General features: G+C 39.8%; 2 protein-coding genes across 4 annotated transcripts; both read left to right on the top strand.

The window, feature by feature from the left end:
- The first annotated feature begins 2,734 nt into the window (after nucleotides 1-2,734).
- On the top strand, nucleotides 2,735-4,493 carry LOC133999957 (interferon-induced protein 44-like). The gene is made up of 5 exons (XM_062439305.1): nucleotides 2,735-2,929; nucleotides 3,539-3,691; nucleotides 3,811-3,982; nucleotides 4,095-4,195; nucleotides 4,323-4,493. The coding sequence occupies exons 1-5, from the start codon at nucleotides 2,735-2,737 to the stop codon at nucleotides 4,491-4,493; spliced, it is 792 nt and encodes a 263-aa protein (XP_062295289.1).
- Nucleotides 4,494-8,583: 4,090 nt separating this feature from the next.
- On the top strand, nucleotides 8,584-36,341 carry spag9a (sperm associated antigen 9a). 3 transcript variants are annotated; one of them, XM_062438394.1, is made up of 30 exons: nucleotides 8,584-9,048; nucleotides 12,234-12,354; nucleotides 14,158-14,228; nucleotides 14,326-14,414; nucleotides 14,584-14,734; nucleotides 18,575-18,710; nucleotides 18,940-19,033; nucleotides 19,123-19,244; nucleotides 20,267-20,278; nucleotides 21,634-21,691; nucleotides 22,173-22,325; nucleotides 22,937-22,988; nucleotides 23,101-23,231; nucleotides 23,658-23,714; nucleotides 24,991-25,143; nucleotides 25,360-25,489; nucleotides 26,180-26,269; nucleotides 26,463-26,585; nucleotides 26,746-26,932; nucleotides 27,054-27,269; nucleotides 27,565-27,775; nucleotides 28,253-28,369; nucleotides 29,308-29,388; nucleotides 29,474-29,541; nucleotides 29,655-29,803; nucleotides 31,381-31,552; nucleotides 31,716-31,829; nucleotides 32,977-33,153; nucleotides 33,541-33,678; nucleotides 33,978-36,341. In XM_062438394.1, exons 1-30 carry the CDS (start codon nucleotides 8,749-8,751, stop codon nucleotides 34,094-34,096), a joined length of 3,792 nt encoding a protein of 1,263 aa, XP_062294378.1. In that variant the 5' UTR covers nucleotides 8,584-8,748; the 3' UTR covers nucleotides 34,097-36,341. The 3 variants fall into 3 exon arrangements, with proteins under 3 accessions (XP_062294378.1, XP_062294380.1, XP_062294381.1); XM_062438396.1 differs by having other exon boundaries at nucleotides 26,463-26,579; XM_062438397.1 differs by lacking the exon at nucleotides 20,267-20,278.
- Nucleotides 36,342-72,089: the final 35,748 nt, after the last annotated feature.

Below are 72,089 nucleotides of genomic sequence, written 5' to 3' on the forward strand. Positions count from 1 at the left end.
TAATGTGTAGAATTTTGATGTATGATACAACTGTAGCTACTTTGTTCTGTAGAATATAATCATGCTACCAAAAGATCAGCAAATATCTCTCAATATTGCACTTACAATAACAACACATTGATTGATGAAATTCACCACCTTCTCAATGGTATTGGCCACATTCAGAAGTAAGTTTGTTCCTCCTGCACCACTCCACCAAACAATTCCAAAGGTCTTTGTACACCTCTGACACATCCAAGAACTGCAGAAATCTGAAATCCTCTGCAGTTGACAGGACTTTGTACTATATTGTTGCAGACAGCAATAAAATTTTGTGTCTGCGTTTCATTTTTTTCTGTTTAAATTGTAATGCTAAATTTACAGTACCTGTGTTTGCATATCTGAAGTATGAAAGTCCGTGCATATGCCAATAAACCTTCATAATTATTATTATTGAAGTCTCTTCAAAAACTGTAACTGAAATTCTGTGAAGTGCCCCTCGTTGGACATTATCACGGTCTCAGTCACGTGGTTAGCTGAAACCAAAATAATTGCTTAAGGGGGAGGATATCAGACATGATCACCACTTGAAGAGTCACCTTGTTCCAGAGACACATCTGTAGAGGTCAGGTTTTCCTATTATGTCTGTCTTCAGCTTTCTTAGTAATATACACTAGTTTGATTGTGAGCTAAGCAGCCATTTGTTGATTTTCAAGTTTAATTAGAAGATCAAGTAGCTTTTGTACTATTACAGTTTTTTGTTAATAGTGTCAGTACAGTTACTATTATGGTGTTACCATTATCCTCCTCTTAATGAAGTAAATGTATTGAAGTACTAATGGTAATTTTTTTTTGTCTTAATGACTTTTTGCAGCCCTTCAAAAACAGCCATGAAGTTAAATAAATGTTTTTTTTGTTGTTGTTGTTTTTCATTGTTGTTCATGAAAAGATATTTTAGTAGAGCCCCAAAAATATGGATCTAGAAATGTGCTTTAACTTAAAATAATTTATTTTGTAATTCAGTTAAATAAGAGTTGAAATAAAAAAAATATTTTACTTTTGAAGAAAGTCATTAAGACAGAGCAAACAATTTGATGGTTTTCGTTTTACAGTATTGGGTCAATTAACCACTGATATAGAAAGATTAAAACAGTAAGGACCTTGATTGTGAACCTAAAATTTTATATTGTTTGAAGATATTTACTACCAATTATTACTGTCCTTGTTATTTTCTTTAAGGCAATGACTTAAATGTTATTTCAGATATTATGATAAAGTTCAAGTTTTACATGTTAATGTCTTACTTTACAGCTATGGGAGAAGGTAAGTTTTGACCTGCCAACATACCCACCTTCTCATGCTAACATTTTCAAAACATTGCAAAACATTGTTCAAACCTTGATTATAGTAATATTCACAAAAAACAATGTTTGTGGTTTAATATATTATTTATGTCTTATGTAAACTATATATCTGCAGTTTTCAGTAAGCCATGGAGAGATATGCCAGAGTGAGTACTACTTTGCTATTTACACAGTACTGAAGCCTTACATATGTTTTGCCTTTCACCTTTACTTCTTGGTATTTGTGTCATGAAGGTGCCACAATTAAAGCTAAAGAGACCCTTAATACTAAATTAATAGACGCTTTTCACAGCAGACATTTTGACTTATCCAGGGCTCTATTGTTCATTCTCGCTTACTGGCGTGGCTCACTGTGACAAGTAAGGAACCATCATTAATGTTATTAATTACACCAGCATTATTTGCTTTTCCTACTTTGACAAATCAGAATGTCTGCTTCTTTTGTTTTTTTTTATAATAAAGTTATTCAGCATCTATGAAATCAAACTTTGCAGCCAAAACTTGCTTTACCTAACACATTTAAACATTGTAGATCTATTGGCTAAAACAATTAGTACTTTTTGACATAATCTTAAATATTATGGAAAATTTAGTAAGCCTGCAGAGGAAAGTGTTATCCTTAAACTTATCTCAAAGTACCAAAGAAAATCCCCCAAATGTGAGATCTCTGATTGCAACTGTCAACTGTCTTTTTCATTCATTATTTCCAATACCACAGTTTACTTTACCTTAAAGGACCAGTGTGTAGAATTTAGTGGCATCTAGTGCTGAGATTGCAGATTGCAACCAAATAAATACCCCTCACCCTCCCCTTCCAAGTGTGTAGGGGAACCTACGGTGGCTGCAAATCTTGTGAAAAATGTAAAATGTCCTGTCTAGAGTCAGTGTTTGGTTTGTTTGTTCTGGGCTACTGCAGAAGCATGGCAGTGCAACATGGCGGGCTTTGTGAAAGAGAGCCCACTCTCTATGTAGATATAAAAGGCTCATTCTGAGGTCACAAAACGCAACAGTTTTTATGTTTAAGTCATTTTTACACTAATTAAACATAAATATTATATTCCATATCTGCCAAGTCCATTCTGCTAGATGCCACTAAATTATACACACAGCACCTTTAAGTACATTTTTGACTACTTGGTTTTGATACTTATTCTCTCACACATAATGGTGGTTGAATGGTGGTGGTGACCAGTCATAATAACTTTTTGAACTCACGTGTTAAGATTTTATTTCTGGAGTAAACATGAAGCCCAAGACACCAAACACTTCATTTGCTGTGGGAATAAAATATGCAATGCTTTATTGTAGTAAAAGAGTGAGTATGTATATATATATATTTAATATTTTAATCTAGTCTAATCTAATGTTTTTCTCTATTAAAAAGGAGCAAAATGAATGATCTGAGCTTTGTGGAAAATTATCGACCAAAAAAGAAAGAGATCAAACATCTCAGAATTCTGCTTCTTGGACCAACTGGTGCCGGCAAGTCCAGTTTCATCAACTCTGTCAGCAGCTGTTTACGAGGCAAAATTAACAGTAACAGAGCTTTCACAGATGCCACCTCCGGGAACAGCTTCACCACAAAAGTAAGTCTTTTGATTGTGTTACTTATAAGCAAAACTAATAGTCTATGTATTTCATACAATATGAAAACATTTAAGTGGCTGACCACAAGACAGCAACAGTACACTAAACAAACTACACTGATCACACTATATGCAATTACTGCAATTATTTAAATTGCAAATGGTGTAAGGCAACATAATCTTAAATGAATTCAGTTCCCTTTTCACTCATTTTTGTACTTTTTCAGACTTCTGCTGAGTCTCTGTGACCAAACATTAACAATATACACATACAAAAGTGGAAGTAAAGAATGATATTCACAGCTAAAATAATAACATTGGATTTAACAGATTGCCAGACAGGAGAGAAAGACAGAAAAAAGAATGAAGAGCAGTCATATTGACTGTAATAACTAAAACATTCAGCATGTGGAAAGACACAAACATTCTCAAAAAATCGTAGTATGATAAAATTGTGCTCCTAATAAATCATCCTTTGGTTGAAAGTATTTTGACCTTTTGATGGAAAGTGTAGTAGAGTAGATCCTGAGAGTAAATATCTGCTGTCTACTGTAGGAATGTAAAATTCATCTGAGTGCTTGAAAACGACTGTACCTTCTTTTTTCACAGTTCAAAACTCACAAAATCAAGAATGAAAACTCAGCCAGCTTTTATCCCTTTGTTTTCAATGACACCATGGGTCTTGAGCCAGAAAATGATCATGGAGTCCACGTGGAAGACATCAAACTGGTGATGAAAGGACACGTGAGAGAAAATTACACGGTACAATTCTTTCATCTTTGACAGTGTTCCAAGAAATTTAACTGTTTCGCTTTTTCACAAAAAATAAAAAATATACATTTAATTCCAAATTTAATGGTTTGATTTCAATTGATTTCTAGTTTAATCATAAATCCCCATTGTCTGAGGGTAATAAACGTTACAACCCAAACCCCACCCTAGACGACAAAGTTCATGTTCTGGTTTTTGTCGTTGACGCTGGGAAAGTATCTTTAATGCAAGAAGACGTTGTGAAGAAAATGAAGGACATACGACAGGCAGCCTGTGACTTGGGTAGGCATCAACATGTTTATTACTTTGTTTGCGGTCATGGTGCCCCAGTTAATATAAATCTAAATTACACACAAAGAAGTTTACATTTTGACTCATTTTTCTGTCTCAACAGAGATTCCTCAAGTGGCAATTCTAACAAAAATTGATGAAGCCTGTCCTAAGACTAAAGAAAACATACAAGATGTCTATGAAAGCAAGCATCTGAAGGAAAAGGTAAATTTCTTTCTGTAATTTCTTGTTTGTAAATGCTTTGAAATATAATGTAAATTCACATTTCAGTATACTCTTATCAGCTCTGTTAAATTCATTGTGAACTGAAATAGTGTTTCTTAAAACTTAGGTTGACATGTTCAGCCAGCAGGTGGGCCTCCCACAGAGCTGCATCTTCCTTGTGAAGAACTACAGTTCAGAAACCTACACAAATGACTACATTGACACAATGATGCTGAACACACTGGGACACATAATAAACTATGGAGAAGACTTTCTCAATAACCTGCAGCAAAACTGAGGCAAAACGTGTTTGATTGTAGCAAAATATAGTGCAACATCATGATCTAAACATGCACATTTGCGTTGTAAATTTTTACACATGTTTTGGGGATTTTCATCTTGAATGGATATTGTACATATGGTATTTATTTTAATACGTTATATGAGACATGACATGGTTCTTAAGGGAGTTAGTGAGTTTGTTCTTTGTTACCTTGTTGAATATGAATAACGAATCACTCTGTTGTGATTCGTTCGGGTTTTCTTGTTTTTAATTGTATGTTTTAATGTTTCAAACTTTTACTATTATTAGGTTTTATTTTTTCAAATTGTATGTTTTTTATGTTCTTTAATTCCAATTATTAAATCGTTAAATGTTTTGTTTATATGTAAAGCACATTGAGGTGCCCCTGGGTATGAAATGCGCTCTATAAATAAAGCTGCCTTGCCTTGTAATTAATACCTGGATGACAGTTTTTACTCTGGCTTTGAAACTAAGATGTTGAATTTGCAGCCTCAATCACAAAAATATCACATCTTCACATATATTATTATACAAATTTGTATAATGTTTGTACATTGTATGTATTGTATGTTTATCAGTCACTAGAAAACGTGTAATGTTTAGCTGATTAACATACAGTAAGCTATCAATAAAATGTCTGAGTATTGAATGATAAATGTCAACAATTGTTATTGTCTCTCAGGGGGACATGTGTCCCTCTGAGAAGGGAGTGAATCCATAGATGTGGAGCAAAAGTATCTGTTGCTTAAATATGCTACTACTATCATTTACAGATTTAGATTTTAATAAAACATTATCAACTAACAAAATACCACAAATCATTATATATTAAACTATCCAGCAGTACATGAGGTCGATACAATTATAACATCAATATGATGTTTACACATCAACAAATTCTTCTTCTTCTTCTTCTTCTTCTTCTTCTTCTTCTTCTTCTTCTTCTTCTTCTTCTTCTTCTTCTTCTTCTTCTTCTTCTTCTTCTTCTTCTTCTTCTTCTTCTTCTTCTTCTTCTTCTTCTTCTTCTTCTTCTTCTTCTTCTTCTTCTCCTCCTCCTCCTTCTCCTTCTTCTCCTCCTCGTCCTCCTCCTCCTCTAAGGGCACAACAGTGGAGGTAAAGCTTTTTATGTATCTATCCTCAAATGTGGTTTCCTGATAACTATGTGTTAGTAAGAAGTGAAATGCTAGCCTATGTTTATATTTCTGTACAGTACTTTATCCCCAACAATAGAAACCATTATTATAAGTATTTGTTAAGTTGATATTGATTCAATAAATTTGAATTGAATGTTAAGAATAACTACTCTGTCTATTGGTTCTCCCTAGTGGTGCTCTTGAGAGAGGGAGGTGAGAGTGTATTTTTGTTGAGTTTTCTCCCTGTAGATAAAAGCATGATATTAACACCAACAGATAGGTCTTGTGCATAAAAAGTTTGAAATAATAGTCTAACTACCTGGTTTACAGAAGAGAAAGTAGCGTGTCAAAAAGGCATGTAGTGTATATCAAATATCCTAGCTAGTTTTTTGTTGAGTCTAAACTGCAGACAGAGCTGTGCTACTATAGTCAACATCATCCCACTGCCTCCTGGTCAGTGTCTGCCTCATCATCACCATCGTCTCACTGCTCACTGGATCTTCACCACCATCATCATCTTGCCTACTCATCATTCCATCTTCTTCATCCTCTCCATCCTTGAGGGAGTCAGGATGGACAGTGTTCCTCACTCAGGGTGGTGGTAGGAACTTAGGAGCACTAAAAAAAACAAACTAGATTGAATTAACAAAGACGGATTTCATATTCCCTTGGTTATCTCTATGAGCTCTTTTTTTTTTTTTTTTTTTTTTTACTTGTTGGGTCCCAACATGTGAATATTGTGGTTGAAGTACACTGGGGTTTAACCTAATTGCCTTAGCAATAATTAATTGCCATATGTGAACGTTGACTATAATTAGACAATAAACACAATTTTGCATCATTTCTGTTGAAAGGTTGTGGGTGCAATTTTGTTTCATGCCAAAAAAGTATACACGTTCATTGATTCCTGTAACAAAATGGAAATGTAATGTTGCATAGGAAAGGACAGGATTCTTCATTGGTGTTGAAGTTATAACTTGGACATGTACACTTGTCAGTTCTTGGTGAATCGTGGAGGAATATACCATGGGGGTGAGTAATGTGTTTTTTCTTCAACTAGTAACTGCAGTGGCTAAAACCTGCGCTGAATGATTTAGTGCGGTTGCCTTTTGTTATGTCTTGGTTTAGTGTCATGGGTGTCTGTGCACCATATGCAACATACATTTCTATGATGCAAGCACATTTTGAACACATAATCTAACTTTTTTTTTAATTGAACAGTCAACCAGAAGATATCATGCAGTTCATGAGGGTTTACAATCCTCATAAGGAAGTGGTCGAGCACCTCAGAATTCTGCTTCATGGACCAGTTGGTTCTGGCAAGTCCAGTTTCATCAACTCTGTCAACAGTGCTTTACAAAACAGGATTGCAGCTCGAGCTTTAGCACAAGCAGAGTCTACGAAGAGATTCACCAAAAGAATATGAACTACTTTTATAGATTAACGAAACAAAATGCATCCCTAATTTATTACACATCTCATTAAAATTGAACTTACAAACCTTATAATAACTGTACTTTTCTGGTTTGCAGTACAAAACATACAAAATAAGAAAGGGAAAACCGGACACCTGTCACCCTTTTGTCTTGACTGACATGGTGGGCTTTGAGAAGCCCCCAAATGGAGTTTGTGAGGAAGACATCAAACATGCCATGATGGGATACATCAGAGAGGGTTACAAGGTACAATAAGTGCCTTCAGTGTGATGTGATCAGTTTGAATGTTTTTTATTCATATCAAAAAGAATTTCATATATGAGTGTAATTATTTAACTGGATTTTATTTATTTATTTCAGCTCAATCCTAATTCTCCTTTGTCTGAGGATGATCGTTATTACAATTTTCATCCAGGTATTTTCTTTAAAGCAAGATGTATCTTTTTTGTCTTCATGTGCAACTGAACAACTTTCACAGGAGAGAACAGGGACCCGCTTCCAACACTGTATCCAGTTCTCTTTAACATCCATGCCCCTTTCAAACGTATTGGAGAACCTACAGTTGCCATGAAATTGAGAAAAACACAAATGGTCCTCTCTAGAGTCAGTGTTTGGTTTGTTCTTTCTGGGCTACTGTAGAAGCATGGTGGTGCAACATGGCAGGCTTCATAGAAGAGGACCAACACCTTATGTAGATATAAAGGACTCATTCTAAGGTAACAAAAACACATCAATTCTTATTTTAGATACATAGATGCTTATACACTAACTAAAACATGCTTCTGAAAAAATATATTCCATTTCTCCTGTCTTTTCCCTTTGATGCCAGTGAATTCTACACATTGCACCTTTAAAATAATAATACCAAAACTAACCTTATCAGGAGCAATTCTGAATTTCATCAGGAAAGAGATTACTGATGGAAATGTTCAGTTTAGTAATTCTCTTGTTTTAGAGTAATTCAACAAGATTATGTGTAAAAAAAAAAAAAAAAAATCAGTACAATATAGAGTGGTGGAGAATAAAAAGCTTACGTTAGCATGATCGTGACGTCATCACGCGATCTGGTCAACAACTCAGCTGTTGTGATGGGGCGTTCAATGATCGTCGGAAATATTTCAAACAAGGCCGCCTGGATGAACAACATTTTGTGACCAATTCAGGAAGCTGATGGTTCTTTAGTGAATGCTGTTTACACATCATTCATTGTGTTTAAAAGTATTGATTAAACTCAGCGAATTATATTAGCTATTAAATAAATCATGCATTTCTGATGTGAATATTTCCTTCATAACTTATTAGGCGCTGGACATATTGTATTTGTGAACAGGGTGCTATATTGTACTCAGACACCATGATTTGATCTTCTTCCATTTTATGTAAATTTAATTCTCACAAAATAAAGGTTTTTTCAGAGCGTGTGATTTTGGAACTTTGGTGAAGTTGAGAAGTACAAGCTTTGAAGGAACATTTGAAGGCAGCATGGGACAAGTGAGGAAAAAAGAGGAAGAAATCCACGTAGCCTCTTGCATCGTAATGGTCCAGCCGTGAAATGTTCTCAATGTGTCCAGTTATTTAAAGAAACGCTGCTTTCAATTAAGCGGATAACGGTGTTCATAGTGGCGGGATAACGCTGAATAAACCACATTGGTCCTGTTTGCTGAAAGGGAGAGGACTAAAATGGAGCTGGAAGACGGAGTTGTGTACCAGGACGACCCGGGGACATCAGCGATGATGTCTGAACGGGTGTCGGGCCTGGCCAACTCCATCTACCGCGAGTTCGAGAGGCTCATCGGCAAATACGACGAGGACGTGGTGAAGGAGCTGATGCCGCTGGTCGTGGCCGTCCTAGAGAACCTGGACTCGGTGTTCGCGGAGAACCAGGAGCACGAAGTGGAGCTGGAGCTGCTGAAGGAGGACAACGAGCAGCTCATCACTCAGTACGAGCGGGAGAAAGCGCTGAGGAAACATGCAGAGGAGGTGAGTTGAATGGAGCTGAGGGAGGGAAAAAAACGACACTGGGAGGAATAAAGGTAACCTCAGGTGTTTTCACCTCCCAGCATCCCTGTGTGATAAATGAACCTGCACGTGGCGGGGCTGCATCCCGCCCGTCCTGCCATCATTGAGGATGTAAACAAGGCAGTGTCATGGCTAACGTCAGAATGAAATGGCCCTCTCTTTGTATTTAGCCATGCTTTCTAGCATGGTCATTGATTTAAAGCTGCATTTGTAATCCAAGGATGAGAGAGCTTAACTCATATTACCTGAGCAGAGTCAGTCTAACAAGCAAAACTGCCACATCTCTGACAAACTAACCTATAATCTGTGGGCTCGCCTATTGCATCAGAAAGGGTCTGGAACCTGTGAGACCATGACTGAAGGAACAGCAGGTGAAGTGACTCAGCATTTTGGTCCATCGCTGAGAGATAAGTCATATAATGTAGAGAGAGAGAGAGAGAGATGCATAAGACACATTTGCTTGCCATAGCATCTATGCTTCAAAAGAAATATTCAAAACGTCCCACCACAGCTTTACCCAGGCTGTCCCCTATGATGATCATAATATGATCATCATAGGGGACAGCCTGGGTAAACTGATCCACAATTTAGTAATTGTGGATCTGATGAAATATTATTTCATCAGATCCACAATTACTATCAACACTCAGATCATCATTTCCTCCATTCACCCCTGTGCAAAGCCCTTTAGCCTCTTTCATTAGCCACTTATCAGTTACTTTGTAAAATCTGTTCTGCACAGTGTACAGCAAGTCAAGACACCAACTATACTGTAGTATAAAAACAGTCAAATGTACATATATATAAAGCATGTGACTGTGCATGGAGGGCCTTCGATTGTCCCTGGTTCCAAGTACAGAACTGCCCAAAAATCACATTCATCACCAAAGACTGTTGGGAAAGTCTAACAAAATCTGCACAATACAGGACAGTACAAATGAGAGAAGCAACAGAACCAGACAATAATCCAAACAAAACAACAATATGAACAAATTCAATACAATTTGGGTTTAGACTAATACTAGATGCCTGTGTGTGTGTTGATGTGGGTAGGTGTTGTGTTGGTGTGTGTGAATATATACAGGGCAGAGAGAACAGGAGGGACAAAAGAGAAGAAGAAGAAGAAGAAGAGAGAAAAAAAGGGAAAGGATGAAGCTACAGTGATGTTGGGGGGCATCTTTGGTTGCATCCCAGGGGAGGAGGGGGTGCCAAGTTGAATCCAGAATGGGACAGGACAGCTGGGCCAGGGCCGAATTGTATTTATTTATTTTACTCATCTTCATTCATTTCTAAGTTATTCTCTCCTTCATATATACTTTATACTTTTTTTTGGCTGTGAGATGTGTGTGTGTGGTTTAGTTGTGTAAATGTTTTGCCTCCTGGCCCCAAGCCTCTCTATGAGGTGCAATGTGATTTGACTCGGACCTTCTGTTCCAGCAAGCTTCCTTGACTCAGGGCATCACGCCAGCAGAGACACAGGCCCAGTATGTGGTGGACATAGTGACACTGAAACAGTGTGACAGCCAGGCACATAAACATTCACTGACGATAGTACTGTATCCTGCGTGGATATAACAACACACTATGTCAAAGTTTTCACATTAAACCTGCATCTTTGTGATTGTATGGGGAAATATTCTTTGTCCACACCCATGAGGAGGAGTGAGTGAGCGAGGGGAACGCTGAACATGATTGTGGGTTGGAGTAGCAAAGTATTACTTCCAGGTCATGTGATCCTTTGTCAGAAAGTAGCAGAAAGGGAACATCCCCCAGCTTGCATTTTTTTTGTTTTCTGTCTTGAGTTTTAGTGTCAAATTCTGGTGTCACAGACTGATTCCCCTCCCGTACCAGAGTAGCAAAAGGGTGTCGCATTTCTTTTCAGGAGGCTGCATACAGTTGAGAGGAACAATTAACATATATTGACTTTTTTTTTTGAGACCTTTTGCATCCTCAATTGGCCATTCATTGCTTTTTTAAGTCAGTATAGATTTCACTGCAGGACAGTCTTTGTTTGTGTAATGGGCGCAGACATGAAACAGATAGCAGCATCATCATCCCCGCTTCAGTTCTTTTATCAGCCTTGTTTCCTCTAATCTCTGATGTTAATTGAAGACATAGTCAAACAAACACAAATAAATTACTGATGATAATAATGAAAATCATTCATCTTTCCAGCTGTGCAGATCATTTATTTTCAGTTCTTCTCCAGTTTCTCATTTTACTCCAAAAATACATCATGCTTTTATGGATATAGTTGTCATACAGTACCCAGAAGTCTGTAACATGTGTTTGTGCATTGTTCAAAGTTCAGTGAGAGTCATTCATCCACAGGAAGGAGGGCAGCTACTTTAGGGCCAGGGCTCGCTCAGCTGGACAGGATGTAGATGCTCACACACACAGACACACACACACACACACACACACTCATTCAGACGTCGGCCCCTGAAGGAAACTGAGAGAAACCGGAATTTCCTAATGTGCCGATGAGTTCAAGATCCTGATTTAGACATATCTTTACCTCCACCTTCATCAACATGTTATGAAAAGTTATGTTGTCACAGTTGCATCTCTGATCCATATTATGCAACGATTAGCCAGTTAATTGATAAGTTTCGATTAATAGTTTTGAGTCATTTTTTAAAGAACCCCCCCCCCCCCAAATTCTCTGATTCCAGCTTCTTAAGTGTGGATATTTTCTTATTTCTTTAGTCCTCTATGACAGTCAGCTGAATGTCTTTGGGTTGTGGATAAAACAAGACATTTGAGGACACCACTAACTGATTCATTTTCATAATTAGACAAATTAATCCATAATGTAAATAATAGTTATTTGTAGGCCTTAGTAGTGATAAATAATGTGTTTTATGTCATGTACAGTGTTAGACCGATACAAAACATATGTACTAATGGAGTTATTACCTTACTACCATTAATAGTGCACTCATGTGAGATATAGCTACAGTGAGACATGAGTGACCTCAGCTTCCCCTTGTTTCTTACTATTATGTTAGTAAACGAGAAAAAAGCTCATCATATCATTTATCACTTTAAACCACATCAAACCAACAGTAGCAGCTGAATTTTTATGGGTGACAGCGAGCCTGACCGAGCTCTGTGTGTGTCTGTGTTTCCGTGTCTCCGAGTAGAAGTTCATCGAGTTTGAGGACACTCATGAACAGGAGAAGAAGGACCTGCAGAACCACATGGACAGAATGGAGTCCCACTCCCGGCAGCTGGAACTCAAGATCAAGAACCACGCAGACCAGAGTAAGTACAAACGCAGGCTCACACTCAGGGTCATGCACACACAATGTTGTCATTTATTGCACCTCGCTTCCCTTGTATGAACATCATTCCTCTCATAGTCACCGTCCTCCACTGCTTCATGAAGAAACACACCAGTTTAATTTTACATTTGTATTTATCTGCCTGTTCCGTCGTACAAGCACATTTTATTTTCCTTTTCTTAATATCTTCCTTTTCACTTGTTAGACGTATCTCTCATTGCTTGTTAAGCCTACCCTTTCTCTCAGTACACACACACACACACACACACACACACACACACACACACACACACACACACACACTCACACCCCCTCTTTCTCGTTTTTTTCGGGTATACAGTAATGGGATTATAGGATTTCTGTTATTCCCATCCTCCTAATGCAGCACTGCATTACCGCCCATCTTATTGGTGGATTAAGGAATGGAGGCAAAGCGATGGGCTCACACATTCTTTCTTTTCTGAAATAATGAATTCACTCTGTGGCTGGTCCAGTCTCTGGTAGCAAAGCTACACAACTGGTTCATTCATTCACACAATACTGTAAAGGAGGAGAAAATATCAACATGAATTTCCTCTGTATCTAACTTTTGCTTAAAGGAGTAACAGTTTAAGCATAAGTAGCTCAGTGTTTGGTTTATTCTGGAAAATCATATGTAAATCATTGTGATTTTTTTCTCTCCAATGTCTGCCGTAATTAATCGTTTCCCCAACTGTACTAAACTGGGAACAAGACAGCAGCATGTAGGCACCTGCAAAAACTGCAGATGTGCATGTGGCATCTGATGATTGATTGTCAGCAAACCACAGTGCCTCTCTGCCGCTCCCAGTCAATGGTAAATCATTCATTCATTACGTTGGAGAACCTCAGCTGGTTGTGACCTGAGTCATTCCCTGTCCAGGAGTCCAGAGTCCACAGCTACTGTAGTGTTACAGTAATAAGGCCACAGTTAGTTAGCAGGCAATGATTTGGATTTATTTTATTTAATTCATTTCCATTTGCCTGCCACACAGTTGTATACCCTGTTAGAGTAGATATTACAGAAGTAAAGGTACTTAATTGTCAGTGTTATATATTATTGCTTTAATGTTCAGCGTCCCCACACTGTTGTATTTGCACATCACAAATGCAAAACCCACAAGAGAAACTGCTAGAGAGTTGTCTCCCCTGTGCGTAAAGTTTCGCTTCATTACCTGTCTCCATGAATGTGATGAATCACGATAGCAGAATGAATTCCCTCGGTCGTGTCAGAACACACACGTAGGCATAGCATCATCACACAACATGCGGAAGCTGCACTGTAGCCGCTGTAATTGATAGTATCCAGGCTTTATGTATCTGTCTGTTGCAGCAGCTCTGTCTGTGGCTTAGGCTAAACCTGACGTGCTAATAGGGGATTAGATGTTTTTGTCACTTCATAAGTCGGCCAAACATTGAAACCTATTTGAGTTACCCCCTCTGCCTTGTCCCAGTGCTTAAGTGGGATGCACATACTCTTTAATCTGCAGGATTGGTCAACATTCACATTTGAAATAATAGTGCTTCTGTTATAATGAGCAAGGTGTAAAATATTTAATCAACATCTCATCTGCACTCTTAGCCTTGCTTTGCTATACACACATATATTCCTTAATTGTTAAGGATTTTGAATATTCATGCCTGATTCCTGTTTTTAAATTATTTTTATTCTCATTTACACATACTTTATTGGCAAAGTATGATCCTTGTCTTGTGCATTTCAATGTGACTACCTTAAACTAAGCAGCTCTTTGTTCTTTTTCAGTTGGCAGGTTAGAAGAACGAGAATTGGAGCTCAAGAAGGAATACAACTCCCTCCATCAGCGACACTCGGAGGTAAGGGGGGGAGGAAGGAAGGAAATGTTGCTGAATTGTAATCATAAGCGACATTCATGATGAGTTTCTTCTGGGTTGTTTGCTTTAACTTCTGCAGATGATCCATAATTATATGGAGCATGTAGAGAGGATCAAATTGCAGCAGATTAGTGAGACTTCAGAGTCAAGCGGTGTTGGCCGAGTCAGGTAAGTCCTCACAAGAATCACTTCAGTTTTGCTGTTGTATCAACTAAAAGTTGTTGTTACATTCATAAAGAGCACAAAAACAGGTTTCTCAAATTATCATGTCATTATTTTCAAAGTTGGTGAGTTAAAACAAAGTAAAGGAAAAAAATGCCCCTACTTACCTCTCCAGGAGAGAGCGGCCTCTTTCTTTGGGGATCTTCCCATCACCTGGTGGGGCGTCTCTGCTTATCCCAGACCCCCAGGCCAAGGCAGAGACACCAAACACAGAAGGCTGGAGGTTCACTGACACAGCACAGCCACGGTCCAACACTAGCCTCAAGGTAGGTGTGCGGATGGCAAAACAAGTTATTATTTTCCTCACTTAAACTTACTTACATGAAAAAAGTCACTCATGATATCAGCCTGATATGTCTGGGGAGTTGGGAATAAGACATGCAGTATAGCATAGTGAAAGACAGAGGATGCCATGCTTTTGAAGTTCTGCCACAAAGACCAACATCAGTCACTGTTAATTCATCTGGACTTCCTTCGTCAGTATCTGTGGTCCAGAGAGACAGTAGTGTAGTGTGTCGTATCTGGCAGCATGTTAAAAGCTGATTCTCCGGTCTAGATAATGATGATCTATCGTAAATAATTAAAACATTTTGTGTAGTCTGATCCCATCAGTATTACGCTCACAAAAAAGGACATGACTTCAAATTATTTGATAGCTGAGTGTTAACTGCCTAAACGCTCTGACCGTTTCCACTGTCAGGTCAAAATGAGTGTCAACAGTATACATGTATTAAAAAAATGCAAACATATAGAGAATGATATAATCACTCTTATCCCATTTCCTAAGAGTGTTTCCAGTCCTTCTGCCAGTGCTAGAAGATAGAGGAGTTTTTGGCTTTGGATCCATTTAAGAATAGAGAGCCTTTGATAAGGCTTGGGCGCGTTTAAGCATATTTCAGTAGGCATCTGACAAGGCCGTCTCTATTTTCAGACATCCTCTCAAGCCATTGATGAATATGCAAACTTGTCTGATCACCTGGAGCATTAGTCAGAGGAGATCATTAAATGCGTCACATGAATATTCATAATTGCAGGAATTTTCTATTTGATGCCAGCACGAATTATTTCATTTTCCTTTTGAATTTTACTCTTTGTATGACGTCTGTTTCCAGTTATTTTATTTCATGTTAAACTGCTGTAAATACTACTGAGAACGCAGCTCGATCTTCTCACATAGACGTTATAATAGCTATTTTCCTTCTGTTAAAATTACTCTAAATAGTTCACATTTTTGGGTGCGTAGGTTTTGGTTTTTATCTGTGGCACTTAGGACCGGGAGGGTGACAATGTTTTTTCATCCCACTGCTGTGTTTTTGTTAAAACTGGGACATCAGCTCTGTGTCGCGGTGCATGATGGGAGTGATGCCGCTGTATGGCTCGCAGCCAGTCACTGAGGGAGAAAAAGGGCTAGCTGGAATGTGATTGGTCGTTATGTAATCAGTGCCACAGGACAGTTATTGTTGAGCCACAGTCTTTTGAGTATGAGTGGCTTTGATATTCACGCATGCCGTTATAGTTAACCAGAGCCATCATATTAATATATGGAAGTGGAAAGTAACTGTAGGTTAATGAGGTGCATTCCAGTCATGATTTAATCTCCATCAGCAATATGAGTCATATAAGTAAGCTCATTCCATTGCCTTCGGGTCTGGTGTAATTATATTTCCTAAATCATTGCATTTCTTTCATTCAAAGGGACCTAAACAAAGTACTAAGTACTAAACAAATCAGAGGACATGCAACTGGTACAATACATGGGCATTTTTGATATTACATGGTGACATAATTTTGTAAGCATTTTAGGGATTTGAATTCTGCAAATATTTATTTGTAATTTTCATAATGAACAGTTTTACGTCTTTATTAAAGGCCCTGCATACCCACACAGGTGCTTTCACTTAAAGAATTATAAGATATAATTTGTCCCGTGCTGTCAGGTGCTTCAAAGATGTCAACCAACAGTCTGCACGCTCCTGAGAAGAGCTCTAATCATCCAAAATGCATTAAATCCCTTGTGCAGGTGTACCATGGGCGTGCAGAGCCCTTTCAATGAAAATACCAAACGTTGTGGTAAACTTTTTTACAAATGCCAACATTTGCTTTGGTTTCTACTGTTTAACTTAATGTACATTTCGGATGGCATTTTGGCTGTAGATTAAACTAAACCAAAATTTGTGAATTTTTCATACATAAAATGGTGAACTGCCACTTGTGTACACACACACACACCTATATACAGGTAAGTGACAAATTAAAGGTAAAACCTGAATAAATGAGTGGAGAAACATAACAAATGCAGTTGCTTCCACACGAGTGCACCACATTATTCAATTAAGCAATTCATTTTAAACATGCACAGTGGCATCTATAAAAATGCTGAACAGGCCCAGTTTTGGCCAATTTAGCACCTATGGGAGATTTTGGACCAAGATGTTAATCAGAACCCTCCACCACCATCATCAAAACACCAAATGAGGGATTATCTTTTGGAAGAATGGTGTTCATCCCTCCAGTTCATTTCAGAGACTTGGAGAATCAATGCCAAGGTGCACTGAAGCTGTTCTGGTGAAACATGGTGACCCAACACTTTACTAACATACTTTATGCTGGTTTTTCCTTTAATTTCTCACCTGTCTGTATGAATGTACTTTGCCACACACAACTTTTCCATTCACTTCACAGACATGCACACTTTGCAGTGTTTGCATTTCTGCTGAACTGCTTCTGCACATACAGTATGAGCTTCATTCTTACTCTTCCCCCCCAAGCAGTTGGACTTTGTCGACCCCCCAAAGGAAAGGGAGGGTAAGAGTGCGCAAGACTCTTCTTGGGGGAATTCACTGGCAGACGACTGCAAGGTAGTTGGATGAGTGGCGGCTGGTGAAAGTGCCAACAGCAGCACGCCTGCATTGGCTTTGGGCAGCACACTGTTTGTGTTTGCGTGTATGGGCTTCAGTAGTCTCCTCCACTAGGCTGTTTCATCTTTTCAAAAGCGTCGCCTCTCACTTTGTGCATTCATGGGCCATCACTTCACAGACCACCTGTGATGGACTATGCTACATGCAACCATGCCGTATGTGAAGGCTACATTGGGGTCTTTTCCAAATCTAAAGGCACACAACAGTCAGCTGTGTCATGGAAGGAAACAGTTAATTATTAATCAGTCAAAGTCAATGACAGCTTGGTTGCATCTGGCGTCTAGTTTGTTTTTTCATTTCAGTTTTAATGCATGGTAGTTTTAGATTTCACATGCTTCTTTGTATTTTGCTTCATTCACATAGCTCTCAACATTACAGTAACATTTCTGATCTTTCATTGTGCAATAATGTAGCATCATGTATTTAGATAGTACTCTGTCTCATTGGTTGTTGTGTAATATTGGATTTAATGTCCAGTAGATATATGATTTCAGCCTCTGTTGAATTTCTTCTAAACTGTTTTTAGTTTCTGAATCTTGTGTTGTGTTGTGTTGTGTGTCAGAGGCAGAATGGCAACTCCCATTGTGGCCATGATTTATGTTCAGTCGATGTTGTGTGAAGCCCCCCCCGCTGCAATCTGTGAAGTTCTGTTTCCTCTTATTGTTTGTGTGCTAGCTGTGTGTTGATCGTGTTCTCATAGAAAGCTATCCTTAGTCCGTGTGTTTTTCTTTTGTTGCGTATTTCATAGTATTTCTATTAGATGTCCAATTTCTAAAAAAAAAACAATTTCCTGTCGCTTAGTGTTGCCGATCTTTATGTTAAAAGGATTGTAGTACCCTCATGTAATATAGAATGCAATACATTCATTAAATGTTTTAGAGTTAGATTGTCTACACTCTGAGATCTTCATAATGCTCTTGCACTACGTAATATAAGAGCTGGATGAAATTGGACTTGTGTGTCTTGTCTAGCGTATGTTTCTCTGTTCAGCCTCATGTTTACCTGTAAGATCATAAACTGTGTGGTCTGAATATGTTGTGTATATGTTTTATAATTATTATGTCCTTTTACATTTTTATTTTTTGATTTTGGCTCTGGTTCATTTATGGTCTACCTGAGTGTCAGCTTGACCCTTGACTTGGAGCAGCTATCTGTTCATTGCCGTGAATAAGTCCCCTGTTGTTACAGGATGAGCTGTCAGACTTCAACGGCTCCAAGTCGGCCACACCAATGTCCACCGCAGCCCCGGACATGGAGAAGGAAGATGGGAACAGTAAGAGCATGGAGGTGCAGGCTGCACCAGGGACCAGATCCATATCAGTGGGTAGGGTCAACCATCATCCATCATCATCCATCATCATCCATTAGTCATTAACATATACACTAAATGAAAAAAGTGTTTGGTATACTCTGTTTATGCTGTAGATGCATCATAGAAGTAAAGTTTTTGTTTCTTCAATCAAAACAAATTCTGGCAACCTAACATGAATAATGACGTTTTTTTGTAGATTTTTACTCATATATTGTTCTGGCATGTTATATGTCTTACACAGGTTTGCCTGAAAATGAGGACAGCTCAGATGTGCAGGACATCATTGAGTCCACTCCTGAGCTGGACATGGATATCATTGGTTACAAGGCATGCAGGTAGTACTGAGAACATGCTGTCGGGCCAGTTTTAGATAAAGTTTCAATAGACAGCAAAGCTTCACCTCCTGCTGTGATTATTCTTCCAGCACCCCAACCAAAGGCATTGAGAACATGGCATTTGACCGCAATACAGACTCTCTGTTTGAAGAGCTGTCGTCTGCAGGCACCGGGCTCATAGGGGATGTAGATGAAGGGGCCGACCTGCTGGGTGAGTAAAACCTTGGTCCTCATTGGTACAATGCAGAACTGAAATTTAATTATGAAGCAGTAATCCTGTTAGATCATTTTCAAAATATCTCACCTGCTTAATGTTGGAATAGTCTGGATGAAATGGCTTGATTCCATTATGAATTAACTCAATGGTATTTCACATTATACAATACATAATGATTGAAATATAAAACTGCTGAAGTTCTACTCTTGGAAAAACCAAACAACCAATATTTTGCATGTTGTGTAAAGCTTAAGCATATACAGTTAATGTTATGTGTACAATGATACCACGGCCATGAAAGATACTCATTTTTAACTGGCTGGCAGGTGTCTTTTAAAATCGTACAGGTCTGTTGAGGCATCTTTGACACGAATCTGATCAAAAGCTTCTAATTCGTTAGAATTTAAAATAAAGGTCAATAAAACTCAATGGCTGCAGGCCTTTGAGTGATTTAGAGAAAATAAATAGATATAAAATGAGGAGGTATACTTTATTACAATTTAGATTGTTCTTTAGTGTTCTTGGAGGGACTATACGTGATATAACTACAGGTAACCCTAATAATGATACTACACTCAAAATGTATGACAACTTAATACGCAACGTACCTTTTGCTTCTTTTGAGAGTGCCCTGGGTACAATAATATACTTAATAATATACAGAAAAATGGACAGACTCTACTACATGTGCTTTTTCTTATCATATCATCATTGAAGCCTGGGTTAGTACATTCAAAATAACTGTCAAATAACACTGTATATTTCTTATGTCTTTGATTTCTGCTTTTATTGTTTTTTCTAAACGACTGTAAAGCTGAAGCTCTTGTACCATATTTGGCTAGCAGCTGTTCTACTGGTAGCACTCGTTTTTAATAACTCCAACACCTGCTTTATGCTGCAATGCTATACCACCTGCTTTGGTCCAGCTGTTATAAACAGTGTTAGCCATCTACCTATGTTAACATCACCTCTCTTTCTCCCGTGTCTCATCTCCCTGCTTTTGTCCATAATCCCAGTGGAGTACTCCGGTGTGTATGACCTCAAACCTTTCCTTAGCTAAACATTCTTTCGTGGTTTCCCTTTGACTTTCTGTTCACAACTCACTTTCTGCCATATTCGCCATCGCTACAGCTCACAGCCTCTTCGTCATTATGTTTGATAACAGTTGGCATAGGTTCTCTAATGCAGTGTGTGTAGCTTTTGAGCTGTCTACTTGTGACTGCCTCAGAGCTAAAACACACAGATATGCAATTGTTTAGACAAAGTTTTGTGCATGGATGATGGAGTTCAGTGTTCCCTTTTTTCAAATGATGCATCATTTCCATAAAGTTAGCCTAACTTTTCTTTTTACAGCTTAATATATTTTTTTGCCTTTGTATTTTCCTTCTCCCTAGTGCTGCGATTAGCCTTAGAGACCAAGCAGCATCTGTTCCTATTTGCTTGTGGAGTCAGCAGCTACATGTTTAGCTCTGGCTCCTCCATCATTTTGGTCATTCCACTGTCTCAAACTATATCCGCATTTCTTTCTCTCTCTCTCTCTCTCTCTCTCTTCTTTATTCTTTCCGCCTGGCTTGGATTGCATGGTTTTCTCAGACCTTAGTTTGATTGGTAAGACCTCACCCTCTCTATCCATCCTTCTCCTGTGCTGTGGGTTTTGTGTGTTGTGGTTGTTTATGCACAATGTTTCTTGTATTGTGAAACCTACAGTAACACATATCTCACATTGACTGTATATACGACAACATGTTTCCACTTTCTACCACTATGCAAAAGTGAAGCCAAAATATCTCCTTTACGGGAACTGCCATCTTGCTTGTGTGACATCATTTGGAGCCAGAATCTGCACAGTAGAGTTGGGACATGCCCCCTCAGCTGTCCCGCTGTCTGACGGACATTTGAGAGCGGCTGTCACAGCTGTCAATCATGATGTCAGACTCCCTCTTTTTTGTAGTGTCAAATAACAATTTAAAAACCAACTCTTTAGAAAAATGAGCATTTGAACATACATCAGCATGATGTGAACTACCTAAAATGACAGAAACCATTTTTGGCAAAAAGGTATTTCATGTGTCCTTTGATTTTTTTTTAGCTTAGCTCATGTCCCATGATCTGCTAACATGGCAGGGGCGGGATTTATGACATATACTGAAGCCAGCCACCAGGAAATATTTTGGCTTCACCTTTGGGGAGCTGTCATCATGTCCATTTTATATACAGTCAATGATATATTACTAGGAGATATTTTTCACCCTGTGTAGTGTTTTGTTGGATTTTAGTAAGAATAATTTACAGTGGTGCCTCTTAATATGTAGTCACTGCTCCAGCTTGCTGTCAACGTTTTGTTATGGAATAAAATTCTACTGTGGTCATCAATTCTTTACAGGTATGGGACGGGAAGTTGAAAATCTCATTCAGGAAAATTCCCAACTGCTTGAGACAAAGTAAGTACAAAACTTTAAGAGTACCAATTTAGCATTGCACTACTATAACACTGTGAGACTCATAATGGACAGTTTGAAAAAAGACACGCCTACGTTACTCACAATGCATCTCATCTCAAGTCACTCAGCCTTAAGCAGAAATGAGGACTTCTTTTTTACACCACAATCCCAAAATGTTTTAATTTGTAAACTTTCAAGTTTTCATCCTCAACTGATGATGACTAAGATGACACCACTTGCAGCAATTTATCAGATTTTACACAGACTCGTGTGTCTTTATACAACTGTTTTCACATATGCAGTAGTACTCCCCCAAGGCCTGTAAACAGACGGTGGAGCTCTCTTTATAATGTCTTTTTGTGTAAAGGTTTTCATTTTTTAATTCTTTGTACCAGTTAAAATGTGCCCAGGACTTTAGAGGAAAAAATGTCAACAGTGTTGTATGAGTACACTAAATTGTTCTTGTTCCCTTTCTATATAGGAATGCCCTGAATGTGGTGAATAAAGACTTGATATTGAAGGTGGATGAGTTGACCTGTGAGAAGGATATGCTGCAGGGGGAGCTGGAGGCAGTGCTGCAGACCAAGACCAAGATGGAGGATAAGAACAGAGAGCTTGAGGAGGAACTCAAAAAGTAAGTCATACTGTAGCAGGTACCATAATGCCTCTGCACCAGCGACAGTTTTGGCCAGAGACATACTATTTTCCAGTTCCTGATCTGCATAAACACTTTTCTGGTCATTATTTAACACCATACCTCAGGATCAGAAGACCATATTTTGCGTTTGGTCTGATACTGAACTGGTGACACTAATCTTGGGTGTCCACCTTGAGACTGTGGTGATTTTATCTTCTGTGCTGCTGGGTTGAAGATGTGTGTAAAGCATCCACATTATAGAATTTGTAGCTTCTTTGCAATAACATGTATATCTGAAGTATTGTCTACTGTTATAGCTACAACTTTGTGATAGCTACAACATGTTAACACATACAGTGAAAATGCACTTAATGCCTTCCCTACAGTCTTTCCTAAAAATACTATAAGGGTCTGGACAAACATGGATGTAAACTGCAACTTGACTGGTTGGTGGAGGCATGCAACTGTTAGGCAGTAGTTCTATGTCTTATACTGCAGTGCTTGTGAACTTCAAATAACAGCAGAACAGCAGCATATTTCTTCAATTAATTTTCTATGTGTTAAGTTATTCCTTATATGCTTTAAAGTGCAGTAAATGTTTTTTTCAGAGTGCGAGTGGAGATTGAGGAAGTGAAACACAAAACTAAAGATGAAGAAGATGTGAGTCTTGTCTTGTACAACAATTTCTGCAACATTTTTCACCTTTTATCGAAATGTAGCCTATCACTAAAACAATGAATGTATTTCTGTGTGGTCGTGTGCGGGTTTACAGAGTGATGTACCTACAGCCCAGAGGAAGCGCTTCACCAGAGTGGAAATGGCCAGAGTGCTGATGGAAAGGAACCAGTACAAAGAGAGACTGATGGAGCTGCAGGAAGCTGTGAGGTGGACAGAGATGATCCGGTAAAGAGGACTTAATATTCATGAGATTCAAATTTAATTTAGTTTAAATGTTCTCATTTAACAGCTAAAATCCATAACTTCCTGCATGTTGTTACAGCAGCAAAGATGAGAAAACATCCAGCAGTGTTGTCTGTTGGTAGTAAAAAACATCCCTTTCTGAAAATGAAACATGAGTGTGTTGTGAATGTATGAAGTGAAATGCTCAGGCAACATGGATAACACCTCCAACCACCTTCAATTATGTCCTAGTGTTTCACCACCAGTCAGATGAATGCCATAATGCCATTACTAACTAAAGAAGGCAGAGTTCAGCTTTAATTGTAAAGAGCAGCAGATTGCGCTGACCCCTTCTACATCCTCCACCTGCACTTGTGCGTCTTCAAGCTGTCAACAGATAACATGACATCATCTTGTTCTCTTCTGAAGGGCCTCGAGGGAAAATCCAACTCTTGCAGAAAAGAAGAAATCCAGCATTTGGCAGTTGTGAGTCCTCTTAAATTTACAGTTTCATGTTTTTTTTAAAAACTGCAGCATTATCCACCATTATGTAAGGGCTTTAAACATACTTTTGAGGTCAGCGCACACTCTTCATTTAACTCCTGTGACATCTTCTCTCAAATTATTCAAATACATTTTTTTTCTTATCTTTTCGGGGATGTGCCATTGAATTGGCAGCATTAGGTAAAGATGGTTTAGTAAATCTTCTCCCCGCCAAACCTCTATCTTGTCCTCCACTGACACAGAACTGTTCCTCCATTACAAATGGATCCAACTTTGATGTGTCTTTCTCCATAATCTTTAATCTCCGTGCAGTGTAACAGTTTTTTGTTACCACTAACTGCTCAGACATGACTCTCCTTCTCCTGGACTTTCCTGTCTCCTGCCTGCTGTGTGCCTTTTGATGTTTTCCTACTCTGTCTGCTCATAGGGAGCTATAGAGGGATCATGGAGGTCCCTCAGCAGCCTGAATACATTTACATGTTCTGTTGCTTCTTATAAGACATTTTTAACAGAATATAGTAAATGTGTTATCTTTGTTTTTATTAAGTCTACTTTAGTAGACTTCAGAAAATATTGAACAAGTAATGCAGTAAGCTAGTACCTTGTATATTATGGGAAATGACAACATAGACATCTCTAGAGACACGTCAGCATATTTACTGTATTTTCTATATTGTACAGTTTAAATCGAGAACTGTACAGGACAGTATGACTCAAGCAGATTTTGGACACCATAAGAGTTAATGAATTCAATATTAAGATATTTTACTTTCTGCTGAAATTTTGAACCATAATATTTGTTTCTGTTTTTGTCTGTTCGTTGGCATCTCTTTCTTTACACATGCTAAATGGTTTAATTATGCGTGGTATAGAGAGGCAGATCTGCTTTTTTCAAAGACTTTGCATTGGGTATTCCTTTGTTTTTTTACACTGGTGCAAATGACAGCTCACTCTCAGTACCCATATACAAAATGACATTTTAACAGTGTAAAGCTATCTAATGTATCAGTTGGATAATGTTGATACTTGATGCTAAAGACACTATTTGATATTTAATACCTAGCTCTAGTAAGATATTATAGGTAGCGCTCAGCTATTCCACGACTCCCAGCATGCTTTACGTTACCGTACAGTAAATGTTGGTGGTACTTGGTGACCCTTGGTTGTTTGGTTGGTTGGTGACCCCTACCTTGCTTTTTCCCTGCACTCTTGTTGGCTCTGTGTCCCTCTTGGCTCTCTGTAACGTCGCCACCTGCAGCTTCAGCAGACTGTTTAGCTCCTCCTCCAGTGCCCCTGCTATAAAGAAGATGGAGCCCCAGTCCAATGTGAAATCCAGCATGGTGAAGAGGAGTAGCACCTTCTCCCAGTTCCCCACGGAGAAGTCCAAGACCTTCGACTTCCTCAATGAAGAGTGAGTCAAGTGATGAAGTTGGACAATGTGCAGAGAAGTTCTGAAGTGAAATGTGTTAAATTGATTTTAAAATAACAGTTATTTTTAATGATTACAATTTAATCATTTGACTTCCAAGACATGTTTAGAGGAAAATCTTCACCTAATAACCCGTAATAATATTCATGTGTATAATCATGTTAGCTGATCCCATTTCTCTCTCTGTTGCTCTTGTAGAAAAGACCAGTGCAGTTCACCATCACGTAAAGAGCAGAAGAGAGCCCAGTACAGACAGGTGAAAGCCCACATGCAAAAGGAGGATGGACGAGTCACTGCACATGGCTGGAGCCTGCCCAGTAAATACAAGGTGGGAAATGAAAAGGTTAAATCTGTTATTTTTCAATGTTCATGATCAAGACTGTCAGTTTAAAGTTGGATAATATTACTTTTCCCCTTTATTTTAAAGAAAACATATTCATTTAAATTGTCCACTAGATGGAACTTGAGCCTTGAGAGATGTGTATGTAGGTACAAGTGGCATAAAATGAGCATGATGAATCTTTAGGTGCAGTTGTCCACATTCTGAGAGTGACTGAAAAATACTTTGTTTTCATTTCATTTACTTATGAATGTAGCAGTCTTTTTTTCTGTCTTTGTTGTGTAACTTCAGGAAAATGTAAATTTCTTTTGCACTGGGGCTAAATTACACCAAGTGAAATCTCTTAGAGCTGTTGTGTCATTAAAATAATTAAAAGAAAGGGTTGATAGATTTTTTTATTTAAAAATACTTTATTTGTCCACCTGTGTCATGTGGTATAAAGTAACATACAAATCAGCACATTTAGCATGATTGGCTGATTAATCTTATCATGCTTATCAGAGAACCTTTCACCCTACCGCCATGATGTTTTCTTTTGACCTATAATTGTTGTAGAGGGAGACATTGTGCAGAAAGATGTTGGCTTTAAGCTGTTTTGTTTATGTTGAATACTGTTCAGTGCTCGCACATTATAGTCTGTATTTTGATCAAATGTGTTATGAAATTTGACCCTGACAGGTGGCAAACGGTGGCCAGGTGGAGAACAAAATGAACTTGCCTGTACCAGTATACTTAAGACCTCTGGATCAGAAAGATGCTTCTATGAAGGTACATATGTAAACAACTATGTAACACGTTCATACAAAGAACATACTGTATGGCTTTTAGTACATATCCATAAAGAAAATGTGGTATTTGTATGGCACAATATTATTTTACAGTGATGATTAATCTAAGTATTACACTAGTTGATATAATTCTATCGTAATATGTTTTAATGTGTTCTTTGTCTGTTTTCTAGCTGTGGTGTGCTGCAGGGGTAAACCTGTCTGGGGGAAGGAGCTTACCCACATCAGAGCTCACTAAGCAGACAAAGGGTTCTCAGAGTAGTCTGGACCAGTTGGAGCAAGATAGTAAGGTCAGGGTGAGTCATTTAAGGTAGAAGCTGTTGTAACTTGTTTTTGTTGTTTGTTTTGTTTTTTAATGTTATGATGAATAGCTCTCTGTAGGTCCAGTGAGTTCAGAAAGTTCTTAAGACTTATGGTTCAAATACTGTCATCACATGGGCTAATTTTCTGTATCAGGATCAGGAGAAAGGGGAGCAGGAGAAGGAGCTGATCCTTCAGGATGAAATATCCAATAGGGTATGGGTGTGTACTAGCACCCACTCCTCCACCAAGGTTATGGTGCTGGACGCCAGTCAGCCCTCTGACCTGCTTGACAGCTTCTACGCCTGCAACACCCATGTCGTCTGTATTGCCAGTGTGCCCGGTAAGTTCAGATTTAGTCACATTGTTTATTTGTGTGGGGTTGGGTGTTTGGTTTCTCTCTGTCATCCATGACTACCTAGTTACTGAATTTGGATTGTAAGGTTGTTAATGTCAATTTTTAGGTGTGTTGGAAACTGATTATCTGGCGGGTGAGGAGGTACCACAAGATTTGGAGGCTAGTCAAAGTGACAGGGCGTCGCTGGCTGGAAGTGTGGCCAGTGTGGGCTCAACAGGCAGTGATGGTGCCATGGCAGCAGAGGGGACCACTGCCATCCCCCAGACGGCCAGTGCAGGTGTAACTGACCAGCCAGCTGAGCATAGCGCCATCTCCGGCTCAGGTATGTCTCTGTTGGAATTATGCTTTGATAGAGCGTGTCCTTAATCTGTGAAAAACAATTTTGCTACTAAAATAAATGGATTCTCGACTGATAATCTATCCATCTATCTACAGTTATCACTGTTTCATCACAATGTGCTTCATCTTAAACTTAGTCATGAATAAGAACATCCCATACCAAGTATCAGGGACAATCCACCCTTGCAAAGACATTTATATTTTCATCTTCTGAAATCCCCATCCTAACCTTAACTTAATTATTAATTTCATCTCGGATCAACCCACAATGCCCACAGCTGAACTGTCCAGACAGAGCAGTCCAGCAGAGGATGGGGTTCCTACAGCAGAAGAGGCAACAGAAGCAACGGAGGCCAATGCTGGTGTGGGTGCAGAAGGAGAGGAGGACCAGGGAGCGGATCAGAACCAGCCAGGAATGTACACAGAGCATGTGTTCACAGACCCACTCGGCGTGGGGCCCACCGAATCTTCTCCTGTTGACACACAAAGGTGAGGAAGAGTCATGTTCAGGATTATAATTTCTGCCATTGTGGGGTTTAAACACTAACAGCCTTAACTTAAAACTCATCTCTCTTGGTTTCAGCATTTCAACAACACTACAGTAGAAACACAAACATTTGCTACACTAGCTAATGTTCAACTGGCCTTTGCTGTCAGTAGTACCACATCCTCAGTTTATTTTCAACATGACAGCTTTATTTATTATTTTACTCTGTCAGTGGAGATTAACTGCCTATGCCAAAGAAATAGTGTCAAGACTACATTTATACTTACATTTTTCAATCTAAATTTCTTCCCATGGTTGGCATTACAAAGTTTAACCCTCAGGATATTTTGGTTGCAGAGTAAATTTTAACAAGAACAACCCTGGTAATGTTAATATACACGATATTTAACTATGTGGTCATCTGTCACAAGTGTTTTAGTTTATTATAAAGTGTATATGACCTTCTATCTGTGATCCAGGGGCTCTGGGGAGGATGGTGTGAACTCCTTAGCAGAGGACTCGGACCCTTCCGAGGGAGAATTCCTGAGGATGAGCAGCGCCCTCCCCACCATGTGGCTGGGAGCTCAGAATGGATGGTGAGCAGGGCAACAGCCACTAGATGGTGCTCTAAGTACAGTAAAAATACAAGAGGCCAAATTCCACATTTATCCTAAACAAAGGACTCGGATGTGAAATGGAAGTTTAACTTAATTGATCAAATTGTTCTTACATTTGACAAATGTATGCAAATCAAGCCTTATTTATGGGAAATAACTTGACTTGTGAACTCCTGCCAATGTAGGCTTGCGATTCGATCACATCCAAGTTTTTCCAACTACACATACCTCCCCTCTAAAATGATCATCCCAAGTACAATATTTTCAATTGATGGTTATATGAAGAGCTTGAATAATGACTTAGAATAAATAATTGTACATATATATATATATAATATATCTAAACCATTCCTCTTGGTGCACTGTGTACTCTGCAATCTGCATGCTCTCTCTCACTTGAAAATGTCCTCTGGGAAAAGTTATACTGTCAATTAGATTTTCAATCAATATGGTTCATTCTGTGAGAGTCATGAATGTGACCAGCAAGTTTGAAACGATTAGGATGTAATATATTGAAGATACATTAATTCTAATATTAATGGTTTGTCCTCATGGTGGCGCTAGAGGAAAGGGAATGGGGTCACAAAAATCAATAGGATTCATTCTCTAAAGGTCATGAATGTGCACCCCAAATTACAAAAGATTTGGATGAAAGATTTTCAAGATACACTAACTCTAAAACTGAAAGTTTGACCTGATGGTGGCGCTAGAGGAAAGGTCAACTTGCTAATCAGTTTCATCATCAAGGGATTATTTACATTATGTTTTCAACAAATAAAAAAATGCCTGACACTAAAACCTGGTCCACAATTTTATTTAAATCATTTTCTGGAGGCAGATATCAGATTGACCCCAAGGGTAAAATGTGTTAGGAGGGTTGAGCATTAATTTCTTCATCTCTTTGTCTCTCTCTTAAGTCTGTATGTCCACTCGTCTGTGGCTCGATGGAGGAAGTGTCTCCATGCCATCAAGCTGAAAGACTCCATCCTTAGCATAGTGTGAGTACAACGTTATGACATACACACATACTTTTTTACTTACAGGAAAAACGGTGTAAGGAAAAGTCTTCCTCTCTTGTTACAGGCATGTTAAAGGCAGAGTTCTGGTAGCATTAGCAGATGGGACTTTAGCAATTTTCCACAGAGGCATTGGTAAGTCTGTTGTTTTTTTTGTACATATACTGTTGGAACCGTTTTGTCAAAACCTCTGATGGCCATTTTTTGCCACAAAAACCTCGTCAAGTCTCTGTACTTCTTCCAAGCAGATGGTCAGTGGGATCTAACCAACTACCACCTGTTGGATCTGGGCCGGCCCCACCACTCTATCCGCTGTATGACAGTAGTCCATGACAAAGTGTGGTGCGGCTACAGGAACAAGATCTACATAATCCAGCCCAAGGCAATGAGGATAGAGGTACAGCTGTCATTACAGTCAATAAACATTCTGTCACTTATATGAGTTTTCTTTTCCAGTCACCCACATTTTATTCTTTAACCTGAGTTAGGGCCCGAGCGGCGACTGCAAGTCGCCTGGCGAAAGCCCTATTGAAATTGTAATGTTTATTATTATTATTATTCTTCCGACATTTCGTGCCCCAATTTCGCCCCTTTCCCAAATGCGAAAATGTTTATACTTTTGCACGGACGTCCGGCCTCATCCGATATTCGATATTTTTGGGTGGTCGCACATGGTCGACGCAGAATGGCGGAATAGCGCCCCCTACAAAGTCCAAAAATGCCCATAGGGAATTTTGCTAACTTTGTCCTATGCTCACAAAATTTGGTACACATATGTATTATACCCACATATGCAAAAAAGCCTCTTGACCTCATGACCTCAACCCAACAGGAAGTCGGCCATTTTGGTTTTGATTTTTCCCGCCTAAAATTAACTCCTCCCACAGCGTTCGCCCGATCAAGTTCAAATTAGGTAGGCAACATCTCCAGACCTAGCTGAGCTTAAGTTGTGCTCTGCGCATCCGTAGGTCAAAGGGCGTGTCTGCCAGGGCTCAACTAACTTTGGCGTGCTCGCCATGTACATACGAGTGGCTCTCACGCCCACATACTTCATCCAATCAGCTTCAAACTTGCTGGACATGATGATGGCTCCGCCCTGAACGTCCCGATATATTAACTTCCCACGTAACTCATAGCGCTCCCCGGTGGTAACAGGAAGTTAACTAAGATTCATTAAAATTACATACTTTGCCCCATCAACTTCATTCAGAACCAGTTGGTGAAGCTACATTATGAAGACTGTGAAGCTACGAGTAATGGCGTCCGTGTGGCGACGCGGCGACCATCAATTCCTTGCCATGAAAATACGTTTGGCTTTTTGATGGCTTTATTGAACTCGTATCATCATGAAAATTGGTACACAGGTCCAGGGTGCCGACCTCAACGTCTCCATTTGCTCATAGGTGATCTCACTCGTGTCGCCCCCTAGTGGAAACAGGAAGTGCCATATTTTACATCATCATTGTGCGATTTCCACAAAACTTCACATGTGTAATCACTGTCCCACCCTGAACGCAACCGCTTGTGTTTTGTTACACTCTACTGCCCCCTGGTGGATGAACCATCAACCTCTCATAACTCCTTCATGCTTTGTCCAATTCACTCCAAACTTCACATGACTGATGAGTGGCCGCCCTGAACACACCAGACCACACCAGACCATATGTGTAACTACCTGTGACTGCCCCCTACTGGATGAACGAAACATTGCATTTTTGGCCTCCTTCCAGGTTTTTTCTCACTTTCTGCTTCACGCCACAGCCCCGCCATGCCTCAGGCCCCGCGGTGGCATGGGTGAGCGAGGGCCCGCCATCGCCGCTTGCGGTGTTAATTAGCTATTATAATTTTGTTCATGCAATAATTAATCTTTTATCACAGGTAAAGAAAATAAACAGAAATCAGCAAAAACACATCTCACACTGATTTCCACAGTATTGTAACGTTGCATCATCTCACCCTGTCATACCTGAGCAGAAGTCGTTTGACGCTCATCCTCGCAAGGAGAGCCAGGTCCGGCAACTGGCATGGGTTGGAGATGGTATCTGGGTGTCCATCCGACTGGATTCTACCCTGCGATTGTTTCACGCCCACACCTACCAGCACCTCCAGGATGTGGACATCGAACCTTATGTCAGCAAAATGCTGGGTAGGTCTGCTTGTCACTGCTTACCAACGTACTCACAGAAATCCTTACCTGTTTACTGACCGTTTTTCTCAATAATTACATCTGTATATTTTAGGTAAATACTGAAGATTTTTTGGATATCGATAGAAACGGCAAACAAATCTGTTCTTTGCATGTGTTATAGGTACGGGTAAACTGGGCTTCTCGTTTGTGAGAATCACAGCTCTGGTGGTGTCCTGCAACCGACTGTGGGTGGGGACAGGAAACGGCGTCATAATTTCCATCCCGCTGTCCGAAGGTATCCAACCTACACAGCATCAACAGCCCACTCGGATTTAATCCATGCTATGATCTCCTAAATATCCACTTTTGTTTACAATACAGTTGAAGTAAAGTTCTGTGCAACCATGTGATTTAAGTAGATTCGGATTTCTTTCAGAGAGCTTGACATTTTCTTTTTCCTTCAAAATGATGTTTGTACATCCTCTCGACGTAACCTCAATTTCTCTTAAGGCTCGTTGAGACAGTGCAACAATTGTTACCACCCAGGCGTCCCGGATAAAAGACGACCAAGTTGCTATGGATACAAGTCTTACAGTCATTGTGTAGCAAACATGATACTGTTTGGCATACTGTGCTCAGAGGAAATTGAGGACTTTCAAATAGTGAAACTTTTTTGAGCGTGGAAGCTGGTTTTCTAATCTGGTAACTGAGAGGGAGTTACAGTCTCCTTCCGTAAAGTCTTTTTACAGTCTGGTGTTTGATTTAGTCTGAAATGATGAAAATATCTCCCCCAGAGATCCACAAACTTTGTTTTTTTTTAATTCTGGCTCTTCGGAAAGTTTTTCATTGCATTTCTTCTCCCCATCTTCTTCCTTTTCCATTTGTTGTCTCTTTCTGTGTAGTTTTCTATTGCACCTGTTTTCTGTCTTGAACTCTTGTTGTCATAAAGTATGAATATGAGAGAAAGTGTTAGCAAGCAAGGTCCTCTTTTTCTTAAACCTCTTGTTTCTCCATTATGGATCCTGCTCACTGGTCAGAGGCATACAGCTCCCTTTTTGCATGTTTATTCCAAAACAATGAGACCAGTCATGCTCAGCTGCTGTCTGACTGTCATGAACTCACAGACCCCTCAGAGACCCTGCCTGCAGGCCATCTCTGCTCATTAGCTTTCTAATGTTTTGGATGGAGAATCAGTTTATATTTAAAATTTATGTGTGCCATTCATTCACATTTTGTTGTCAAAGACTGAGATTTGACAGCTTCACCAATGACCTTACTGCTTGTTTTTACCATAGTCAGATTGCTCATTTTTGTTTTGAAGTCTTTCCTTCCCTGCTTTAATACAACACAGCAAAATGCACAAATCAAATGAGATGTTTTCGTCTGAAAATAAGATAATTTACCCGCTGTGATCATACTAATAGTACTTTCTTTTTCTGCAGCCAACAAGACAACAGGAATAGTGCCAAATCGGCCCGGCAGTGCTGTACGGGTTTACAGTGACGACAGCGCAGCCGGTGACATGCCAGGCAGCTTCGTGCCATACTGCTCCATGGCCCACGCCCAGCTGTGTTTCCACGGACATCGAGATGCTGTCAAGTTTTTTGTCACCGTGCCAGGTAATCAATAAATGCAGAAACAATGAGTGCTGAGAAATTAATAGACTGCAAAACCCATTAATTCAATGCCAGCCACTTGTATGGGCCATATTAATTTATTACATTATTTTTCATCTGATTCTGAGAAGAGATCAACAAATATGCATCACCATTGTTTCTATTTCTTTTTTTTTGCATCATAATTGTGTTCGTTTTGTAATTGTCAATAATAATCAATTGAGAGGAAATTAATTGCTAAAAATCAAGTCCACTTGTTAAGTCAATAACAAATAAAAAAATGATACCTGCTTCCTAATTATAGCTTATAAAACCTGTTAATTTTTTTATCAGTTTTTTATTACTATAAACTGAAAATTGACTATTGGTTTATTTGACTTTTCCTCACAGGTCAGGCGATGCCCCCTCCAGGTAGCGCTGATTCGGGCTCTGATGATCCTGCATCTGAATCCTCTGACACAGCAACCTCTGAACCCAAATCATACCTGGTCATGAGTGGAGGAGAAGGTTATATTGACTTCAGAATTGGTGAGTATGCCACATGTATGTGTGTGTGTGTGTGCATTTGTATACTGTATAAAGCAATTAAAAACAATATCAATCTCAATAAAAACCCACAAAAGGATTGCCAAAGACTTACAGTAGAAAAACTGGTGTAATAAAAAGCCCACATGCAAAATGAGGTGGAACAAACACATAGAAATCATATTTCCTCTTAATCGAATTCAAAATATGAATTGCTGCATTTATATACATTGTACTTTCTGACTATTAAACCTGTGACCCATTTGGTACATGTTTTGTTAACTAATCGTCTTCCTCCTCAGGTGATGAAGGCAGTGAGTTAGACGGTTTATCAGAGCAGACAACCAGCGAGCAGTCAGCACCTACGAAGGCTGAGCGGAGCCACCTCATCGTCTGGCAGGTCACAACCTCTCACGACTGAGAAAATCACAAACTGTTGTGTCACCGCCAGGGCCGCCCACCAACCCCTGCATGCCCTTCTCTACATTTTTAATTTGATATTACTGATTGTTCTTAATGCCTGAGTAGTTGACTACTTTGTAAAAGAAAACAAAAAAAAAAACTATTATTTTTAGTCCATGTTTTGTACAGTTTATTCTTTATGAATTTAAAATCGGTAAGGTGAAGTTTATGTTAACTTGAAGAATACGTCCAAGGTCCAAGTGTTCCCTTTTGCTGGGTTTCATGTTGGAAAAGCTGTTGCACACAGGAAAAGGGCCAAGTTAACACACCTAAAGGTGTGGGCAGTTTGATCAGGTAAAGTATGGACGTTTTTTTTTGTCTCACAAACGTTAAAAAAAGAGTCTGGATGTGATCACTATAAAGGGAAAAGTGCTTGAAGCGTTTTTTAAGTCATTAAAAAGGGAGCAGGAAGCAAGTTTTCATTTAAACTGAAGTATATTTTATATTATACACGCAAGACTTTTACATTTGTATACCACATGTCTGTACGTGTGTGAGCGTGAAGTGTGTGTGTATGCTTTCACGAACATCTTTCCTGTGTTGACCATTTTTATAATATTTACCATCAGGTCTGGGTGTCAAAATGTGATGCATACAAAACAAAAGGTGGAAGAAATTTTAAAAAGTTGAATCATCACCTGTGATATAAGGCTGATTACTATACTGTATTGTCTGATTAGAGTGATTGACTTATTAAATATTCTCACACATACAAGTAGTACTACACACAAAACAATTACGTTTCATTAGTAAATGTGCTTTGAGTCATTAAAACTAATAGAAGAAAACACTGTTAGAGAGATTGTATAAAATTGTTCTCATTGATACCCAGCCCTATTTTGCCACAGGTTTAAGTTTTGTGATATCAATAATGTTTAAACAGTTTGGGTTCCAGCGTACTGTAGGTTAGCATTAGCCTGCGTGGGGGGGAATCCCGTATTATCGTCCAAGTGTGTGTGCCTGCTCGGTCATTTTAAAGCTAAACCCTAGTCTGCTGTGTGAGGAGAATGTGCCTGTGCCACCAGTGTGGTGCTTCCTGTTTGCTTCAGCTCTTTGGCACTTTAAAATGTTAGATGTTAGTCGCTTGAGGTTTGGAAAAACACCCATGGTAATGTACACTACACTACTGTACTGTGTGCCAACTGAGTGAAGGGAACAATATGTAAAAAAAAAAAAAAAAAATATTTGAAAAAAATCAATTCATCACCCCAGTAACCAAAGGACGAAAGAAGAAGCACCGTGAAACTGAATTTCATTATTTTCCCACTTTAAACAGTCAGTGAGTCTAATAATTTGAAGGGTATACATGTATATTTTTAGGGTGTCCTCTTAGGGAAAGAAAAAACTTGAATAAGGGAATTTGACTGACAATAACATTTTTTCGTGGCACCTTCTAATGGTCATGCACATAGCACTAAAGAGAGTCTCCTGATTGCTTCATCATTCCTTGTTTTATTGTTACAAATGCATTTGGAGACCTGGAAGGCAATTATTGTTTTTTTGTTGTTGCTGTTATTTTGTAACTGTGGGACACTTTTATTAAGTAATGAGTATGTTAATGTAACATGAAAGCAGAATACCAATATTAAGCAGGTGTTTTAGTTTGTCTTTATGTCTGAAAAATTGGTCCAAGATCGGTCTTCAGTCCATTTTTTCCATCATTCACAATAGTAACTTTATATTGTGTTTCTGCCATTCCAGTATTTATTTCCTTTGTTATCGAGCCTATCTTGGTTCAGAATGTAACTTTCTACATGAGCAAAATATAAATAGAGGCTATTGTAAACAAGATAGTCCAATGAGTTTACATGATTGTTAATAATGGTTAAATAAAAAAAACAAAACTGTAAAGTGATCATGTTGGACATTTTTTGACAAACCATAAGATCAAAGTCTGCAAACAATAACTTAGTGGTTTTCAAACAACACGTTCATGTACTAAGCTATGCATGTTTTTTTAAGAGAACACTGCTATGTTATCTGCTAAATCTGTTTATTGCCACCGTTTTGGGTGGGATGGATGTCTATGTTTGAGTGTGTGTGTGTGTGTACAGTACATGTGTACAAGTAGAAGTCTGAGCGTGAGACACATTTGTCCGTGTGTGTTTGATATTGCAAATGTGCAGTGTATGTGTGCTCACTGTTATGTCCATCTGTAATACTCCAGAGAATGGTCACATTTAGCCGTTGTACCGGACTTCTCTGGAAACCACAACGGTTGTTCCTCCTGATCAATGTTTGCTAAAACAGCATCATAGCCTTATTTTTAACAATCTATTAAACTCAGTTTCATGGATAACTGGCTGATATCCTGTGTTTCATTGTTGTTAAATTAATGAGTGCATTTTTTTAATCATAGAAAGGTGTGGTTAAGTACAGTATGCTTTGTGTCAAAAACATTTATTGCACTGATGGCATGTAATTATGATTTAATTTACATTTTTATTTACATCTTCTGTGAACTGTAATTCATGCCAATTTATGTCCCATGTACTCATCTGCAGAAGTGTTTCTATTAGGCAGTTGGTAAAATATATCCCAATACGTGCAGCATCCATCAAGAACTCAAATTACAAATAGATAGAATTGAACATTTTTAGTTTTAACCCTACAACATATAGATCAACTGACACATTCAAATGTAGGGACCCATGTTACCACCAGATGGTGCTCTTTGTTTATTTTTTTAAATGGGTCCAAGCACAGACAAGCAACAAATTAAAGGAAAAGCCAACATAAAATGTCTTAGTAAGGTGTTGGGCCACCACATGCCAACAGAACAGCTTCACTGCACCTTGGCATTCATTCTACAGTCTAAACTCTTCTGGAGGGATGAACACCATTCGCAAAAAAGGTACTCCCTTATTTAGTGTTTTGATGATTTTGGTGATTGTGCTGCCTAATACAACAACGTGGACATTTCCCATAGGTTTTTAATTGGTTTGCAATCTGGTGACTGGCTATAGCATGTGGAAGGAACCACTCCCTTCAGGATAGAAATGTTTCATCATAGGATAAAGGTGATCCAAACCATGCCAGCAAAATGCCCCCCATGGAATAACAGAGCTACCAGATCACCTCACTGGGTCAGGCATTCAGACCTATACCAAATTTTCCTTTAACACAACATGTGTCTGTATATCCTCAGTGGTCATATTCATGTGTGTGATTTACATTTCTTGTATCAAAAGGCATAATTCATTTTGCTTAATATGAAAAAATATACTGAAATACACGTCAAGAGGATAATTGAAAACCCACAATCATGCTAAACAACAGCAAAATTAGTGAAAAAACTGTTATTTGAATTGATATATTCAAATTATATCTGTGTGGGTGAGGGCATACTGCTAAACTTCATACTTTTCCAGTCAGGATTATATTGATGTTGTGTTCATGCAGTGTCTTCACGGCCAGTAGGGGGCTGGGCTGTCCAATGATTCTGTAGGATGCAGCATCACCACACAAAACAATTTCCATGAAATTACATCACAGCGTAAAGCCCGCCTCCCGCCCCCGTCTGTCTTTCTCCATCCCTCCATCCCACTTCATCTACCCCTCCTCCTCTTAAGCCATGCGGGGGTTGACAGCAAGGCCTGCACACACACGCACATAAACACAGAGGTTTCTGACGTCACAGACTGTGTTGTAGACCAGACAGGGGATTCTGAGACTGTAACATGCCAGGCTTGTGCTGTATTACAGCTAGCATGCTGTAAAAAGAGGACTGATCCCAACTTCCTGTGTCAGAGCTGTAGGGGATGGAGGGAAAAAGTATTTCCACTATCAATTACAGGTTATGACTAAAGAAATATCTTATTATAACTATTAAGCACCTGCAATACACTTATTTTAGCTTATTTAATAATGTCAAAGAATGCAAAATGCTGTCCAAACGGTTGAAATTCATGTTATCATTAGTCATATGTTAGTTGGTTAGTTGGTCATATGTTAGTAGCATACACATGCCAAGGCTTTGTCTCATCAGTATTAAGGCTCATAAAGCACTAAAAATAAAAAGAGGGAAACAAGTGTGTAATTTCTGTGAGTCCAATGATTTAACCGTAAAGTAGAAGACAACTAAAGTGAAGATGGAGCAGGAATTTCAACTCTGATCAGGAGAGCAGGAGATTTAGGTTGTCATGTTGTGCTCACTCGTGTCATTGTTTATCACTGAGCCTCACTTGGTCATAGATGACAGTACAATAAGCCCCATAGGCCCAAATACTGTATGTGGAGGCTGTTACATAACATCCCCAGCTTTCCTTCCTGAAAGTCAATCCCCCGTCAAATGTCAAACTCTTATGATGTCCTTTGTTCTCTGTTAGTTATCAGTGATCACAGAAAATGCATTAATCACTGAAAGCTAGCACATATTTTTTTGTGTTCTTCCTTAATTTGATGAAAAACGCTGGTGTTTCTTTGTTATTATTTAGCTGGGTGGCGTGAATGCATCATGCAACACAGGCTGCCAAATCAATAGTGTGATCACACAGCAAGATTAAGCACAAGACCTTCAGTGAAGAAAAACAAGGGCAGAACAGTCTCAGTGGAAGGAAGTGAAGAAAACCACAGCGAACACATTCATTGCACCGTGGGTGAAGCATCATAACATGTTGTACCCTTATGAAATGCAGTACAGTTCGTGTGATAGTAGACGAAACAGTTGCAATACTTTCTGGGACGCCTGTGGTGTAGCAGTCTTTCTTGGCTAGTGACGAAGGGGGGCCTGGATGAAAGCAAAGTGAGCAAGGTGAGAAATCCAAGAAGTCTATAAAAACAGGGGAGTGAGGGGGTGGGGGGAGTCTACAGAGTGAGAGGCTCACCAGATGACGCTGGAGTGAAAAATATGGCAGTGGTGAGGAGGGAGGGGAAGAGATGCATCTGTTTCTATTATTAAGACTCCCCTGGCAAGTAGTTCAGCTAAAAGGCTTGGTAAACAAGACGAGAGGTCTGTGTGTGTTTTTATGTGTGTGTGTGTGTCTGCATCAGCACCCTTTTGTTAGTGGGGTGTTGTGTTTTTCCCCCTAATTCTCTGAATCCAAATCATGATGCTCTCTGAAGGCTCTGGGTGGAATGAGATACAGTACAAATACTGAACTTTTAGATTTTTAGTGGTCAGTACTTCCAAATCCTAAGACCCCCAATATCTGTTTTGTTTTTTGTTTGGGCGCCTAATAGGACTGCTCCTTTCATTGACTGTCAAGCCATCATGACTGATTTTCATTTCAAACAACACCTGACGCTGCTGCCAGAAATGTTAGATCATTTGCTGTTCATGCAGGAGATTTTCACCCATTAAAAACCAATATGACTAACTGTATCTTCCAAAATTTCAAAGGGATGATTAAAAAGTGGGAAAATGCACCCAAGCCACCACAATGAAAAAAGCACTAAATACACATAAAGTTGATTGTGTGCACATGGGAACACATAAACATGTATACAGTATGCAGTCAATCCCATTCATACAATATTTGACCACAGTAGGAGCCTTTTCTCCTCCCTCTGCTGTTTGTAGTGGATACAGCAGTTTAGCGCCACATAGTCACATTACTGTGCCAACAACATGGTGGAGTTTTTTAATCCAGAATATTATATCAGGCAGTAAAAGTCTTTCATAAGCAGAGAGAAATTACAGGACTTTTCCTGAAAGTGCTGTACATCAATTTCAAATGAAATTCATCAAGAATAATAAAGAAAAAAGATTCAGTTACCAAGTGTCCTGAACTGTTTATATAGTAACATGACTCACACACATAATATTAAACATATCAGCCTCTTGGCTTACTGTGCACATTTACATTGTGGTGTGAAGTAAAATGTTGATTGATGTGTACTGTCCCTGCCAAATAAATCTTAAATAAACAAACAAACATTTTATGTGTTGATACATTATGTGCCTCTGCCTGTCCCTGTCTATTTGAGCTCTGTGTGTGTTTATGAGTGTGTGCACCTGCTATATGATCACATGTGATTTAAAAGCCTCCCTCAGTCCTGGTGAGAGTGCCCTTGGCCTCCCATGGAGGTGTGCAGTATTTCACTGAGATGGGCTGGGCTAAGCATTTTCTGAGCCAATACAGCAAAGCATTGTGGCACACTTAGAGCATGCTGTACATGCAGTGAACGAATGACAATCCTGCAGGTGAGGCCTCATAACATCTGAAACCCTGTTAGCTAAAAAATAAAGAGTTTTTCTAAGTAGACAGACAATATGGTCTGTGGCTGTACTTTGTGTGTGTCTGTGTGTATGACTATTTATAGCAAATGACTAAAGTGCTGAGGGGACTGAACTGGGGTTGAAAGTAGGGACACAGTTTAGTGTGACACCATGTGCAGGCTAGCAGTGAGGCAAAGGTTATATATGGCTGCAAATCTGTCGGATCCCCATCCTCTCTCTCTCTCTCTCTCTCTCTCTCTCTCTCTCTCTCTCTCTCTCTCTCTCTCTCTCTCTCTCTCTCTCTCTCTCTCTCTCTCTCTCTCTCTCTCCCTCTCTCTCTCTCTCTCTCTCTCTCTCTCTCTCTCTCTCTCTCTCTCTCTCTCTCTCCTCTGCCTTTCTATATTTAGGGAGTGTTTTTTGAAGTATTGTGTTTCTGTGTGGTTTAACCTTGTTTGTGGAATGGGAGGACATCTGAATCTTTATCTATCTACCCTTCTGCCCTGTTTCTCTTTTTGTATGTTACACCTTAAATATTAGATAAAGGGTACTTTTTTGAAACTAAGTGGATCACAGTGCAGCCAAAGATACCAAAAAATAAGAAAAACATATATCTGGAGGAGCAATAATAGGTTACCTCATCTTATATAATGGATGTTAAAGGCTGTTGTTGTGACAGTGCACTGTGAATTATTGACCAGATCGATATCGATGAGGAATCATGTGTATGTGTTTGTGTGTGTATTAAGATAGTGTGTGTTTAATAATTAAGCATCAGCAGTATGTGTGTGTGTGTGTGCAGTTCTGCACATGCTCCTTGTGTGTTTTCATATGTTGGCGAGGGGCTGGGGGCGAGTGAGCTTTTCTGCAGTCTGAGTGACATCACTGCCCAGCAGAGCATGACAGGCGGCAAGGCCACAAGCAGAAGAGAGACGTGGGTAATATTACCCACACTCCTCGCTCCTTTATTTATCCCCTCAGCCCCAAGGGTCTAGTTACTCTTTCAACAATGACGTAGACATGCTGCTGTTATCGCTCTTCTCCTCTCTGTCATTTTCTTGCTCTTATTTTTTTTGCATTATTGTGTGAACAGACAACTGGATAAGCTTATGAGTCTCTTTTTGAATTTCATGATTCATGGGGCTGGCGGTGGTTTTCTCTCTGAAGAGCCACTCAAGGCTTTAAGGCTGTCTGTACTTTTTCTGACAGTCACCTTCTGTACTTCAGCTGTAGATCTTATATAATCATGCACACATGTAAACAAGTGTAATGGTCTGTTGTTGCCACTGAGGTGGTTGATAAGGTTTTGTCTGCATCATGAATAATAAAATTGAAGAGATTTTCATCCCTAAATGCTATATAAGTTTTGAAACCATGTTTGCTAAAGTAAAATCCTCTTCAAATGAAAATAAAATTGTAAATTGAATTTGAAATGAAATTGAGGCATATATGAATCCAACCTAGGATTATTTGTCTAAACCAAATGGAAAGCAATCACACCAGTGCAATACAGTAAGACACTTCACTTTGATTTGCTTGGGTATGTGATAAGTTAATTTAATAATATATTGATTTATTTAGTATCTAGAGTTGATGGTTTGCCCTTCGTATGGGTTCACCTCTATTTTACTTTGTTCTCGTTCAGAATGGTTTCTCCTTTTCATCAATTTAGCTAAAACATGATATTGAGGTATGTTTTAAGTTAAATTGATATCTGCTTCTTGTTGATAAATGTTGATGCGAAATATACACTGTGGAACAAAGTCTAATAGTGCAGAACTGAGCCTGGATGAGCATGTCTTCAGCTCTCAACATCATTTATTGGATTATTATGACACACAACCTTGGTTATTGAGACATTTTATTTTTAATTAGATATTTTTAAACTGAAGGTGAATTTCACAGACAGTAATTTAAAAGGTAAATAAATGTTCCTAAAACCTGGGGCTTTTCTTTCCATTAATGTTTATTAAATTTTTTTTAGCAGCTTGTCATGTTTGTCTTTCAGCATCTTGTTTTATATACGCAGCTCAAACTGTTCAGGAACAGGTGGAACACAAACACACAATCTCTCTGACTCAGAGGATGCATGTCCGCTGACACCACAGCCCGAGTCTGATCACCTGTCACACTCTAATAGTGTCTGTGTGTGACTTAGTGCGCATAAGTTGGTGTACCTTAATTTGCTACAAACACATGTCTGCGCTTGAGATAAGATAGCTTGACACTTTAGTCGGCAAGCTTCAGAGTTAATTTCACACTTGCGGTAATTTAAACAGCCTCACTGAAGCCGCATCAGTTCTGTTAGTGGACACAATTATCCCATCAACTCCAAATAATGCTCACTGAATAATCAACAGAGAATTTGCTGTGGAATGGATATGGCAGACATGGGTTATGATTTCACTTCACCTTATGTCAAACACAATTTGCCTACATAAAGTAGGAAGCACATGAAGGTCATGGTGCAGTAAACTTGACCTGAATAATGAAGGCTCTGACTTACAGGTGACTCACAATGTGCCAACTAGTGCAAGGCTGGCCACTCACCCCCCGCCCCCACCCCACCACACTCCTTCTCCACACACCCATCTCCTCCCCATTTCTTTCAACCTCCTCTACCACACCCTCCCTTTTCACATCTCCCTGTTGTCTCCCCTTCATCTCTTCAACCTGTCTATGCTCAGTCCTCCTTGATGCCCTACTACAGGGTCTCACTGGTGGTCTACATCCTAGCTTTTGATCCCTCAGTGTTGGATCTGATGTGGCCCCACTGGGGCTCTGAGCTATGCTGACCTTTCCCAGGGAGCCCTTCCATGTCAAGCTCATCTGAAGACCCCCGGAGAGAGAGCCAGGGGAAATATTGACATCCTCCATCATCAAAAGCTGCAACAAGCTGACATCTTTCCATTTGCAATGTGTGTGTGTGTGTGTGTGTGTGTGTGTGTGTGTGTGTGTGTGTGTGTGTGTGTGTGTGTGTGTGTGTGTGTTTGTGTGTGAGTATGATGTAAGTGCCCTGCACAGCTTACAGATGGAGAGGTCTTTTTTGAAGTCATGCATAGCTGATTAATACTGATTAGTCTAGATCTCCCTGCAGTGTTATCCTCCTGGGTCCTAAAGCTCTCCACTCTGTAGGGTTCATCAGCTCTCTCTAGGGGCTGAATTGACTAATGTGACTAACTTATGTAGGAGCACAATTTCTAAATTTGCTCAATTAAAGGTATTATTTCGATTTTTTTTTCTAGTTAATTAATGGCATATAATGAGGCACCTTGATTGTATGCGCCTCAACTCAATACTCACAAGGATAGTCAAAGTCAGCTCATACTGGTCACGTAAACATCTAGACACACAATAGAGAAGTCAACAAGCAAGTACAAAATGCCAGTCCATTTCATGTTCTCCATCAATCAATGGTTTTAGAACTGCATGATCGAGCACAGATGAATATAATTTAATGTCGGAGTGAAAGATTATTCACACATTCTCTAAATTGAGTATCAGCGATCCTGTTCTCTACTCAAAACATATTAATGCAGGCAGACACAATTCTGCACTATGAATGAAGGCTCCAATTTCTAGGCAGGCGGTGCACATAAACAGTTTCAAATATAATCAGCCTCTGTTCATTTAAACATTCTTTTCACAATTTCACCCCTCACAAGTGCTTAATATGGAGCATGTGTTCCTGAGGGCCGCATGAGAAATGAAATGTGATAGATAGTCTATATTCTTTCCACAAGATCTATTTCATGAGTCACGGTTATGAGGTGAGTCATTAAAATGCAAATGTGTTCATTTAAAAGAACAACCAGTATAACGTCCATCCTTGAATGTGACCTCTCTCATGAATCCCTTCATGACAGCAGCTTTTGTGGCCTCTGTTTTACTTTTAAAATGCAAATGTGGGAGCATAGCACTGCCATAGTAATAATGAGAACGACATGATGTTGTGTAACATGTTGATTCTGGTTGACTTTCCATTTCCTTAGGCAGCCCAGTGGTGTGTTTGTGTAATCAGAGGTTCATGTTGATGTATGAATGAAGGAGGGAACAGTCAATCATCTTGTGTTCAGCCTTCTGCCAATGATGTTGGCCCCAAGAAAATGTATCCATGTCCTTGCCAGCAGACCACAGTGAGATAAGGGATCCTCGGGACTGGCTGTTGCGAGGTTAGCTGTTACTATGATGTCAAGGTACCTGAAAGGCATAAAAAAGATAACTGAGTGCTTATGAATTGTGAAGAGAACAGTCCCTCATATTGTTATTATCATTATTATTATTCTACTATCTGTTTTCATTATCACATGTTTGTTGTTATTGTATTGTGATTGTGAAATTAGTTTCCAGGGTGAGTGCCATGCAACGCACATACTTAGATGCTTTCTTTGACTGTGGTATTCACACAATGTATGAAACGTTTTTAAGTTTCTGATTGTGAAATGTGTCTTTTTCAGATCTTTTATCTTTTGATGTAGATTTTAAAAAATAGCATGCATTAGTAAAAACTTTAAAACATAGCAAACAGTAATTTTAGAGGCTCCCCAAAAACTAACTGGATATCAAGTGTAGCGATAGTCATTTTCATATCAATTAAGGTATTTAATTTAAATAGAAAAGACAGGATTTTTTTTAGTTACCAAAAAGACATATATTATCTTAATGGGTTTTTTTGTTTTTGATTTTATTTGTTCTTATAAGTTTTTTATTGATGTGTCACTCTTTCTAAATTATATTTATTTTTAAAATCAGGTTACTTGTTGGATTAATCTGCTCTGGTGTGTTTGTTTTTGCCAAATTTCCCATGCAGGACACTTGTTCATAGTAACATAAGAGCTGGAAAGCATGTGAGCTGCACCCTGAACCCATCTAACATTTGCTAAAATATATCATTGTGGTATTTTGGGAGAAGCGTCACCAGATGATGTAATTTGGCAGTTAAAGTGCACTTAATCATATGTTAACACATCTCTGGATTCGCCCTCCTCCAGCACGTCACAGCTGCTATCACACACTGTGATAAACCGTAGTTTCGACCCTGTATCTCCTTTTAACTTATTTATAAATATTTCTGGCACCCTCCTGTATATTATGGTAGTCTTTACCTGGAGGCTATAGGCACAGAGGCACTGTTCTGCAGCTACATCTGCTAGTCTACATGAACTCTGGGATGGCTGAAGAAAGCTGATTATACAGTTTGTGTGTAAGAAATCGTCAAAACCAAATGGAAAATAAAGTAAACACACAAACATTGCTGCCTATATATTTTAAAGAGAGAAGGAGGGTCAGGATCATATCAGAAACGCAACGGAATACACAGTAGGCACTATAAAATGATGATGAAGTGAGACTAGTAAATAACTTGTCTCAGGTAGCTCCATTTTGGTTTCCATAAATAACGCATGGAATTGGAAATGAAGGTGTGCTTATCTTCTTGCATGTGGGATGAGGATGAGAAGCATATTTACATTGAAGCGCACACACATACACATGCATGCATATATGAGCAACTGTTTTGCTGTCGTGCACCATAATGTGATTACTGAGCATCTCTGGGTGCAGTGGCAGGCTTGTGGTGAGACAGAGTTATAAATCTCTGACAGGGAGACAGATACAGAGATAGACAACCAGACAGATGGGAGCAGAGAGACTGAGCTTGCAATTCATTTACTGTAAGAGCGTCACATGTCTTTGGTGCTGAGGCAATTTGTCATTTTCACTTAGCTGTGCAACTTAGAAAAGTCGATCTTAAATGTAAACAGTAATGTGGATTACAACATGGGTACATGCTACTGCTGTTAAACAGAAACTCTGTAATTTGAAGCAATCTACATTTATTTTTGCAAGAAATAGACTTACAAGCAATTTGAGTTGGAGCTGCAGTATTTTAAGTATAATTTAATATCTTAAAAGAATATTTTGACATCTTAGGACATACATCTGCTCGCTTTCTAGAGCTACAGTAGATACCGATACAAGATTGATACCACTCTTGTATCTGCATTGTAGATATGAGGCAGAGCACTAGCCTAGCTTAGCACAAAGACTAGAACCAAGGGCAACCAGCTAGCCTGGCTCTTTCCTCTACATCTGAGACACTGTGTTGGCGGTCACTACAGATAAACCATTCAGCCACAGTATAACAGTGCATTTAACTGTCCTGCACTGATGGCTCCTGATGATCCTCTTTGTCCCACCAGACTCAGCCCGGCTGCCTTTTTCTCCTTCTAATGCCAGAACTTCCTCCGCCTCTCGAGTATTTTTCTGTGTCTGTGCTGCAAGTGAGCCAAGAAACTGTCAAAGATGTGTTCCCATGACAACCTCCATCCAGCATTAGTAACATGAAGTGTCAGGGAATATCCAAGTGTGAAACAATTTTAAGTGAAGCATAGAAAAACTGACTTAAATGTGAAGTACATGTGCGGGTGAAAGGTGACTTTTGACCCGTATAGAGTTTTCCTGGCGAGTTATTAAATATAAAGGAATATGTACACACACATGCACACATATTAATATTTATTTATTCATTCAATATACATATTGAATGCAAGTATGAACAATCGCACGGCAAATTAACTGAGTCAAACTTGTTTTTTTCCCCTAATCTTTCCTTTATTTTATCTTTATTTCACTACATTTACATTTTTGAAAACACAAACACACACACACAGACACACATACATGCATGTTGTCCTTGGTCACTTTTGGAGACATAGACTTACATTAATTTCCTGGAAAGTTACCCTAACCCATCACCACTCCTTGCCTAACCCTAACCTTGACCCAAAAATCTGCATTTACCAACTGCTGACACAGCTTTTATCCCCAGTTGGACAAGCCATCCCCAATCAGGCTGCGATCCCACTGGACCGATTATGCTGGATGTTTTTCTGTTGTTATTTGCGTCATGCCAGCACAGTGAAGGACTTCTACAAGTGTTGCTATGTTGCCACAAGAATTTCCTACCTGAAAATATTTGACAAAAATGACAACAGAAACATCATTTATATTTTACACAGTGGATAAAAAATATATAACTGAATGATTTCAGTCCATATAATGTGAGGTGATTTTGCCTGATTATCGTGGTTTTAAATGGTTATAGAAACTGCTGAAAAATAGGCCATGGGTTGTAATATTGCTTCATCTTGTGAAATAAATGATGTTGTGACATGTCAGCTCATGGTTTGAAGTAGACGCCCAGGGCAGTCATGTTCTCTTGCACCACCCACCAATCTTCCTTTTGTATCTCTTTTTTGTAATTTTCTCCTTCACTCTAGGATTTCAATCTCACTCTCGACTTTACCTGGTTCTCCATGTTTTACCTCTCTTACTCATCCCTCTCTCCCTGTTCATTCTTGTTTCTATATCTGAAATACATGGAAGAGAAAAATCTTTTTCCATACATGTTGTTGATGTACCCACAAAAAACAACTTTTTGTTAATTTTTTGCACACAACTCTCTTCAAAGTTACAATTTTGAGATGCAGTCTCTCAAAACTCAAATTTACAAACCTTCCCTTCAGGGATGTGAACCTGTATGTCATGCATGTCAAACTAAATTAATCTCTGCTCTCCTTGCCTTTCTTTCTTAGACATATGAAATACGCAGGAAGAACCAGAGCCTCTTGGCATTTACTGGACACTGCACACACAACTACACAACAAAAAAGACATACAGCAGGGCAGATGGGAATTAAATGTACTCATGTATCTGCCAAGGTTGGGCTACAGTGGTTGAACATGGCTACCTGACCTCTGGGACTCCTCGCAGGAACATCAGTCTCTTTCATGACAGGCTAAGGTGAGGAACTAGTACATCTTAGCCGGAGTGGAGAATACCATTTTTGAGTGCACAACCCTCCCTTTTTTATGTGACATACTGCCTTGGTCTTTATGAGGGTGCAGGGTGCACATAATAGGTTTGCAACAAATAGATTAATGATAGATTGAAAATCCACACAGGATGGTGACAGATTTGGAGTTGGGGTGTTTTGAGCAGAGAATAGTGGGTTTCAGTTTCATTTCTATTTTGAACATGATTAAGAGTCTATAGCCATACTAGAAGATTAGTTTGCTGATGGCAGTAGAGGAAAAGCCAGAGACTAAAGATCACCAAAGTCTGTAGAATGAATCCACTTGGATATTGGCCTCATGGATATATGTACTAAATTTCATGGCAAACATATGAGATATTTCACAAAAAGTCAAAAATGGCCCTAGTGGTGGCACTTGAGGAAATGTCAGCGGATCTTCAAGTTAGTCTAAATTATCCTCTAGGGACCATGAATGATGAACACAATGAATGATTGAACTAAGTTTTATTACAATCCATCTTAAGGTTGTTGAGATTGACATAACTATCCCTAGAGCCATGGTGCTAGCATGTGTGAAACTGGTGAAGACAGACTGAAATGTGATTATGTATGACAGGTTATATAAGATCAATATATGATACATACAGTATCTGTGGAGCCCGTTAACATTTAATGTATGAATTAATTAAACTCACAGCCAGCACTTAACAAAGCTAACGAAACATCTGTCCAGTCTGATCAGATTTTTTCATAAATCAATGGTAAACCATTAATATTTCTAATAAATGCTGCCCTACACAGGCTCCATTTACATGACTATTTTGTTACACAGTGGGGCCATCAGCGTTTTGTACCTCTTCTTTCCCTGTTGGGGTTTTAAGTGTTTGCCCATTCCTCTTGTGTCGTTCTGGCACAGTGCACCATGTCCTTTCAGTGAAGGCTGGCTGGGTGTGAAAATGCCAATGTTTGTGAAACGTCTTGAGCACTGAGGTGTAGGGAATGCTGCCAAGCACAAGGGACATTTTACACTTTAAGCTTTTTCAGAATGTGGGCACCATTCACTTATATCCACACATATGATTGTAACTTTTTTTTTATGAATATAGCTTCAAGTGACTACTCTTCATGATGCTGAACCACTGATTTTAGCAATTTGTTTCTTTTACAATACACAGAAATGGCTCTAGTAGGTTTACTGCACTACAGTGCTTCAGTATATCCTGTTCTGCCTCCACCAATGCCACCTTGAATGAGCACCAGTGTAACGATATCAAAGCCGATATCACATCATACATCAAGATATGACCTTTACACAAGCCAGAGTTGTGTTGAAATCTGTGTGTATGTTTGTGTATACTTGGTCTGTTTCTAGGCAATCATGGCAGGTTTGTTATGTCACTATAAGCCTTATCGCTATCTGGTTGTGTAAACTTGATTTGTTATGGAGCAAAGCTTTCCCGTGAACCCAGCTAAAAAAAACTAATTGTGTGGCTGTGGAGCATTTCAGGCCCAGTGCCAGATGGTTGACAACTCTTTTCTCAGGCCCCACAATCATCAAACAAACAACCAAACTTCAACATTTCAAGTTTGCCTGTCTTCTGATGATCAAAACTTTGAAATGAGTTTAATGATGCCTAAACCTTTGGTGAAACTAGAACAAGAAAAGAGGCTTGGTTCACCCCCAAGGAAAAATATTTCTTTCTCTCTTTCCCCATCTATCTACATCTACTTTGAGTCTCTTTCTGTATTAGTCTAAGTCTCTGTGACTTCCTGCTTTGTGTATTCTCACATACTTAAACATTCCAATACTCATCCTCGCTTCTTCTCCAGCCTTTGTCACTCCGCACTGTATGCTTTAAAGGACTCTACTCCAGATTTAGACTGTCTTAATTAATTCCCATGGTAAAAGATTGTTTTCGGCTGCTCAGACTCAGGTGTGGCTGCTGCAAATTATCAGAAGTGGGGGAGAGGAAGGTTCAGCTATCTGAATTTTTAATGCCAGATCTGTGGGTAGCAGAAGCCAAAGTGTTTGTTGAGGAGATGCCTCACTCACTCACTCATACCTGCAACATTTGAGTTGTTGTTTTTTCAAACGAAGGGAATGAAGGAAGGACCTTTTACTTGAGTTGACATCAGCTATGCTTGTTAGTGTAAATGCAGCAAGACCATCGTGAGGAGAAAGCTAATTAATCAAATCACCTGTTCAACAAGCATAAACATGTAGAAAAGCGACATTTGCAACTGCTATGCCTGCAATCTCCCATCCACTGACGGTATGTTTTACACAAGCACAGCACACTGGTAAAGATAATGACACAGAAGCTGTCTGTGACCTTACTTTTTATCTGAGTTTGCCACATATCTTAAAATTTGGCAGATTCTTGTAAACTTAGCTACTGGCTGAAACAAACCAGCCTTTCCTGTATACCAGCCGTACCTGCAGGCAATGAATCACATCAGCAGAGGAGGGAGGAGGACGCAAGACAGGAGGGAAGACTGCCTGCACAGAGAGCAGCTGTGCACACGCCCCTTGAATCAGGTTGTGGTGACAGGTGGGTTAAAATGTATGTCTTGTGTGTGTAGATTGTGTTTCATAGATGATCTGGCAACTTTAGTTATATCAGACAAACATACAAAATGTATGGATCCATGTGTATGACGATTATTCATAATAAAGGTCATGCCATGCCATGAGTTTCCCAGGAGAAACGACAAAACAGCAGGAGAGGGGGTGAAAATACGAGCGAAACCCTGGAGAAACAGGAATGTTGGTACTGTAGCTATGTTTGAAGCATATTTCTTATTTGCATATGCTCACCTCTGTCTCTGGCTTGGGTTACCAGGTTTCACAACGCATATTCTACACAGAAACTGATGCAGGAGTAACACTGATGGCCACCGACTCTTGATGATGGTTAAGTTTTACATGATTTGTGCACATACATACATGGACACGCGCTTTTCTGAGAAAGGCGTGCTGATCAACCGCTTAGCTGAAGTAGATTTTGCTGGCGAGAGCATTCGACCAGTCACATCCTTGATGAGAGCAGCTGGGGAGACAGAGAGCTTGAGAGAGTAGCTTTGGTTGGGTATGAATAGCAACTCTAATCACCCCAGGCCATGGGAACCAGCTAGCTGCAGGGATAAGAATATGCCGGATTGCTGCTTCATGTGACAGCCAGAGAGCCTCTCTGCTGGGCAAGACAGTGACCCACAGTAGGAGGGGATTGAGGTCAGTTTGACACTTAGTGCCACCAAAGCTAGCTCAAGCTTATACAAGGGGAGTAAGGAGCACTGGGAGTTATTTTTGTATATGGACAGTAGAGAGTTATAAAGGGGTGAATTAGATCAAAAGAATTATTCAATTTACCTTTTGTGAGCTTACAGAAAGTGTGGCATAGTACTTAATGTAATGGGTGAACAGTTTGACACATGGCTTTAATATCGACTCGATAGGTATTAACAACATTGCCCTACTGCAATTGTTTCCTATGCCTTTCCATGCGAAACACACAGCTGTACTGTATATTACAACAAGTCTGCGTATTACAAAACTAAATGTCCAAATAGATCGTTTGACCATGCATTGCGCAACGACGTTTTCAAACATGCCACATCTATTAGTGTTATGACAATGCTGTAGTTAAGGTCTGGTTAAGTTTAGGCACAAAAACCACTTGGTTAGGTTAAGGGAAAAATCATGGTTTGGCTTAAAATGATCACTTGAAAGGGAGTGTGGGTTAAAGTTACTACTTCATTAAAGTTAGGCTACCTTTGTCATCATGGCAACAATAAACACCACACCGCTTTATTGTCATTATATTGAGGGTCAGACAACAATTTAACGAAATTTAAGTAGTAGTAGTACGGACCACAACAGTCATAGTTGTGGTCTTAAAAAAAAAACTGCCGTCTCACTCATGGTTTGAAATGGGAAGTGAATTGTGATGTCCTGCAGCAAAGTCCAAAGTCCAATTTTCACACATTAGGATGTAACCAGCCACCCAACCCTCCACCTCCTAATACGGAAATGTGTCACCTTAAATAGACATCATCTTATTTATATCATCTTATTATATAGACATCATCTTAACTGTGCCACTGCTCCGGGTCATAATTGCTATGGTTACTAGATGGCTCCAAATTTAACTGTAGGTTTTGGCGACTGACTTTATGACATTTAGGCTACATTCAGATTGCAGATGTGATCTGAGCTTGCAGTGTAAATGTTTTTTCTTGGGAGGAAAGGCTTGTATATTAATAATGTACAGTATATTTATGTATCTTTTGTTCAGTGAGGTCATATTGTCTTTCACAGCTTGTTCACCAGAATTTGCAAGCAAGCATTTCTCCTTGTGAAGGGGGTTTTGGTTCATTTATCACAAATCATTTTACATTACGGCTGACTATTTCCCAAAGGATACCATGGTAATTTAGATTTAGATTTTAGATTTAGATTTAAACCTTACTTCATAATCAATCCAAGTGAACATCTTGTTCACAGAAGGAGCATGTGAATTCGGTTGCCTCTTGCATGAAAAAGGTTGCTGTTCTGTAGGACCCTGGAGGGCCTATGAAATGAGTAGCCTCTCTTGATGAACTAGTACTGAATACCTATTCCCACAGTGAGAAAATCATTACCCAGTAGTGCTTAGTTCCTTCAGGATCGAAGAAATCCTTAACAGCATCTGACCTTCAGTGGTCACCAACTTGAGAAACAAGTTGGTTCTGATTGAACCATGTCATTCTGCACCTGGAACGAGGGCACTGAATCTCAACACTTCTTTCCATGAATTTTTTATTCAGTATTGACTGTCCCTGTCAATATTTCTGATACGTAAAAGGGGCCATTAAAATTCATGAAGGGCACAGAGTGTAGGTCATAGAGCATCCGAAATTTTCTCTAACTGTAGGAATTCTTTATCAGAAAACACTCATGATTTTTGCAGCATTTCAACTCAACCCCAACAACATTAAGTACCTGGAGTTTTATAAATTTATATCTAATGAATTTTGTGAAACATGAAATGCTGTGAAAGTATTGATGAGAAGCAACTTCTGGCAAACGTCAGTCTGCTTCTTGTGAGGCTGTGCATGGATTTGAGAAATGTACTGAATCGAAATGAAAGAGAGTAGAAGAAGATGAGGGAGAGAAAAACAGGAGATGAAGAAAAAAAGATGCCTTTGACTGCAGAGGACTACAGGTCGGGCATGTTTGCAGACGACTGAAATATTATTGGTCCTATAAGAAGACCTTTCTGGTTAATTTGTAAGGATTGCAATGTTGTTGTGGATCAGCTGTTGGCCGATAGTTTGACCTGTGAATGTGCCGGGTCACTACACATTGGGAGGCGTCAGCAGAGCTATTAATGACTAACTAAGCTCCATCCGTCCTCAGATTAGCAGTGTGCCAGGATGCTTGAGAAATAATCAACAGCAGAGAGAGTGATGGCTCTCTCTCTGACAGCTGCATCATATTTAATTCTCTCTTTCTCTGTCTTCCTTTTGCTTCTATCCTCCTTCTGCCTTCCCCAAAATCATTTCCGTCTCACCCTTTCCTCTCTTCAACATCATATCAGTCTGATTTCCATTGCTATTTCCGTCAACAGATCTCTATTTCTCCTATATATGTCAAAATCACTTTTCTCTGTCATACCCTTCCATCACTTACCGTTTCCCCTTTTCTCTGAGTCTTCCGTCATACTCTTTTCATTTCCTTTTTGGACACTAAACCTTTTAAGGGAAAGCTTCAGGCTGCCTTGGCTCTCAACAAAAGCAAATATTCACGCCATGGAAGTGAACTTGTGGAATGCAGAGGAGAATGGGACACACTTTGACTGCGAAACACTCTCTCACTCTCTTTCCCTCTTTCTCACAGTCATGCTTACTGTATGGACATCTTTTACTCTTCACAGGCAGCAGCTCAGAGAGATGGCAGGAAAATAAGTGGGAATGTATGAATAATGTCATCAACAATTAACAAATAGGGTAGAAGACACATACTGCAAATGTAATACTCTAAGTCACAACCATCCATCAGAAATAAACTCTACACAAAAAAATCATTTGACATTTTCAATAAAATAACTGTTGATTAATCACCATGAAGAACATTTGCATCTGCAGCCCCATTTGCTTATTTTCTTTCCTGCAGACAGTCCGCTGTTATGTGCCGTGTTGACATGGTAAACATGAAGTGGAGGCAGGCCACCGCATCAGTAAATGCCACAACCAGGTTGCACTCTTAATTCTGCCATATTAGCTGCAAGTATACCTGCTTGTTGGTGCTTAAGAAACCAAGCACTGATCCAAAATAAGCCTTTCTGCTCGTGAGCAACTGCTCTGAATAGATGATAGAAAGAAAGGGGGGGGGGGGGGCGAAATTGCATGAGGGATTTCTTGCATCATATTATGTCTTTGGGAAATTATAGTATGTGGCCAACATATCAGGCTTCTAACTAGGTTAGCTCAAAAGTGTCTGAGAAAAACATTGCGCCCAGAGACATTTCTGCATTATTTATATTCAGCAACACAAAGGTTGGAATTTGTCTTATGTTTTCACACAGCTACTGCAGATGTGAATTTCCAAATAGGCTAAATTTAAGGTTTTGGGATTAGTAAAGCAGAACTACTACGGGAAAATGACCATATTAACAAATTAATAATGTACTGTTCTATTCTATAGCCACATCTTAAGATCAAGACCAGTGTTTTTTTTCAAAGTATATTTGCTTGCAGATCTTACCACTTTGCTGACACTGTCCTTTCTAATCTAAACACAGATCATTTTATGCACTCCGACTGACGCTAAGCGCAGTGCAAACATTAGCAAAACTGACTGACTTTCCTGGGTAAACATTTGTCAGATATCTTGACAGAAAAAGAATGTCCTATCTTACTCTCCCTAAAATAACATGTTTGAGTTCAAGAATTGGCTTTTCTTGCATCAAATTCTGGAGCAGCTCATTTTAAGGGTGCACATTCAGTAGAGTGTGTCCTGTCATGCACAAATGCACAAATAGGTGTGGTAAGATGTGGAAAAAGAGTTAGATGTGACCATCATTTTCAATATTGGGACATCATGGAGTGTATCATTGCAATGTATTGCAACATATGATTTTAACTTCTGCCATCTTCAGTGTGAATTTCAGTGCTCACAGATGTGGAGGTCAGGGTCTGAAGACTATAGAGCATGGTAAGAGTGTGAAGCCTGCATGAAATAGAATATAAACATACACAGTCCGCTTACTGCATGTCAGTCATGCTTAGATCCTTTAAAAAAAAAAGCACATAACTCTCGCTCCTACACCTCGTACCCTGAGGTGTCAGAGTAGTGTGTGTTATATGATGGTCTAAGTGTAGACAGAAAGATTGGATTGGATGGACACGTCCTAATACTATGAAGGTCACCATGTTTGTTTTGTGTCAGTATGGAACCAGCATTGGCCTCTACCTGGATATACTCTGTGTATAAAAACAGACAACACAGATTAAATAGGACCTGACAACTTTGGTCACTGTTGTAGCTCAGGAGAGAAACAACAAGAAAAAAAGGGAAAAAGAAGAACCTGTTATGGGCAAAGTATTTAGAAATGGATTGTAGTGAGCAGCAGTTTTTATTTTCATCAGCTCTGTACAGTCGGGGATTTATGCTGCCCCTGTCTGAAAGTGCCCTCGCTCTGTACTTTATGGCACCAATATGAATCAGAGTTGGAGTGCAGAGAGCATAGGGAGTGTTATATATGTCCACTGGTTCACCTCTGGCAAGCCCATCACTCTGCCTTTACTGCAGGTTTCTACTGGAGTCTAGTGTATTATGGAAGGTAAAAATTTAGAGACTAAACATATAGTGACTATAGACCTTATCATTATATTTAGACATGTACAACTTAATAAACAAGTAATCCTATTTAAGTGATACAGCTCCACGCTGCAACTTCAGTATACATTTCTTTTCACCAGTGAACATAGACTGAAATGTTAAGCCTTCAGCTCTTGTTTGCAAATGTTTAAATGTATTTCTGGCTCAGACCTCATGATACCAAAATAAAAAAATGAAAAAAGATGGCTCCCACAATTTGGTGATGGGTTTACATAGTGATTCAAAGATGTGTTTGGTAGGTATCTTTATTATAGTTACAAGTATAATTTATGGGTTTTTACATTTAACATTTTAATGTATAAATATCATAGTGACAATCACTTTAATGCTGCAGGAAGGTCATAGTGGATTCATATAAATCCATATAAATCACTTGTCACTGATCCGGCAGCAGTCGTGAAAATCACCTGCATGTAAAAGCTTTGACAGCTGTGTTCAGTGTGCATTGTGCCAATGAACCACCACCTTTTCACTGTCCACCAGCTGGAGCCGCAACCTGCAGTGGTGATGTTGCAGGTCTAATGCCACGTGTCTAGCACCCAGTCAGGCTGGCCGTCTGGCTCTTATTGACAGTGATATTAACTAACAGGCTCCTGTGTGTTTTTGATTTGATTGATGATAAAAGCTATAACTGATCTAGCAATAGCCTTATGGTTTTGGATTCTCCTGATCCAGCTGCAGGAACATCCTCTTGTGAAATGTTTTTCTCAAATTGAACATAATCATCACTTTAGTAGTTCTTCTCTTCTTTTGCTCTTCTCTAGTCTGTAATAGAATAGTCATGTTTTTGTATAGTTGTACTGTGCAGATATTGTTGTGTTTTGGTGTTCTATTATTTACTGCAGTGTCTCAATAATACAGTGCATGTTGTTTGTTTGTGATTTTAGAAAATGCTGTACTAAAGTGAATCAAAGCAACACTGTGGTAACGCTGTTTCCAAGTAATCACTGAGAAAGACTGCACAACACACAGTCGATGACCACATATCACTAAAGGTGTCACAAAACTAAAACAACAACAACAAAACAGTCAACTAAATATGACACATACACATACTGATACACATTAATACACCCTCACCAACACACACTTACACTTACAAAATGGCACAATCACATCTGGCTTTCTAAAACTATGAGTGGAAAGAATCTCATGAAGATATTAATGCCAGAGAGGAGGCAAGAGCAGTCGCCTCTTATACATCGCTGTGGGGCATAGTCCTGTACAGGGGAGGTTGCTGGTTCTACACCAATTTTCAGTAAGAGGCCTTGTGAATGTTGAATAGAGTGTAGCATGCTGTTTTCTGAGACTGAAGGCAAAATGTGAGCCTCGGAGCCAGTGTGTGTGTGTGTGTGTGTGTGTGTGTGTGTGTGTGTGTGTGTGTCCTCAGCAGTAAGCTCATGTTTTACGTTAAATGGCCTGACCTGGCCTTTCCCCTCTGCAGTCAATTAGAGTGCTATGCTACCACTGAGACTTGCATTGGTGAAGCTAAACAGGCTGCACTACATGGATTCATTATGCAAAAAACAAAGTTTGAAAGCCCTTTTTCTATTTTTCCTTTTCTTTGTGGATCTTGTTATCTTTTGATCATCCAACAGACGTTACAAATTAAACCTTTGACAATCCATTCAAAGATGTGAATTCTAAATCCTGGATGTGCAGCCCATGTATGTATTTACACCTAAGTCGATTTACGTTTCTATGGCTGCTGGGAAATATGAAAGCGAGGAGCAAGAAACCGTCGCAGCACACAGATCACTTGAGTTGCACATATTAATTGAGACATTAAATTGCCAGGTTGTATCTCTGACATCAGAGACAGGCAGTAACCCTCTCATTCTCATTCAGCCTGGTGGTGATACACACAAACACAGACACACACACACACACACACACACACACACACACACACACACACACACACACACACACACACACACACACACACACACACACACACACACACACACACACACACACACACACACACACACACAGAGTCTGTTTTGACATCCACTGAATGATTATGGTAAACAATTGTCAGTACATGTTGTACCCTTCAAAGTGCTGTTACTTCAGCCTCATGTACCACACAAGCCATTACCCATTCACAAAGCAAACACCAATTATGCACCATATGTCTGATGAAATAATGCAAACACGCAAAAACACACACTGATTGAATGTCTTATGTTCAGGTTATATACAGTATATGATGTTCAATTACAGCAATGCAGTCCCATCAGCATGCTCTTTCAGTGCCCCTTTATTAAGCTGTACGACACAAACATGATGGTCCAGACCTCAACATATTAAAATGAAAAGCCACTTCATTTGATTGAATCGTAAAAAAATGACAGATGGCCGTCAGATAGGAAAGGTGCTTTAATCTGAATCAATAAGAAAAGCCGTAACCAATCAATATGTTGGCTGTGACTGCTTGCTTCAACATGTTCTCTTGACATTTGTCACATATGCAGAAGATAGGATTTTTAATAATATTGATAAAATGAAATCTAGGCCAGTTCCATTTGGATATGAAAAGCAATGCTGTTGGAATACAATAGGCAGACTTTCCCTTTAAACTGGACCTCAAATAATTATTTTTCCTACTCCCTCAGCATTAAACAAAAGTTAATGATTGCTGATTTCTTTTTATCATCCTTGCTATCGTGTAATGCTCGTACTTTCCCTAAATCTAAAGCTGATAAAAGATACTCAGCTGCTTTCATTTGCTGACCTGTTTGCTTTTCTTTCTCCTATTTTTCCAACCCCTTCATCCATCCATCTATCCCTCAGTGTTTTCCTCAGCTTGAGAATAAGAGCAGATGGAGGGGGAGCATGCCGTCTGATGCCAGGTGGCCAAGCGATAGAGAATACGAAAAGGAACGATGGAGGGAAGGAGGAGAAGCCAAAGTGTACTCCTGCGGTCACAGCACAGCAGTGGAGTCTGCTCTGACCTGTGATAAGACAGCGGTGACCCTTCCCTGAGCTGCCCTTGTAAATCATGTGGATTTTTCAGGATCTTTGACCTTCCTTGCAGTGGATGAGAAATTGCCTGATGTTTTCCTATGCTTGTCCTGTTTTCCACATTAAAATGTGGAAATTCATTCTTTTCTAATCTTAAAGGGCTATCATTAAAAGAAAGAGCAGCCTTTTCTCATAGTGAGTGCTCAAATAATTAAGAGTTACTATTGCAACACTCACCCTTGTCTTATCTTATAAAGCAACAGCAAGCACCATAATGGATGAACTATTAGAGGGATGTCACCAGATTCTGACTGCTGGCTTTATCTCCCTCATCCAAAGATCAAATGCTTCACATTACACTGCTAAATGTATTGTATTGGATTTACATTAAACATGACAGTATTTTATTCAGACTTGTGCAAATCTCCTGCTTCTGTCTTCACTGACGATGCTACAGGAAAAATTTCCACTGCCCACCTCCTCTGCCTGCTCCTCCCCCTGCCCTCCTCCTCTTCTCTTGTTTGGGATCAACTGCAATCTCTGGAAGGACATCAGATAGCCACGCTGACAGCTCTGGCAACAATCGTGTATGCACAAGAATACATGTAGATACAAACACACACACACACACACACACACACACACACACACACACACACACACACACACACACACACACACACACACACACATACACACCAAATATTTGTCAAAATTAACTCTGCACCATTAAACTTATTTTACTTAAAGAGGACATAAAATTCACATTCCTAAGCCTATATTTTTGTTGTGGGGCTTTACTGGTATCTCTTTGCATGATTTACTGGTCTTATACTAGTGCTTTATGCACCCTCTCAGGTCAGTCTCTGTCTGAAATAGGATGTTTTAGTTCCTGTGCCCACCCCTGATGAGCACACTCTGTTCCAACGGGCCAAGTCTGGAGGCTGCATAAACAAACAGTAGTAGTTGCTTTCTGCTTTTTTCTTGTTCTTTACTCAACATATACACTTCTCAAATCAAACGCATCCATACATGTTCAAGCCTTAATCTGAACCAAAATATGCGAGTTCACAACACAAACCACTGAAACAACTTATGAACAAAGGCAACAGAATGGACAGCCTTTTGTAGGAATGTGCCAGTGATCTGACATCAGCTCAGTTGGAAGCTAACATTGCAAACGGAGCGTGCAGAGCAGGCTGAAGCCTGGGCATTTGATTTGAAGGAGGCATTTTTAGTGTGTTCACCTCATGCTTTGAAACTTCAACTATTTTTACCATTAACATCTGACACCATAGCAGCATATAAATAACAGAAAATCACAGTAAAGTTTGTTATATACCCTTTAAGATCCTTACCAGGTTACAGTGACTGCTTGGGTTACGTTCATATAATGGGTTAAAGTTCACTTTTTTTCTTTGTGCTAGCAAAAGTTCATCCTCCTGGGGAGTTTATTTACCGTGCTCCCATGCAGGGAGGTGAGGCAGACCAGCGGACAACTCAGTTCTTGAGGCTGCCAATATGTTCACAACCTGGCGATGCAACTCCTCCCTTTTTTGTACTGTCGGCCCTTGCTTCAAGAATTTGGCAGCCTCGCGCGCTCTCTCTCTCTCTCTCTCTCTCTCTCTCTCTCTCTCTCTCTCTCTCTCTCTCTCTCTCTCTCTCTCTCTCTCTCTCTCTCTCTCTCTCTCTCTCTCTCTCTCTCTCTCTCTCTCTCTCTCTCTCTCTCTCTCTCTCTCTCTCTCTCTCTCTCTCTCTCTCTCTCTCTCTCTCTCTCTCTCTCTCTCTCTCTCTCTCTCTCTCTCTCTCTCTCTCTCTCTCTCTGTGTGTGTGTGGATGTGGGCATGTCTGTGTGTGGATGTTATTTTAGTAGGAAGACCATCCCAGTGCCAGGCCAAGTGATGCAGTGCCCTTTGGAAGTGGGCCCATTAGGGAGGGAGACAGAACATGTATCAGCAGGGAACAATTTCCACTTATATAGACCTGTTTAGCCAAACAGGGCACTTGATGTTATTTACCTAACAGCAGAATGTGAATTACCTGAAAATTGATAGTACAAATTTGAGACAAATATGATGTTTGGCTTGCTTTACTATCAAATTGTATTAAACCCAAGTATTTTAAAAAAAAGTTTTATAGCTAAGGTCATTACAAGGTGCCATTTTTCTCCTGTTCAGGAGAGACTGAGCACTGTCAGTTCTCTGTTTACTGTGAAGACTCAATGACATTTACTCTATGGAAAATATGAGTGAGAGAATACGTTTTATTATCATTAGGTTATTTAGTTTTGTGACACTCCAAACATACTCTCCCCTTGTGTTTCTGGAGGATAAGCCTTCCCTCTCAGTATGTTATATCAAATATTTGATTTTCTGCTTCAGTATTTGCAGAGCTGTTGAGCTATTACAGTTGATGAAATGTACATCTTTTTCGGGGCTTTGTAACAATTTGTCATACATTAGACAAATAACAACGGCAGCAGAATTGAAACCATAAACCTGTTGGTTGTTTCTGTCAGATATAGAGACAAATAAAGATAGTGCTGTCTCTTTTCATTCAGTGTTTTCTCATGCTTCTAGACATGTGGTTTAAAGTCAAGCTTGGTGCCCACCTGGACCAGCACATTTAAAACATAGCAAGTAAACAACAATTTAACCATGCTTGAAAATAAATGTGAAAAAGCATTAAGAGGTGATTTAACTAATAAAGCATTTGTTTGTATGATTTGATTACATTTCTACTTGTGGGAAGAGATGAGGCGCATCTTTTTGCTGTGTGATGTAACATGATTATCACTCGTTTGAATCAACAGTGCCCTGATTTTTAGAGATTAGAATTTGGGACAACATCAACATACAGCTTCCGTTTCGTATGTGTTACAGCACAGATTGCTGGGATACTCATGCCAACTAATTAGAGAAAGAGAGAGAGGGATTAGGATGAAAGAAAGGGTGTTTGAGGTTAGATGGGAGGTTGCATATCGTGATGGAGGGGCAGATGGCATGAGCTGAGAAGAGGACAGAGCCAGCTTGTACATGATTTACAACAGCAACATCTCCGCTTTCACAGAAATTATTCTCTCTGGAAGCCCCACAGCAGTGCAGTTTGAGGGAGGATTACATTATGCAATCTCACACCTGGGTGCACTCCAGTTCAAGCAGCCTTGTAGCGTTGATGCTGAACATCAATGCAGTTGGGTTGGCAGCGAGCAGATAGCCTCATTCCAGACCCCTGAATCACCGCCCACATCTCAGATTGTCATGGAACAGACATTCTGACCTGTCAAACACTGGTGTAATGGATATCACTAATAATGGCTGCATTCCAATTAGCTGTGCCAGTGCCTGAGCCTGATTGTGCATGCTGGGTCATGACAGATTTTACTGACACACCTGAATATAACAGAGCTATCACTGACATTATTAGTTACATCTGTTCTTGTCCTTCTGTGACAAGACAAAACGTCTGCTGTGAAAAGGTCTATTTAATGGTTTGGTGTGGTTCTAATAAGTAGCTGTTTCATTTCAATTTATTTGAATATTAAAGCAACATAAACACATCACTTTAATATTAAAGCAACATAAACACTCCATTCTGCCTGAAACTGAGTTTCAGGCAGAATGGAGTTCAAATTGCATTGTGAAAAAAAGAGGGCTGTGGGAGTGTGTTTCTTTTGGTATCGCTGAGACAATGAAATATGTTTCAGGAAATCTAGTTAAAGTACTTAGTAGAAACTTGTCGTACACCAAAGCACTGCACAATGGTTTAAAATGAACTGAAACAGGGGTTTGCATGTGGAAAGTGTTTTGGAACTACAATCATTTTATCTTTCATCGCAACAATCTCGAGGTGAACTTCAGAAATATGGTGTTCACATCACACAGTAACTTACCAGGAATGTGTGCTTGCATGTATTCAATTGGCCAACACAACCCCTTTTTAAATTATGATGTAGTGTTGTAAGAAGAAAAGCTGAGTTCTCTGTGTTGGAACACTGTAGAATTGACAAAGTGGATAATGAATAATGGGACTACATATTTTCATGCAATTGAACATAGCCTTAGTCACAATCAAGTTCAGAATACAATGGCTATATTCCTTGTAATTAAGAAATGTGTTGAATATGACACCTCAATTATGGTATCTATATATATTTAAAAGTTCTGACTTTTTGTCTCAGATAGAGACTATATAAGTTATATTAGCAGGCTGAATCTCTCTTTGGGAGATTTGTTCATACTCTTGCTTTCATCTGAGTGTGTGGCACTACATTATCATCATCATCATTTTGTTTGTTTATATATTACTGAGATTCAATATCAGGCTAGACAGAAGTAGGGAGATGATGAAAAGAGTCTAAATTAACCACCAAACCACACTCCTTCATCTGCAACAGAAAAAAAATATTGAAAGATATTTAAGTGTACATGGATGATTAACTCCACTAACAGCACTGTGTTCTCTCCCTCATTGTCAAACTGCCTTTTTATTGGGTCACATTGTCTGTGTAGCTGACATTACTGATGGCACATGCAAGTGTCAGTCCTCAGGGTAGAAAGTAGTCCTGCCAACTTTCACAGAAATGAAGCATGAAGCTTTTGGTACGTGTGAAATGTAGTTGAGAGCAGTTGTACAGTCACAGATGTTGGATCAGATTACTTATCTCTGTGTTCTCTAACTTTAGATCACAAATACCTGGCCACAGTGTGGTTGTTAGGACTGCTTTCCCTTGCGTATTTGTGACAGATGGCTGTGCTCAGAGAAGACACCATTGCTGCAAGAGGTGTGGCCATCGAGAGTGCATCAACCTATCACAGTGTGGGGTGGAGTTGTACTTCTACCCAGCAACAGATTTAGAGGGTCCCCCCATTGCTATACTGGACTCAGGTGGGCTGACAGAACAGCTTTAGTCCTAAGAGGCCAGTCGCTTAGTGCAGAGTACAGTTTGTCTCGTGACGTACTATGACGAATTTAGAAACACATTCAAGGCTTTAATTTGAGCAGCATTCATGTATGAAAGTAGTCACTAAAATACGGTTTAACAGTTTCAATCAAGCTGATGAGTTTGGCGTGTTGATAAAGCAATGGGGGAAGTTGGGAATGAGGCAGCCACATATTGCATTACTTGAGGGACAGTTAATGAAAATGTCAGGAAGGAAAGAAAGAAGAAGAGAGAGAAAGGGAGAGCGGGGTTGTGTTTGCACAAGCAGTTTTTCTGCCCAGGAGGCCCAACAGTGCATTTTTAGGAACTTGGCAGATAGACTGGTAGAGTGAGTAAAACATTAACACTCTACAACCTTTGTTACTGCCAAAGGAACTAGGGCTGGAATCAAGACAACAAGAGATCTTCCAGTGTGTGTGTGTGTGTGTGTGTGTGTGTGTGTGTGTGTGTGTGTGTGTGTGTGTGTGTGTGTGTGTGTGTGTGTGTGTGTGTGTGTGTGTGTGTGTGTGTGTGTGTGTGTGTGTGTGTGTGTGTGTGTGTGTGTGTGTGTGTGTGTGTGTGCTTGACTGCAAGTGAACGTGGGTGTGTGTTTGTGTGCGTCTCTGGCTGCCCAAATAGTGAATACACAGATGAAGGTGTTGAATTGAAATCTAGAAATCGCCATCTTCCTTGCTTTCACCAGCAGTTCACCCAGTCGTCTTTCACATCCCTTATCAGGAGTCATGACAACCCAAATAACCCTTTGGTAAAATCTTATCATCGCTTCAAGTTTCAATTGTGTTTCAACTTTTACACTGCTTTCACATTATGAGGAATATCTTCACATTAAAAAGGCTTTTAATACATGCAGACAATTTTGTCCTTGAAAATATGGCTTGTATGTTGTGCATGCCAGCATATTAACTCCTGGACCATTTGTTTAGGGTGTTGACACCTCTCTTAATGCTGAAACTGTAAATCACTGAGCAAGGGTGACAGCAGTGACATTACCAATTCATGCAGTAATAGAGAATGCTGAGCACACACAAAAGGGCTTTTCACACTGCATATTCTTAGCTTAGGGCTATCATTAGCCCTAAAATAAGGATAGCCCGGGGATAATTTAGCCCCCTTTCACACACATTGCTAGTCCAGGCTCAATCTAAGCCCAGGGCTAAATGATTCACACCGCACTTCGGCTAGCCCTCTGTTAAAAGTCTGTTGGAACATGCAACTAATGTTTACATTACATAATTATGTATAACTACTTATTAACAGATTGCATAAATGTTAAAATGTAGCCATTAGTGGGGCTTAATGAAAGCGGTGTTGAAACATCACAAAGAGAGAGAACAGTGAATAAGGTAAAAATTAAGATGTCTATTGTTTTAACTTTTCCAACAGTGGCAAAAAAATGAGATGTTGCTGTTTTTGTGTCTAATGTGTGTCCTGTCTATTGAATTACCACCACCTACAAATAGATTTGGTCACTACCAAAAAGAGACTAGTAGGTGAGGGAGGAGGTAACAACACCCCTTATCCTACAATGCTGTCATTTCATCCCTTCCCACGAGACTTAGCAACCATTGACATTTGGCCTCAAGTGAAAACTCCAACGTCAGTGCTTTACACTTGGTCTCAGGTGACTCCAACGACTGTAACGACTGTCGTTACAACAGCCAGGAGCATTAACAATCCAAGTAGTATCAATGACCTTGATAACGACCCCACAAAACTTAAATATCTGGGACTCCCCATCAGTCAGTTAAAACTGAAGAAGTCCCTTGGATGTGACACAAAATATCTTCAAGTAGTTACAACCATGTCCAGTTGTCCTTCAATAACCATGATCTTGATGACTGAGAATCTTTACGGCTCATTCCCGCTTATACAAAAAACATTTAAAACCATGTAGCTTATCAAATTGATTTTGATATCATTTTAATCAATTTGTGAATCTATTTATGATTTAAATAATACTTATCCTGCCAGAGAAGAGGGGGCACAGGACAAACCATGATTTCAGCTGAGATATTAACAGATGTTGTTATTCTGGCATTATAATAAATAGGCAACTCTCAAGAGAGAAGACAGTTTACAATTATCATTGCAGGTTGTTGGATGGTGGTGGACAATGCAGTAGACTAAAGGGGATGTGGAGGATACTAAAGAAGAGAAATGCATGTATAATCATCTCTATCTCAGTAATGGATACAATGAGCTTCAGTTCCCCAGCTGGTAGAGACAGGAGTAAACCAAACAGTTTACATGCTGGTCAAGACTTAAAGCCTAGCCCATAGAAATGCCCAGATTGCAGAGGGAAAGTTTAACAGAAGAAGATGAAGAGCCAAGACTTAAATTACCTTCAGGACAATTTCATGTTTGGGGGTGGTGGTGGGAGGTGAGAACTTCTGTTTTATCAGTATTAGCAGTAGAGAATGATTTGCCAATCCTTTATAGAGTTGAGGCTGTATTCATTTTATTGTTTGCATACCAATGGAAGGAGATGTATCTTTAAAAGTACTCATCTGCCTGAATAGAAGCAAGTACAATGAAAACAGCAATGGGCCCTTGGGGAACTCAACAGAGAAAAAAAACATTCAGATGATGAGGCATAATTATGAACTAATAACTGAGAAGGTCCTGTCTGACAGGTGTGAGGAGAACCGATCCAAAGCTGACCCAGAGACACCCACACATTGCCTCAACCTCTCATTCAATATATGGTGATCCACAAAAGCATCACTGAGATCTAAAAGTACAAATACTGAACATTCTCCTGCATCACCACATTAACAGATCATTTGAGACTCTGAGAAGATCTGTTTATATGGAATGCAAATAATGGAAACCAGACTGAAACTTTTTGAAAATGTTGTGCTCATCTAAGACAGCTGTAAACTGTTTAGCAACCACTTTTTCTAACGCCTTAGTCCAGCTGAATGTGCAAGGATTATGCCAGTGTGAAAGTTTTCTTAGCCTGGTGCTAACAGCTCCTTTTCATGGGCTTAAGAATGTTCTAAGAGTGTTTTTAGCCACAGGCTAAGTGCAGTGTTAAAAAACACCTTAAGAATATATACAATCTTCACAATACATTTTTCAAATGTTCAAAAGTGTTTGTCTACATTTCATGCTGCTGTATGATTCTAGTAACATAATCACACTTCAACAACACCAAGCTCTGTTAGAAACAGAAACTGCACATTTGCTGCAATGCTCCGATTAGTTTTAATGCAGGCACAAAATTAGGCTTTCCACTTTGTTGTCTCAGCAGAAACGTCACCATCCTCACACAGTAACTACTAAATCAGTCAATGATACTTAGACATGCTCTGTTGAAGCAGATGCAAACATGAAAACAAGGATGGGAGGAGCAGGAGAATATCTGCTTTGCCCTGTTGTGGAGATAAATGGCTCAAAGGACTTCAGTTGGGAACAAAAACATTGGAAGGTGATGGGCATGTCTGTGGTCTAGTGGGAAAGAAGAAGAGACATGTTCAGTGTTGGCCATATTCAATGACTCAGTGCACTATATTTTAATTTTGTAAACACTACAAAGTTGGAGAAGGACACATTAAAAGATGAGATTTAAATAAAGATTTTTATAGATTTACTTGATCTAAAATACACTGGTTTTAATAAAAGATGCATGGCCAGCACCGTTGCAAAACGTCTCATTTTCATATGCACAGATGGAGGTGAGATTTGGTGGGGCACAGTGTCAGCTTATACCCAGTAAAACTAAGCATTGTCTAGCAACTCTGTGTATTTGGAGGAGACACATGATTGACTGCACCCTCTCAAGGATAACAATTAGCAGTGATACGGATAATTGGCAGTGGAAGACTTTCTTATTAGGCAAAGAAGACAACTAAAAGGGCTCCCAACTAAAATTGCCCCAAACAGCTAAAGATGTATTATGATTAGATATGAAAAATGTATGCTTAGATATGATAAATATGGAACTATGTTATTATTTTAACTCATTGTATCCCTAAATAACTTTCAAAAGGTCATCAAAGATAAATGTTACTGTTTACTATGCTAATTCAGATTTTATTCATAAAATATAACAATTAAAATATGACACTTATTATTCATTACACTATCCAGTATTATATAAAATAGTTGAGAAGTAAAGCAAGACAGACTGTTTGCCTGGGGCCCCAAAATCACTAAATCCGCCCCTGGTAATTGGACATCACAAATGTGGTTGAAAAAAGTAGGGTAAAAATGCAGCCAGAGGAGTCATATTATCACCAACATGAAAAGTGTTGCTGTAGCCTTTGATTAATCAGCCAAGTGCAAGGGTGCAAGTATTACCAGAACTCATCAACTGAAAATGAAGAAGAGAAGAGCAGCTGCAGGCTGTAGTCTGGCTGGACACAAAGATGCACAGTTAGACTGTATATGAGGGATAAAAGAAGATATCATACAGATTGTCACCTCAGGGCTTAAAGTCTCCAGAAGCAGCACTGCACGAATCTGAAGATTAATTAGACTACAACATCCATCCATCCATCCATCCATTTTCTACCGCTTATCCGGGGTCGGGTCGCGGGGGCAGCAGCCTAAGCAGGGAAGCCCAGACTTCCCTCTCCCCAGCCACTTCGTCCAGCTCTTCCCGGGGGATCCCGAGGCGTTCCCAGGCCAGCCGAGAGACATAGTCTCTCCAGCGTGTCCTGGGTCTTCCCCGGGGTCTCCTACCGGTGGGACGTGCCCTGAACACCTCACCCGGGAGGCGTCCGGGAGGCATCCTAACTAGATGCCCGAGCCACCTCATCTGGCTCTTCTCAACGCGGAGGAGCAGCGGGTCTACTCCGAGCTCCTCCCGGATGACCGAGCTTCTCACCCTATCTCTAAGGGAGAGCCCAGCCACCCTACGGAGGAAGCTCATTTCTGCCGCTTGTACCCGCGATCTCGTTCTTTCGGTCACTACCCAAAGCTCATGACCATAGGTGAGGGTAGGAATGCCTTTTCCAAGTCCACAAAGCACATGTGGACTGGTTGGGCAAACTCCCATGCACCCTCAAGGATCCTGCAGAGGGTGTAGAGCTGGTCCACAGTTCCACGACCCGGACGAAAACCACATTGCTCCTCCTGAATCCTCCTGTTATGGACAATCTGTGACGAGCACAGAAGTCCAATAACAGAACACCGCTCGGGTTCAGATTGGGGGGGCCGTTCCTCCCAATCACACCCTTCCAGGTCTCACTGTCGTTGCCGACGTGAGCGTTGAAGTCCCCCAGCAGAATGATGGAATCCCCAGAGGGAGCACTTTCCAGCACCCCCTCCAAGGAGTCCAGAAAGGGTGGATACTCTGAGATGCTGCTTGGGCCATAGGCACAAAAAACAGTCAGGATCCGTCACCCCACCCGAAGGCGGAGGGAGGCTACCCTTTCATCTACTGGGGTAAACTCCAACATACAGGCGCCAAGCCAAGGGGCAATAAGTATTGCCACCCCTGCCCGGCGCCTTTCACCAACGGCAACTCCAGAGTGGACGAGAGTCCAACCCCTCTCGAGAAGACTGGTTCCAGAGCCCTTGCTATGCGTCGAGGTGAGGCCGACTATATCTAGCCGGAACTTCTCAACCTCGCGCACCAGCTCGGGCTCCTTCCCCGCCAGAGAGGTGACATTCCACGTCCCTAGAGCTAGCTTCTGCAGCCGAGGATCGGACCGCCAAGGCCCCCGCCTTCGGCTGCTGCCCAGCTCACATCGCACCCTTCCCCTTCGACCCCTCCTGCGGGTGGTGGGTCCGCTGGAAGGGGGTCCCATGTTTCCTCTTCGGGCTATGCCACCAGGCGCTCGCCATCGAGCCCCACCCCCAGGCCTGGCTCCAGGGGGGGCCCCGGTGACCCGCGTCCGGGCAAGGGAAACCAAGGACCATGTATTGTACTCGTCATTTGGGTTTTGTGAGCTACACTTTGTCTGGTCCCTCCCCCCGGACCTGTTTTCCTTGGGTGACCCTACCAGGGGCATAAAGCCCCCGACAACAGAGCTCCTGGGGTCATTGGGACATGCAAACCCCTCCACCACGATAAGGTAGCAGCTCAATCTGAAGATTAATTAGACTACAACATTGGTTCAAAATCCTCAAATAGTGATGGAGAGTCACTGCCAAATTTCAGAGCTTTATGCCTTAATTTATGGAAATGTGAACAATTGTGTCATTAAATTGTTTATTTAGGACAAAAAGTTAGTTTTAATTCCTCGGATATAAACAGTGCAGCTGGGGTTCTAATCAGCTTGTGAGGATGGAAATCAAAGCTCCACAACTGTAAAAAAGGTCCCACTCTGTCAAAGGTGTTGCATGAATTTGAAGACTATTGTGTGAATGTTGAAGTCAGCGGCTTTTCCCTCTTTATCCAAACATAGCATATTGCCTGAGCTTTAGCTCTGTCCTCCACACAATGAATATTTCAGTAGAGTAGTGGAGGGTCACTTCCTAAAATGCTCCCAAGTACAGATACAGACATGTTCTTGATTTTTGTCTGCATCGGTTGAAAGTTGCACAGTTAGAAGAAGACCAGAGTGATAACAGGCACTATAAAGAATAAGGTGAATTAAGCTTGAGAACATCATCATTGCATGCTGTGTGCTCCACAACTTTTGTGAGTAATAAAGTGTCATCTTATTTGTTATCTTTCATTTAAGAAGATAACAAGGATAAGATATTAGATTCCCCAGCTTGTGCATAAAGCTCCAGCCTTGAAAGCAGCTCTCTGCTGGTTTACACCCAGAGGAGCTAAGGCCGGGCATGCTCACTGACTTGTTGTTAGCATAGTCTACTGTCATGCCATCACTTTCTGTTTCCCCTTAGCAAGATCATATATGGTTGACATTGTAGGTCAGAAATGACTGAAGGATAATGTTGGATGCTGGAGCTGCAGCATGTCTGGAGGAGGTGACACACCATTACAAATGAATTTAGAAATGACACGTTGGGGTCTCAACGTGACAAAATGTGGATTGTATTTGTAAATTAATGTTGCAAAATATGAGAAATTGTCTATCTGATGAGAGACATTTCTTACTACTGCTTTTATGGTGACATTGAAAAACACAACATGCATACTCCCAGCTGATTTGAATAGGAGTGTTTTTACAATGCAAGACCAAAATCTAGCTAAAACAACAACAACAACCAAACAGCATCACTGAAGATGGTGTTCAATTTAGAGAATTTTGGTTACTTATGTAAGCACCTCATTTATTATTCAGCCTTTTTGCACTACATCTCTGGTTTATGTAAGCAGACATGTCGATTAAATCTTCCCTTGAATGTGTAACAAATGGCAGCAAATGTTGAATGTAATGTGTGATGAATTTTTCAGAATAGCATGCAAACCAAAAATGACCTGCAATTTGGCAACAGACAGGAATGTGACACAAAAAGTAAGTCAGTATGAACTGTCAGAAGACTGCAACACATGTGGTTCTTTTCTATTTCACATCAACCAAAAGAAGAAGTGCAGTGGCTGCTTAAGAAACCCTAGCACAGTGGGGATCAGAATTGAGGTCACTCTTCAGGCCTCCCTCCTTTAACAAAGCATGAAAATGGCCTCCAATTGCAGTGTGCTGTCTGATACCTGAAGTGCCCTGAGGTATTGATTATATGTTCAGAATTCCTGGAGGACGAGAATGATTCAGCGTTTTCTGCACATCCACTCGCCATGTTGGAACATCTCCCTTTCTGCTTCTGTGCCCGTGACCGTGCTGTCCTGTTACACAACCTTACAGTATGTGAGACAATAGCACTGAATGTTGATAAAATATGCAGAGATGTACAGATCCTTTGTCAGCCTGGTCGACTGTGGATTGACATTTTTCTCCAAGTTTCATGAGTTGAATCTGGCATGAGATCACTTTTACTAACAGTCAGCCCCTCAGGATGGGGCTGAAATTAACACACTCATTCGTACACTTTCTGTTGGTTTTTAAATTGTCACAGCACATTGTGCACAAGAGGGGATCATCATCTCTCTGTGCAAAGGCTGTTGACACTGCTGCTGTTCACTCTGGCAACAAAGCAAATAGTGTAGAAGATACTTTTTGAGCAAGGGGATGATAGAAAGGTGTAATAATGTTTGTAGAAACTTATTTGTTGTAGTGGTAGCCATGCTGTAAATATTGTGGCACGTGCAAACACTCATGCCGGCACACACCAACAATGAGTAATGAAACACAATTGTGGGGGCAGCAG

Source organism: Scomber scombrus, chromosome 18 (genome assembly GCF_963691925.1).
Source record: "Scomber scombrus chromosome 18, fScoSco1.1, whole genome shotgun sequence".
NCBI classification, from domain to species: domain Eukaryota; kingdom Metazoa; phylum Chordata; class Actinopteri; order Scombriformes; family Scombridae; genus Scomber; species Scomber scombrus.

Coding starts and splice junctions, on each gene's coding strand:
- spag9a (XM_062438394.1), top strand. CDS start 8,749: ATGGAGCTGGAAGACGGAGTTGTGTACCAGGACGACCCGGGGACATCA. Junction 29,804..31,380: donor CCAAGGCAATGAGGATAGAG/GTACAGCTGTCA, acceptor ATACCTGAGCAG/AAGTCGTTTGACGCTCATCC. Junction 31,830..32,976: donor TTCCATCCCGCTGTCCGAAG/GTATCCAACCTA, acceptor CTTTTTCTGCAG/CCAACAAGACAACAGGAATA.
- LOC133999957 (XM_062439305.1), top strand. CDS start 2,735: ATGAATGATCTGAGCTTTGTGGAAAATTATCGACCAAAAAAGAAAGAG. Junction 3,983..4,094: donor ACAGGCAGCCTGTGACTTGG/GTAGGCATCAAC, acceptor CTGTCTCAACAG/AGATTCCTCAAGTGGCAATT. Junction 4,196..4,322: donor GCAAGCATCTGAAGGAAAAG/GTAAATTTCTTT, acceptor CTTAAAACTTAG/GTTGACATGTTCAGCCAGCA.